Source organism: Cyrtonyx montezumae, unplaced genomic scaffold, assembly GCF_038088225.1.
Source record: "Cyrtonyx montezumae isolate F1298 unplaced genomic scaffold, pur_monq_1.0 scaffold_8, whole genome shotgun sequence".
In the NCBI taxonomy this organism is placed as follows: domain Eukaryota; kingdom Metazoa; phylum Chordata; class Aves; order Galliformes; family Odontophoridae; genus Cyrtonyx; species Cyrtonyx montezumae.
In genome coordinates this window covers 32200005-32272093 of record NW_027072089.1, presented here as the reverse complement: position 1 = coordinate 32272093, position 72089 = coordinate 32200005, and the positions used below count along the sequence as shown (strand labels likewise).

Here is a 72089-nt window from a genome sequence, read left to right as displayed (position 1 = left end):
ACGCTAGGATAGTGGTATGCAGACAAGTTCTCCTGAGGATTAGTCCTTCATGTGACTCTATTAAAAAGGGTGTTAAGGACACATTCCTGTAACTCCTTAGCACTGACTTCTCTTTGAATTGAGGCATCAGAATGGAAGCAAAGACACGTGCGTGGACTGTATGCAGTAAAAAACAAAATCTTGGCCAGACCAGAGGTTTGGATCAAAGCCTGGATCTGGGATCTGGGCACACTTTGCAGTGTATATACAGTATGTGTCAAGAGTGACATTTCAGAAGAGCTCAGGAGAAGAAGAAATGATGACTTGCATCTCCCAGAACATAACTCTAATGGCAGTATCAGAAAAGAGCAATCAGCCCTTTTTAACTTCATTTGTTCTCACAGAAGAGTCAGGAAATTAAAGGCTTTTTTTTAGGCGGAGACATCAAATGAATTTTGGTTCCACGCTTCAAAAAACCTGGCACTTTTACCAAACAATGAAGATTTTCAATAGGAAAGGAAAGGTTGCTAAATGTTAAGAAGCACAGAACTTATACATAATCATTTTCATCTGGCAGTTATTCCCATGAAGAGTGCTGTGTTATGGAAAATTAGGAATCTTGACTGAAACTTTAAAGATGGTAATCCAGTGTAGATCTATTATTTGTTAAACCAATGACATAGACACGGGACATAATTTTCTTTGCCATAGCGTGAGTAAAAAAGAAGAAAAATATTGTACCACTGCAGCAAAACTGAGAGAAAAAAAAATGAGATACAATGATCTTTATAAGAGTAATTAGAAAGGGATCATCCAATATCATCCATACAAAACATAATTGGCATTATGCAGGCTTGGGCTCAAGCAAAAAAAATATTGTTGCAGATCTGGCCAAAGATTTATCAGAATGTGACACTGCAAAGATTTCTCTTCTTTTGTAAAAGGTTTTGGAACTAAATACTCAGCATAAATTCTGACTGAACCTAAGGATCTCAGTATCCTACAAGATTTTGCATTTTAGCACAAACTTGAGTATGTCACTAAAATTAAGAAATTCATCTTCAGTTACCATATCTTAAGGAAATAAAAAAGCAAAGATCTATTCTAAACTGTACTTAAAATAGAAAATAATTCCTTCACTCCAGAGGTGGTCACATTTCAGGATTAAGGGTGTTACAAGAAAGCATAAGAGTTCATACTATTAACATCATGAGACAGCTTTACCTAGCACTTTGCCACTTGTCCTTAGATTTTAAGTGAATCTGAGGAAACTTTCTGTCACATTTCAGGCATGACCTCACATGTGCTCTGACACATCATATTGGGCTGCATATGTGACATCATGTTTTCCTCAAAGAAACAAGTTTGATGTGACCTATACAACACAGCATGATGCACCCAGCAGGAAATGTATAAAGATGCTTTTCTAAAACCCACTGTAAAACCACTTGCTTAAGAAAGTCAATTGTTTGGGGAAACAGAAATGTTTTAATAAAAATCAAAAATACTTCCAAAAATGCCGATTTCTACTCCATACACTGTTTAAATTTGGAGAGGTTGTTGTAATATGTCATTGACTTGTAAAGATTTAAATTAGAAGACAGATAGGTAGGTGGATAGATAGAGATGGAAATTTTTTTTCAGATTGTTTTTCCTCTTGCTAAAAGACAGCCTCAGAGTACTTTTATTCTCTAGCTAAGATAAAGGTGAAATGAGCAAACGATGCAACTTGTAATGGGATAATGAGTGCTTCTTCTCACTCCAAAATTGCAAATAGAACAGTTCTGTGCTGGGCCTTCCAAGCTGTATTGTTGTTTTTTTCTCTTTGATGGTGATAGCTGGTTCCATTTCAAATCCATGTCACTTACTGAGTTGTTACCTTCGTAGGAGGATTTTACCTTCTCTCTGAATTGTGAGATCTGCTTTTACCATTTGCTGATCAGCATAGAGTATTCAGCTTTTTTATCTCACTGCCAGGTGTTGTAGAGCATCTCACCATCCCTGAACCACATGGAGCTAGGTGTTGTTCTCAGTTCAAAGTCCTCTGAAGTCAGACACCTAGGAGATGTACTTCACGCTCCTAAAAATAATACTCTGGACCCTCCCAGCCCACCATCAACTATCTTCACAGAGCTGCAGAAGCACAGCGAGAATCACCAACCCTGCTGAGATCTTCACTCTGTATCAGTGACTGCTGCCAAGGTGAAGAAGATTGCAAAGCTAATTTTAAAAGAGATTGAGCAATAACAGACAAGTATTCTATGAGCTAGTTGAGGGGACAGTACAGCCCCCTCTGACAAGAGGAGGGGAAGCACAACATATGCTTGGGCTACAGTACAGCCCGAGACACAAAATTCCTGGCAGCACACACAGAGCTACAGCTCTGTGCTTTCCATGGCCTCCTAGTTTATGGAGGAGGCCTTTTTGTTGGCACCTTCTGAACCACTTGCGTGAGCCAGACCAAGTGAAACAGTCTGATTTAAACACCAAATTCAGATTCAGTTTGCTCGTTTCCACTGGGAAGTGTTTGGGAGTTCTTACAAGCAGACCAGAGCAGCAATGCTGCCTGACAGTGGGCAGCAATGAAACTTGGGGCACTTTCTATTGCCATAGCCACTTCTGCAGCAGACTGCTTGCCTACTGCCTGTTTTACCCCTAAGTGCTGAACTGCTGCACTGAGGCTTTTTTTGGAACTAGAATTAGCTCATATAAAACTTCCTCAGGTCTCTCCAGGTTGGATTGCACCCTGTGCACTGCAGACAATGCCACAAATAAAATCTTTCTCCCTATACAGGGTGCTCAGATCTGCATTATTCTCTGAGAGCCTTTGTCTTTGCCATCCCAGCAATGTGAGGTGGTTTGATGCAAGGAAAGAAAAGCTAAGGGCAGTCTGCGATGTTCATACATTGTGATACATACATTGGTGAGACACTGGAACAGGTTGCCCAGCGAGGCTGTGGGTGCCTCCTCCCTGGGAGCATTCAAGGTCAGGCTGGATGGGGCTTTGAGCAACCTGGTGTACTGGGAGGTGTCCCTGACTACAGCAGGAGGGTTGGAAAAAGATGATCTTAAAGGTCTCTTCCAACCCAAACCATTTTATGATACTCTGATCAATCCTCCATGCTGATGTAGCAAGGTAGCACAACCTATAGCCAAAGATGTTGTTGGAAAAACACTGCTATAAATCAGAATCTATTCTGCAACCTCGTTTTACACTGGCAGTGATCTTCTGAAGAGGATAAAGTAAATCAGACCAGTACTAAATTTCAGTGTGAGAAAGCTTTTAGATATACCATTAAAATAAATCAGTCTGCTCAAAGTTCTGTACATTTTGATTCAAGCTCAAAGTTATCTTCTGCTGTACACTTACACAGAGACGAGCATGCCCCTTGTTCAACAACCTCCCTAAATTAGATGTGTTAGTCATAGCTTGTCGTAAGTTGTGCCTCCCAATGAGGAATCCATACAGTAAACAGTAATAAAATGACATTCCCATTCATATTTACCTACTGCAAGTCTGCATTAAGCAAGAATTTCCTTGAATCCAATTTGAAAATCAATAGGAAATTATGTTTGAAAATTTCATAGCCAACTGGAATCATTAATTAGAGCATAATGTTAGTGTAAATTTTATTCAGAGTTTTCTGAATAGAGATGGGGAAATGCAGTTTATTTACAGCACTAACAACACAAGATATTCTCAAGATGTTCATGGGATGTGTAATACAATTAGAAGGGAACTTAAATTTCTCCAAAAGCAAACACACTGGAAGAGAAAATTCAATCCAATTATTTTTTTCTAAGACAGCAGTGGACAGAGGAGCCTCCTCTGGTGCATCTGCTTTCAGGGCTGGAGATGTGCCCTCTGGAATGACAACAGCGAACAGCTCAGTGATTTATATCTGAGGATTTCTAGAAAGGCTGAGCCAAACTTTGAAGACAAATGGAGTAACTCAGCTTTACACAGTTGCAACTTTAAGCAAAATTTGCTTGCTGGTAGTAGAGGAAAAAGAGATCTTATAACTATGTCACAAAAGTCCTTTGTAAGGCAGACAATCTGATTTTTTTCAATAGGTACAATGTAAGTACTTAGCAGAGTGTCTTTCTCTGGCCCCCTGACATTTAAACAGGAATCTATTAGTCAACTGATGTCATTAGCCAAAGTACATTCCTTCTAAGGATGACACTGATGATCCAATCGATCATCATTATTAAGCTAACATCAATCAAATGCAGGTAGACTACAGCAGCTGTCTGATAGATAAAGTTCCTTTACCAAAGTTGGAAACAATGGGCTTCTTTTCAATTCCTTGCTGTTTTTTGAGACTCACAAAATGTTGATGGGCCAAACTCTTCCACCAATTTCAATGATGTTGTTATTCTGTATTCTATACTGTTGTAAGAAAATAAGAAAAAAACGTCTTTCCTTGTTTCTGCACTGGGAAGGCTAAAACTGTTGTGAATGCGGCATAGCAATTCAGAAAAATAAGTTGAGATAGTTGCTTGTTAAGTACTAACAGCAAATATTATCAACAAGCCTCATCTTTCGAGACCAGTTTAGATCAGTTTAACACTGTAAAAGAAACAGTTAGAAGTTCCTTGTCCTCTTTACAGCAAGTTTTAGCAAAACTGAAGGGACTCCTAGAAACAAAATAGATAGCAATGTGGGCATCCTTGGTCTGTTGAAGCTATTTTGTAGGCAATCTTATGTTTATGGCAAGTAAAATTAGGATCTGTTATAAATCATATGAATTGTCCTGAGGAAACAGGATGTCACTGGCTTCTGAGCTGATTCTTTTCTCCTTTTGCCGATGGGAAGGGAGTGAATCACTAAAGACAGGGTGTGGATGGAGAGTGACCTCCACCAAGTCATGCCTTCCAGCAGTAAACAAGTGTGAGGAAAGAGTTGAGCTTTGCCAGGAAAGGGGCAGGTAGACATTATCCTCTCATAGATTTATAAAGCAGAAGATAAAACACTTAGTCATTATGTGGTTATTCATCTTCTGTGACAACATAGGACTGATTCCTACAGGGCTAACCAGATCAAAGAATGCATGTTCCTCATGGGAGAAATCTGGCACCTGTCTTCTTCTGGAGGATCATTGTGTTCTTGGGTAGCAATCCATACTAGCAAGATAGTATTCAGGAAGGATCCAGCATTACTGTGTTTTTAAAGAGTACCCAGAGAGGAAAGTCCCTGAGCATGAACAAACAGAAAATGAACATGCCTTGTCTGAAATGGGTTTCTGCTCTATTAAGAATTACTTACCCACTTCAAAGCCCCATGGCCCTGTCTATCATCAGGACAGCACAGAGACTGTGAGGCCATTCCATACAGTCACGTTTCCCTCTGCAGCACTGAGACTGGGGAGGGCAGAGCCTGCACCATGGAGACGAGATATCTTACCAGCCTTTGAAAGACAGGAATGAAAGGGAGGGGAAGAGCAAGCCAAGATGGGGGTGCCTGTCAGGTCTGCTCCATCCCTGTCAGATGTCAGCTGCCTCCACTGCTTCTAACTATAAATGTGACAGATAGGTGCATCATGCCAATGAGTGGTTATAATCGTGCATGATGAAAGGATATCAGATTGTGGTTGCTGTCAGTGGATTCTGTGTCAAATTGGAAATTTATATTTAGTATTTACCTCACTTGAAGTCACTGAAGTTATTTCTGCTTTCTTGGCCAATTCGGGACCCACACTCTCCACCAGTTTTGGAAGTAATATTCAAAAGATTCTTTGGGAGGCAGATGTTCATTTTCTAAAGAAATTTGGTAGGATTTAGATATTTTGAAGCACCTTCAGAATCTGTGCCCACTGAATGCTAGCTAAGTGGAAGATGCTTTCTCTTAAGACAATCCTTCACCATAGATTTAAGCAATTATAGAAAATGCAAGATACCAAAAATTTGAGCAGACTAAAAGAAGTAAGCAGCAAACTGTGGGATATCCATTAAGAGATGTAAATCAGCATGAACTCATCAGTTTCCATGGAGTTTCACTGACTTGCACCCATTAAAACCTCAGCTAAATTCCATTTAGCAGATTGAACATTATACCATCATATTGACCAGTTCCACCACTTAATGGAACTATCCTAAAACAGTGCCTGCAGTAATGTTCTTTGGGCTGCTCTACCCTGTGTGTATGCAAAATATAGTATTTTGTGGCTTTGGGGTGTATTTTGTAGTGTAGTCTCATGACCATCTCATACTCATACATGGATGCAGGTTTGCCACATTCATAATGCCTGGCCTAAGTGGGGCCCAACTGTACCTTCAGTAGGAAAATTTTGTCACTGTAACTCTACAGGGATGGTTCAAGAGCTGTAGATTGCTAAGGTGGATGAGTTCTCCCCGGAGTGAATCTTGTACAAGAATAATTGCCTTTAGAGGAATTCTGATAGCACCTCGGGGCATCATTCATTCAGGGAGTGTATTAGTCTGAAGGAAAAAGAATGAAATGACAAAGAGGAAGTTTGGCTTTAATGAAATCAACTCCGCTGAGACGAGGCAGGTCATAAAACAGCCAAATATGTGTGCATGGATATATCTGCAGGCAGACAGAAATTTGTTTTCTCTTCTTCCATTTAAAAGTCATAAATATTCTAATTCTGGATTGATCACAGAATACTCTGATTGTTAGCAAACCATAGAGTCTCAACAGTCCATGCTACCACAAGCAGTCTATTTCAACCCAAAGCAAACAAAATAAAGCTGTGTTATCTGTCTCAACAATCTTGCCAGCAGTAGCTGTTTTTTACTCATTAATGGCTGACTGTGGCAGCAGACTGTGAGGCCAGCAAAGAGGCTTAAGACAAGAGAAGCCAAGTGGGTGATAACCTGGAACACAGTAAAATTTTGGTAATACACATCAGTGGCAACCAATCCCTATCCAAGTAAGAATTAGTTGGAACTTTTCATTCTATTCCCGAAGTTATTCTTGGATTTGCAATGCACTTCACAGTTACCCAGCAAATGATCCAATATGCACACAACCTACCAGAGCGTGTCTATAAATTATGAGCCTGACAGTTTTAAATTTGTCCTTAAAAATGTGTTGTATTTAGCAAAGATAGTTTGCTAATGCCAATCAGAGTACAGTGCTCGATTTCATATACTGAGTACAAAATTACTTAACCTATATATGAAGAAACACTTAAATGTTTCTGGATGTACTTCTTTTAAAATGATTTTTCTACCTACCTTCTGCATATTCCAGACCATCGGTGTATTTCCAGTTTACCATTTTAATGTCCTCCATTATTTTTAATGTCATAAAAAGGCAGTACTGGAATGATAATCAGAGTAACTTGTGCCATACAAAGTACTCCATACTTTGTGAATTCTGCTAATAAATATTTATTTAGTTGACAGGAGAAGTAAAAATCTTTTCCAGATACTTCAAATTGACTATACCCTGCACTGCTAGTTCTTAATTTGTGTGGCTCCATCTAAACAAAAAAAAATCGAAGTTTCACATTCATTTACTTGTGGGAAAATAAATGTAACCATGGTATATAATTCTATTATGTTCTCAATTGGAAATGGTTTATTGAGCTGGTTTATCATCAGATGGCTCTTGTCTAACAGCCTGGCTCACGTATCTTAGAATACCTGAAAGACTGAGAACTGCCCTGTAAGAAAAAAATGTTCAATTTAGATCTGAAAATAGTTTGCTCAAAATCTAAGCATGAATTTGCAGAACAAGTCTTAATAGAAACCTTGTTGTGTCTTGGCTCCCTTCAAGAAGAGTTGCTGCTGCTTGCTCTGACCTTTCTCAGAGTGATGCCCTCCACCTACACCTGAAGGGCTCAAGCCGACTTTTGCAAAACATATTTCTGGAAGAGAAGGTCCTTATTACTTAAAAGAAATAAATCAAATCAGTGACCTTTGAATACATCTGTAACATCTTCCAATGAGCTAATGGTTTTGATTCCCATCTAGAGTTGGACGTGTGATGATCTGAGCTATCATTTGCAGCCTGAGTAAGCCCTTACTGGTTTTCTTCCACCCCATTTTTTTCCTGAATCCACTGGGCACTTATCTTAAAGATCTTGGGGAGACTTTGTTCTCAGTTATCCCCATGGAAATTGAATGTAAATCAAGTGAGTGAATGTATGTGTCCTGAAGTGAATAAATCTTCTACGACAACTTCCTGAGTTGAGTTCTTGTTCACATTTTTATGTTTCTCACATATCATCATGATGTTCAGAAGTGCTTCCTAATATATGAACCAGCTCCCATCACAAACCACTGTACAAAATAAATAAAATAAAATAAAATAAAATAAAATAAAATAAAATAAAATAAAATAAAATAAAATAAAATAAAATAAAATAAAATAAAGTCTGTAGCTTTTTCTGCCCATTTGCTACCCTTCAATGTAAAGGCATGCCATGGTTAGGAAAGGCGCCAGCAGCTTTAGATACATGTGTTGCTCCTGAATGTATGGTAGAAACACAAAGCAAAAAGAACAAGCTGAAAAGAAGTTATAAAAATATCGGACTTGGACATGATTAGGAAAACAAATGGGTCTATCATGGAAAGATAACCACAGTTTTAATATGTGTGCTTAAATGCAAGTGACTTAGTAAAGACAAGTGGAAGTTTTGTGCCTCTGTTAAAACAAATGTGCCAGTTTCATTCCCAGCTAATACAAACCAGCCTGTAGGCCTCAGTCCTTGTTCTTTTCCATGTGAAGTATGTGTAAAGTGCCAGTGAAATCACTGAGGTTTACAACCAGCATGAATTTATGCCAACAGGATAGAAAACCAGGGTCATTAAATCCAATATACTTTTTTATGCTGTAAAACAAATTGGTTTTGAGCATATTTCTTTCAGGCATAAAACCTGTGGTAAAATGTCCATAACTGAGAAAAATAAACATCACTTATCATGAAACCTGATCTAAAAAGCATCCAAACATGGGAACACTACCTCTAACCTCTCTAGATTTATTGAGTTTTCATCCCTTCCACAATAAGCCGCAGTATTCCCATCTAGATCTTTGGGCAGAGGCATCTATATGTGAGACCTCTCAGACACAAGGTAAATCAGCGATGGCTAGGATTTTGGGGAAGAAAAGGTCAGTGATTCCAACATTTCTTTTAATTAAAATTAGTAATAGTGTTTGTATACTAGACCTTAAGCGAAGAGAATGGAATCTATAAATGAGGTTCTTCCTACACTGGATATGGAAGACTTGACTACAGTTATCTCCTCTATCTAACAGGAGCTGAATCTAGACAGTGTCCTAAATATCAGGTTCCATTTAGAAGGAACAGAGGATAGGGAAGGTTGGGAAAGTCTTAATGACTTAATTCTTTAATGCCCTTAATTGCTCAGCATTGTATTTTTTTTTTGAGAGAATAAAAGATGTTTCAAGATCTATTGGATTTTCATCCCTTCAGATAAGGCACTAGTTATTTTTTCTGTATATTTACTTAGTATTCTATGCATCTCTCCAGCTAGGATTACTCTGCCAGGAAGCTAGGGTGCCCACTGGGAGATAAGGATGCCTCCCTTGACATTCTCACCCTGAATAAGGTCGCCAGTGGAGATGAACTTTCTTCAATCACACTGTTTTCAAATGTTCTGAAAAGTAACCGAGAGGTATTCTTTTCGTTTTTCCTTTTCAGGTTGGTCTATTTTGCAGTGCGTATTCAGAGTGACCAAGCCCACACAGCAGTCTGATTGTCAGGAATATACTGTGGCAGGCAGTGAAATGAAAGTCCCTGCAGACTGACAAGGGATTGGAACTACAGCGGCTGAGATCCTTTCCTATATTCACCCTCTCTTGACTGCCCCTCCATCTTACAAAATCTGAGAGAGAGAGAGAGATGTGGGCTTGAATTCACTTTGCAGGGGTTAAAACTGACCCAGTGTCTTCCATGATTGGTAGGGTCTGCTCCAGCTCTTATATTACCTTTTAAAGTAGGAACTACTGCCACCAAAATGTTCAAAAGTGAAAAGGACAGTTACACATGGTTCAGAATGAATACATTTCGCTCCCCATTTTGCCAGCCATCAGTTAGTCATGCAGCCTTAATTCTGAACATTAGCAAACACCTCTATTTTTAGAGTGTCCTTATTCAAGAATTCTGAGTCCATATAAGATAACAAAGACATCTGGAAGAAAGAAACTAGAAAAATATTTATCCAGTGTCACCTTTTATATTGCCTTATAAAATGTGCTAGAAGCATTAATTCCGAACTATTGAAAAAGTTTGTTTGTTCAAAGTGTGTTAATATTGACTTATTAAAACTAGCTGTGATTTTTTTCTATCTAAACATCATCAGAATACAGGTATAGAAAAAGGTGAGTAGGTCCCTATTCATTGGATAAAGTTGCTTCCTCTTTGGTGTTCCACACAAGTCAATGCCATGTGCATAAACTCCACAATCAGAGCAGGTGAAGGTAAAATTCACATACTCAATCTGACCTTTGTCAGCCTTGCTACTACTAGCTGCTAAACTGTGTAAGAAAAAATTGCCAAGAAGAAAAATACTATGGTGTCAATCTAAGAATGACCTTCAGTATAACTGAGAGAAAAAGGCAGTAAATGGAATGATGGAAAGACTGTCCATTGCCATTGCAGAATAAAACAAAGCAAGGACCCAAGGGGAATCTCTTCTCTAGAAGACTTGTAATCCCTCCAGGAGTACACTGAAGGCTGTCAAACATCCACCTGGGTAGATGATCTGGTTGGAGGCTGCTCCTGACCTTTTCCTCAGCCAGTCATAACTCCCCCTCCAGAACAACCATACTTCCGAGCAGCTGTTTTTACCCTGATACTTCAGCAAAAATTGCCTTATCCACAGAGAACTCAGAAACTGATGTGGCTGATGATGGGGTTGAGCTCTACTTCTGTTCCTGGATAAGTGGATGGGGACTGGGATAGCTGGCAGGGAGCTGGCAGCAGAATGTGGTGTTACGTCTGGGAGAAAGTGTCTCTACTGAAGCGAGAAGTTTGTTTATTTACTTATGCATTTTGATTTGAGGTACAAAAATGCCTCTAAGCATTCTGACAGTAATTAAATTTACGGTCCTCTTGGGAGCATCACTCGTCAAATATTTTGTGAATGATGGCAACGTAGGTATTGACAAGGTGTCCATAAAAACTGCAGTGTTCCAGCACACAAAATGAACATATGTGTCATGCTGAAGGAGTGCTGTTGTTGGTATACGCTCACCTCCCACATGAAATGCCATCATACCTGTTAAATGACACTTGAAAATACGTTAGCACTTAACCAGAAATATTTTGAAAATAACACTTGAACATAAGAACCCTTAACTGCAGGAAACTTTCCCTTAATTTCCTGCTCACATTTACTTGCTGAAAATGCTCACTTCCCAAAGATATTGCAAGAAAAATTTGGGAGAACTACTGGATGAACTGAATGCCTGAACTACCTCTTACAAATATCTATAGATCACCCACATTATGTTAAAGAGTGCTGAGAACACTCAATGCTGAGAACACTGATGTTGCTAAGGCAAGCACTTAAGGAAATGCTGGCATTAAAGTCGTCTGTGTAAAAGGTGGTTTATGAGTGTGGAGCTGAAGGCATTCAGAGGCCAAACAAATGAGCTGTGATAATCTGCTGTTCTGGGATAATAAAGGCAACCAAATCAAGGTAATTTTGTACCTTTCAGAGCTTGAATCCTTCTGCCATAGTATTATTCTCATTGTTTTATGTGTAGTTTCCTGGCATAAGATTCTTTTTAAAGCAAATGAAGTTTCACTGGTGTTACTTTCCAGTGGCACTCACCACCAGCAGCACCAGAGCTGCTGCTCCTAGCAGACCAGCCAGGAACAAGTGGGACTTCTTGAACCTTGTCCTAGCTGTCCTAGCTGCATCTTCTGGACAAGCCATGACCAGCTCTGCATCAGCAGTTGCAGCTAGGCAAGAATTTCAACCAAAGTATTTCAGAAGGAAGCACTGGTATGAAATTGTACCAGATTGCTCAGGATGGAGTTAACTTTCTTCATAGCAGCTCGTCTGGTGCCGCGTTTTGGATTTGTGACTAAATCAGTGATGATAACACACCCATGTTTTACTGCTGCTGAAGGGCACTGGCACAGCCTCAAAATCATGTTTGTCACTCTGCTCCCTAGGGGGCATGCTGAGAGTGGGCAAGAGGCAGGGAAGGGTCACAGCCAGGACAGATGGCACATGGAGCAAAGGGCTTCCATCCTGAGAGAATCCTGCTCAGCTGGATAACATTGGGGCTTGTTCTGGCTTCAGTCAGTGTTGACAAAGACTAGTGGAGCATCGTGTGAATGACCACCCTTTTATCTTTCTCTTCCATTCACTTAGTAAATTGCATGATTTCAGCCTGCCAGTTGTCTTACTTTTCCTCTTCTCATTCTCTCCCTCATTGAGCTGAGGGAAGGCAGAAAGTGGCTGGCTGGCTGGGTCTCAGTGCCTGGCCAGGGTCACCCTAGCACAGAAGAACATAATCTCAATTTTCCTGGTGTTGGCAAGTGCCAGCCTTGTATACAATAAGGTCACACATTGTGTGCCCCATGAGAATGGTGTTGATAAAACTGCATTGTGGTAATGCAAAGGCAACAGGGAGAATCCACTTTGCAGACTCTTACACAAGTTGATCAGTGCAGAGTCTGATCAAGACTAACTTCTTTGGCCAGTGCAGAAAAGCAAACAGCCCTGTGGAGCGTGACTCTAGGAGTCTGAGTATGGTAGTCACCAGCTAAAGAAAATCTACTTCTCTCTTCAAACCTGTAACTTTGATTCAAAGATTTAAATGTCAGCACTTGTCATACCCATTTTTGTCTGCCGCAGGCTAGTTCTACGATAGAAATGTCTTCATATTCTTCTGTGCTTGGAAATGATTTTGAGTGGACCTGACATTTTCTTGACCATAGACTGTGATGACTAACGATGGTATATTTGTCATGTTCTAACCTGAGGTCTGACAACAGTCAAAAAAACTCAAGAACCATTGTGCTTTGAAATGCAGGAAGTTCTCAGCCATGGTACAACTTCTTAGTCACAACAATACCCTGTGATGAGAGTTTCCACGAGGATTAGGAGGTGATGTGATCTGTTTGTTTCCAATAATGTCAATAAAGCTTGTGATTTATTTGAAATAGCACATCATTTGTTCTATAGTTCTTTTGCAATTTAAGTTTCAAAACAGTTAATTAATGGGTTTTGTGAAGAGCCTCCACAGCTAAGAGCAGTGATATCTACACTGTCACAAGCACGTACAGATACCGCTCTCAGGTTGTCTCCTACCTGAGGATCCCAGGATATAGACACTGATATAAACCATAGACATCAGTAATTACTGATGTAGCAACAACAAGGAAGCAGCTCAAGAAGTTTACTGAAGCTGTGCAGAATTCTAATTGACAGGAAAATATGCTATTACCCCTGCAGCCTTCTTTATATGAGGTAAGATTGCCTGTCATTCGCTGAAGTAGTGTAGATTTTTTCATTAGTATTATTATGCACAGAAAATTATTTAGCTACCTTTGGAAGTTCTGAGGTGTTTTGAATATGATTTAATGGCAAGCATGGAAAACAAATGAGTGTCATAACTAGTCCCCAGAGATTTCCAAATGCCATAAGTAGACAGAGAGTTATTGATTGTTGCTTAACATGCTTGTAGAAAATAATGGGGTTACAGCATCTGTGCTGTAGCAAATGAAGTTATTCCATCTGCTGTGCCAGCACCAATATTTGAACATGTCCAAAGCTAAAGTCTCATTATTTGCAATGCCAGCTCCACTGTAACCAGGATTGAAAGAAAGTGGGTTCCCAAGCCCTTCTCCTTATGCTGTCTCACACCAAAATTAAGAAGTGGCTCAAGGAAGAAGAGACGAATCAATAAGTAATTATTTTACAGCCCTTGCCACTCTTCACCAATGTCAACTAATTGAACTAATAAATAATTCATGGCTGTCTTCTTACCTCACTAGAGACAGGCAGCCGTTTCCTCAAATGTGTCATCTCTTTTGATAAAGAAGGGACAGAGATGATCTTTCTCCATCTCATTTAAGCCACAAGTGGCCTCATGAGCTGAACAATGGTAGTTCACTGTCCCTCTGACAAGCTGAATGCTGCTGGCAGGGGAAGAGAAGAGGTCCAGAAGGCACAGGCTGCCTAATAATAGCATGTAGCTTTTATTCAGTTTCCTCTCAACAAAATAAATGGGTCAAGGCACTCACACACATGTTCCCCATTCCTGTCTACTTCTGATGGAGCTCACCAGAGGGGTGAAGCTGGGGAGTGCCAGCGTGCTGCAGGGTTCGAGAGAGCTGGAGAAAGTGGAAGAGCTAATGGGGCACAGCCTTGTCACAGGCTTCCACCTGCTACTACAAGGCTATGCAATTCATTTAGGCACTGTAACATATAAAATAAGCCACTGGGATCTCCACATTCTTTCGATATTTATTAACAGTTTTAGAAAAACATTGTACTTTTTTGTTTGTTTGTTTGTTTTCTGAGCCTCATTACAATGACTTCCATTTTACATTATTCCCAGGTTTTTAATATAACAGTATGTCCTGATGCTCCATAATTGTTTTTCCTTTGTCCTCCAGCAAAGGACTGTTTTGGCTGACCCAGGAGTCTATAAAGTCTGATTGACTTCTTTTTTCATTTCTTAGATGAGTAAGATTTCTTGCCAGCTTTCAAAGAACTGCACGTATCATCTTCTACATTCAAGTCTACACATATGAACTTATTGTAAGAAATAAAATACATGTGAGGGAGCTGAAGGGTTAGAAGAGCAAGGAGTAAGTTGCTGCTTAAATGTGAAATGCTATGTTATAATATGATCCTCAACTTGAAGTTCAGACTGTGAACAGCGAAATCTAATGGGGTCACTTCCAGAAGATGTTTCACAGAAACCTACTATATGAGCTCATAGGTGCTTCACACTTTAACAGACTTCACCTTTTTGACTCATGTTTTCCGCAGGTATCTGCTTTACAATATTTTTTCTTAAATTCAGCAGATATATTTTGAGTGTTTTTGAAAATGATCTTATGGTAAAGATATTTTTTTGATCAAGTTGAAATAAATCTCCCACTGTGGAACTCAAGAGCCTTGTTCTGGGTCAGAAATTTCATCGTGATGTCACAGATGTGAACTTTGCCATTCTGATGAGTTAAATAGTTGCCAACGAACTTTATGCACATATGTCCAATAAAGACTTACTAGTATTTGATACCTAAATTCTCTGAAGACATTGTCAAATTGAGTGCCTGCAGCCTAGGTCATAGAAGTTGAGTATGATCTTTCCTGCAGTTGTTTTCCTGGACTGTAAGGAACCAAAGTGTTGTCATCATCTTGTGTCTCCATTTCAAGATAACTTCCTCCTCTGTACCACATAGGTTCATCTACTGCTGTCTGAACAAGGAGAAGGCTCCTGAAGCAAATCATTTGCCTGACCACCAGTTCTATGCTTTGCTTTTCATTTTATGGTCTGGTCTCACAATGCATGGGTCGCATTCCTGCAAATAAATGAAACTGACAGGGGAAATGTGGTCCTGTCCAAATGTAAATGAGGATCCTGCACATGAAAGCTTGTCCAGAGTGAAATTCCCTGAAATGTTTAAACAGTAGGCACAGGGTCCTGAACACACATCATTTTACTCCATACATCTGCTCCAATTGGACCACAGTATTTATGTATACACATATTAGGAATTTTCTGCCTTAATTGCAGTGGACAAGGTTGGACCAGGAGAAAGGAAGGAGCAAGAAACCTGCTTGGAAATAAAAACAGGGCTGTTTAGGAGATGCTGTGAAGTTACTGGGACTTAGAGACAGCAAGTCTTCAACTGAGATGAGGAATCTAGGAAAGCGAGACAGACTCTACAGGGGTTTTGTCATTTACTTCTCCTTCCAACTCCAAGCTGATTTAGGACCATCAGCAACATGTAATTTTGGGGCTGTTACAAATGCATTTGAATTTCTGAATAAAAAATTCCTTCTGGCTCCACTAACATCTTGTTTCCTGCTCTCTTCTCATGCTGTGCTTGTGCTTGTAGCTTTAAGCTAAGCATGGACAGTCACTCAACAGGAATAAGTTGTCACTGATCTACTGGCTTAAATAGCATTTCCTCAGATTTATACGTGCCTGAAATCCTGTTCTTGGGATTTGGGAGTTCAACGAAGAAAGAGCTATTTCTGAAATCTTCTCTATTTTAAAATAAAAATGTCTTTGCAGCCAAAATCTAAGTGTGTATTATTAAACATCTTGCCAGCTGTAGTTTACTAGCAAGAAAATATAATGCACGAAAAAGAATAGGATGATATTCAGGTGAATCAGAAATCTCTTCAGAACTGATAATATTAATGGCTTCTACCTCCTGCAGTAGTATGTAATAACAAATTTGTTAATCAGAAGAGGAAATGCACAGCATTTCTATAAATTATTTAATTCAGAAATGACAGGAAAAGATTATTAATGAGTGACACTACAGTATAATGACCTCATGGTGAGACCACCTGTGGATTAATGAATTAACATTATTACAAGAATCTTTGCTTAAGACTTATACATCTAATTTGATTGTGTTAAACATGCCACTTATTTACCATTGTTAATAGGATTTCTAATTTTAGGTATTGGTCTCAACATGAGCAAGGGGACATTATAATCTAAAGAGTTTTCCTTGATGTACAGAAAGGTTGCACAGTATTTCTCTGTGTATTCCCTCTATGCTCTAATTTTGTGTCTGGTCTTGCTACAACTACAGGTATAGACCACAACAGCATCTAAAGAGTGATAGATTATGAAGACTAATTAGGCAGGTGTAGGAGGCTCAAACCTATCAAGCAGCTTTTACTTTTACTTTGGATAATCACATAGAAACACTATGCCTCTCATTTTGCTTGTATAAGTTCTTAATGGTCTGCTCTTTCCACCAAAACAGTTCTGGATCTGCTTCAGAAAGAATGCAGTGCAACCTTGAATCACACAGAAGCCACAGCAGGAAAGGCCCTATGGAGATGCCCTGGTCCAACCTCCATTTGATAGTGAGGCTTCACATCAGGTCATCAAGATCCCTTGATATGAGTCTTTCTGGTGAGGGAGATGCTTTCCCTTCTTTAGGCAACCTCTACCAAAGTTTAATCATACTCAAGGTGTTTTTCTTATCTCCAGAGAAAATTTCCCTTGAGATAATTCACGTTTGTTGCTTTTTTCCCTGTTACCATGCATATCTTTTTCCAGTTTATAGAGCATTAGATTATCAAGTACTGAAAATCAGCACAGTACTGCTAACTCTATTCATCTGCAGACATGATTCACTATCAGAAGAGATTTAGGCTTTTTCTACTCTGATGATATCAGAACAAGTTTTCTTGGAAGACACAACATGAGAGATTGCAATTAGGAACTAGGTACAGGTATCAAACTGCCTGCCAGACTGATTCTCTCAGCCTCTCTGCAATGATGTATAGCAGAGGCACTTAAACTATAGTCTTTGGGTTAGGGCCAGCCATCCTGAAGACTATTCCATCTTTTGCAAAAGACACAGAAACCTTTGCAGGATCAGGTCAGGAGCCAGAGAACTCATGCTAGCATCCTGCTTCCTGCTGCCTTCTTTTCCTAAAGAACTGCAGCTTTCTCTCTTTAAATTCAATCCCATGACATGGTTTAGATGCATTCTCCAAAAGAGTGGTCCTTCTTTGAAAGAGTGAACCTTTTCCTAAAGAGTGGTTCTTCTCCGAAAGAGTGATGATACACTGGAAGAGGCTGCCCAGGGAAGTGGTTGAGACTCCAACCCTGGAGGTGTTCAAGAAATGTGCAGATGTAGTACTAAGAGACATAGTTTAGTGGGCAATATTGGTGGTAGATGGACGACTGGACCAAATGGAGATCACTCCCAATCTTGGATGCTTATAAGTATAAATAAAGTATAAGTAAAGACCCACATCTAAACTGAGAAGAATGTGAATTTACAAAAATTCCATTTAAGCTGGTGATCACACACACACACACACACACAAAAATAAATAAATAAATAATCCAAAATGGTTTCTCTCCAGTAGAATACATTAACCAACCTAGACCATTTTTGAGTAACAATGTTGATGCAGTCTCACTAAAGTCCCATAAATTCAAAACATACCACTCAGCCTTCAATATGGAAAATTCTACACTGCACTGGTATTGGGCCCAATCTTGTTCAATATCTTCATCAGTTATCTAGATGAAGGGATAGAGGTTACCCTCAGCAAGTTTGCTGATGATATGAATCTGGGAAGAGTGGCTGACATGCTGTAAGGCTGTGCTGCCATTCAACAAGACTTGGACAGAATGGAGAGTTGGGTATTGAACCTGATGAGGTTCAACAAGACCAAGTGTAGATTCCTCCACCTGGGAAAGAACAACCACACACATCAGTACAGGTTAGGGGATGACCTGCTGGAGGGGAGCTCTGCAGAGAAGAAGCTGGGTGTCTTGGTGGACAACAGGTTGGCCATAAGCCAGCAGCATGCCCTTGTGGTCAAGAAGGCCAGTGGTATCCTGGGGTGCATTAAAAAAAGAGCAGCCAGGGAGTAGAGGGAGGTGATCTTCCTGTCTACTCTGCCTCGGTGAGGCCTCAGTTAGACTACAGTGTCCAGTTCTGGGCTCCCCAGTTCCATAAAGGCAGGGAACTTCTATAGAGAGTCCAGCAGAGAGTCACAAAGTCTTGGAGCATCTCCCATATGAGGAATGGCTTAGAGACCTGGGTCTGTTCAGCCCAGGGAAGACTGAGAGGGATCTCGTCACTGTTTACAAATATCTGAAGTGTGTAAGTCAAATGGATGGGGTCAGGCTCTTTTTAGTGGTGTGCTGGTAGTGCAGTGTCTACTCCAAAACCAAGATCAGGTTACCTTTCAGAACCTACATCTTGAAGGAAAACTGAAGGATATTACATTACAAATACAGCTTAAAGTTTTTACACGCACATAAAATGTTGAAATTAACTCTGGACCAAATATTTCAATTAATTTTCTTTTTTATTGACTTTTATTGAAGAATTTCTTTCTTTCCCTTGCCAAGAAGTAGGAGTTTGGAAGGATCCAAAGGTAGAGAAAATGTTTTTGTGAAAAAGGAAAAGGTACACTTTGTTCCACATACAAAAATAAAAAAATGATCCACACATGGGTAGCAAATGCTCTTGGTGGGTATCTGGGTATTTGCTTCAGTGTAATTATCCAGTCTATAAGATAATTACAAAATAAAAAAAAAAAACATGGAAGTTTAAACACCTTAGAATTGTTACATTCTTGCAAATAACTAATGTATTTTGCACAAATCAGATTAGATATTCAAATTTACCTGGTGACTTTGTTGACACCTCCTACACATCCCCTGATACGGCTGTGGATAAGATGCAGGATCCACACAGTTATTTTAGAAATATCTTAGTACAAAGAACTGTTGCAAAACCTTGCTAGTGATTCAGAAATGTACAACAGGAAATTGTATAGTCTGATGGTGGTTTCAAACTGAGCAGGCTCTCCTTTTGCATATTAAACTAAAAGTCTTCGTGCAGCAAAATTCAGATCCTATGCAGTGTTTTACACACACAGAGCATAAAATAATTGCATGCTCATATAACACAGTCATTTCTAGCAATAAAAACCGTATGTGCAGAAAAAGAGTTTATAATCTGAGAAAATCAGTTTCTATGTATTTGATCTTTACCGAATTTGAAGGGAGAGCTTGGGGAAAGACCTGCAGCACTGCAAGGAATCCCAGTGACAGCAGCAGGACCCTGAGGGACTGATGTCCCTGCCCGGCTTTGCCCTGTCCCTGTTGCCAGGGAGATGCCTGATGGCTGGGACTGCCCCAGAGCCCCTGCTGCCCAACTCCTGGCCCTACCACCTTCATGGCACCACAGCAGAAAGAACTGTGCTGGTTTACAAGATGCACATCTTAAAAGTCTTTCTGCTTTTGCAACCACAGCAGGGTGTGCAGTGGCAGTCTACATTCAGTTTGAGAAGAATATACAGATTCAATAACCAGACCCTTCATGAGAGGCTCCTCTCAGGAAGTTATGGAGCAGAATACTTGTCTATGCCTTGGGAAATTAACTGAGATCTGACTGTCTATGTGGTAAGAGTGGAATCTTCTTCAGTTTAAGACACCTAATGTTAGCAATGACAGATGTTGTCATGGGAGACAAGTGTCTAAGTTCCCATCACAGTCAATGGAGGTCTAATCAACAGACAAAGAGGTTAAAGAGTTGCTCTGATGGAAGTAAACAGCTTTACTTGTTGGTGGAAAAAATCATTACCTTGAGTGTCATAAGCAGCAAGAGTGGGAGTGCTTTAAAGGGAAGGGTGAGCTAGGACTTGATTCAGCTGTACAAAGATGAGTACTTGTGTCTTTGGGGGTTCTATTGCACACCTGACCTTCAGATGCTGCTTCACCAGGGCTGGTGCCTCTGGAAGCATACAGTGGATTAGTTCCTCTGAGGAATTTCAAATACGGGAGCTTAGGTTTCAGGCTTACCCCGTGGGGACTCTTACATGTAGATAACTAGTTTTAATCTGGAGCTAAGCCCCATACTGGGTGTTCTGCTTAAGCTAACGGCCTGCGCTCCCTCTGCTGTCAGCAGTGAGACAGAAGCAGCCCCACAGCAGCTCAGCTCTTGTGAGGTAGGTTGGATAAATCTCTCTTTAGAAGAGAGATTTCCCTGTTCCTGACATGGCAGTGCAAAATATACTGACTGAAGACTGCATCCCATGGTCATAGCACAAGTTCTTTGTGCCAGGGCTGCCCCTAACACTGCAGGCAGCTACACTGCACGTACCTTTGCACCATTAAATTCTGCACACCAGCCCTGAGAATATTAACTCTGAGCTCCTTGCCTCCTGCCTGCATCTTCTTGGCACCTACAAACTGAAAGCTCTCTTTTTTGCCCATGGCTCTCAAACTATTGATGAAGGAAATCTGTGAGTGCCTCGATACACGAAGGTTCACACAAAAACAGCTAGGAGGGGCTCATTTTAATCTAGAAATGAAGATGAAACAACATTTAGTCAGCACAAGGGAGATCTGCGCTCATCTAGTCCAACTTATCTGCAATGAACATGGACACCTACAGCTCCATCAAGTTGCTCAGAGTCCCACCCAGCCTGACCTTGAATGTCTCCAAGGACAGAGCATCCACCACAGAATCAGAATCATTAAGGTTGGAAGTGACCTCTGACATTTAGTTCAACCATCCATCTACCACTAATACTGCCCACCAAACCATGTTCCTTAGTACCATATCTGCAGGCTGAGAAGAAACCTCAGACACTGGGGATACTTGAGGGCATCTAATCTTGTAGAGGGCATGCATATGAGAAAGAAGAAATCTGCATTTCAGTTCATGCATCAGTGATGATTTACTTCATTAAATGGTTGCCTGAAATAAACTACAAATATTAATTAGCATGGAGACTCATTATATCAATGTTCTTTGTGATATTTAGCCTTTGATTCCTGTTTCCCATAACAGTAATGTGCTGGGTAACATGAAGAGGGCTTAAAATAATTATGACACTTTTTTTTTTTTTTAATCTGAGCATGAGAACTGACTAACGCACTGCTAGAAGAGTTGAGAATAGCATTGATCATGATAGAAATCAGGTCTTAGGGCACTGCATCATGCCAACTCTAGTTCATATGCCCCAAGAAACTATGGATACTAGCAAAAAAAAAAAAGTAAAAATTACATAATTCATTGCCTCTTCACACATCAACTTATCGAAAGGCCATTTAAATGTTTTCCCTACATCACACATACCCATTAATCAGGCCTGGGAGTTTCTTACTGTGATTAATACATCTATACAGTCTTCTGGCACAGAGTGGTGTAAAAGTGGAGAGAGTAGAAAGGACAGATCTTCTCAGTGGTGCCCAGGGACAAGAAACGAGGCAGTGGGAATAAAGTGAAGTACAGGGAGATCTGTCTGAACATTTTTCACTGAGGTGACAGAGCACTGGCACGAGAGGTTGTGGACTCCCTCCCAGGAGATGTCAAAACACTGTCTGGACATAATCCTTGGGAGAGAAGCTCTAGGTGGCTTTGCTTGTGTAAGTTGGTCTAGATGACCTGCGGAGGTCCCTCACCCAATCTGCAGCTCCGTGCTTATTGCATTCTCTCGGTTTGGTGTCGCACTCATTGCTTTGTGACAGCACAAATTAGTTATGTGAGCACTTCAAGGCTTTCTCTTGAGCTATGATCAACAGAACTCATGGACCAAAGTTTGGAGGCTGCTGAAAACCACAGAAGAGAGAACGCTGTTAAAAGAGAATAGATTACTTAGGCACATGACACGTTCTGCTTTTCCCTAGGGAAAACTACTGGAAAAGGTCACTGACTCAATTTATTTTTGACCCACTTTAAACTTCTCTATAAAGGACGTGATTCGGTGAGCTCATTCACACTGGGCTGAACAGCGCAGCTAATATGCCTTGGGTGCTAATCATTTCAATTAACAAAAACTAATAATTTTGACTGAAAAATGTAAGCAGACTCAAATTCTTCTTCACAGCCAAATGCACAGGGTCTCTATTAATTTCTGTCAATCCATGAAGCACACTTAGGATTGTCTCCTCTCTTTGAGGCCAAATTCAATATTTGGCTGCAACCTGCCTTCTTACAAAGTCTCACCTGTCACTCAGTGGGAAATCTACAGTCCTGGTAGTTGTTTCAGGACATAATTTGTCCTTCCAACAAAGGGCATCCTGTTTTTCTTAGTTGGTTTTCCTTTCCACAACAGCAACAACAATAATACCTTACATAATTAAAACTGTAGCTCTGTTTCAAGGTGTTTTAAAGACAGTCCAAAATAATGTGTTAGAAGCAGTGCATGTAGCGATGTGGGTTTAAAAATGTACACCAGTTCTCCCTAAAACAGTCAGAAACAAATTGTGGTTTGAAAACCTACTGTGCAAATGTTATTTATTTTATAAATGTGCTAAATGTTATTTATTTACTTACTTACTTATTAATGGAAAATTAGAAATAAAATCAATGGTATAACTCTTAGAAACAGTTCATAGCAGAAGTCTATATAAAAGGTTTGCAGACTTGTTTTTCTTTAGCTCCCTCTAGCTTGGTAGCTGGACAAATATACTGCTAAGTTTAGTCCCATGAAAATGCAGACTAAAAATATGATGTAGAATAACACTTTAGGAAAACAAAAATCCACAATTTTCAGCTGTGGGTGTCTTTGGTAAGAGGTTTGTTCGTAGTTGACTGGATACAGATCTTACTCAGTCAGTGGGACCTGTGGGACTTGGCACTTCTAAGCTCAAGGACACTTTTATTCCGCTGTGTTGATGTACACGAAGGAATTTTGAATCTGCTTTTCATTCTCCCAAATCATTTCTTTTCTGCCGCTTCATCCTTTTTGTTTCCCTATTGAACCTTTTTCTCCCCTCTAATCTGACAAAGAAAGACTCAGACATCACTCTGTTGAATCCCACACACCTCCAGGCAGGAGGCTGCTGTCCATGCTGCACCATCACAGCTTCATAACTGTGGTGAGATCAAGAGGAATTACATTCCCCTCCAGCAATAGTAGGAAATACCACAAGATGTTGTTTTGTGAAGTACTGACTTTTCTCATTTTTGTCTCTCATGTCATCTTTCAGTAACATACAGAACATAAATTCACAAGTTATAACAACAAAACAGGAGGAAACAAGCATGGCAGATGCAGACTCCAAAAAGCTGGAGATGCTACCACGCTGCTCTGTCAGCACCAGCCTCACAGAAGGCCAAGGGCTGAGTGGGCTAATACCATGTACAGGTCACACATCTGGAAAGATAATCCCCTTCTCCAGCTCCAGCCACTAAGCACATTTGGCAGAATTTAAGTGTCATTTTCAGGGAGATTCTGGTTAATGCTATCTAATACGGAGAAGACATTTCAGCGTATGCACAAAGCACAAAAGTATAATAAAACTAACTGGGGACCATTTTATCATCCTGACCATAATCATCTTAAGTGTAGAAGGTAACAGTAATCAGAGAAGAAGCACCAGACAGCAATGATCTTTCTAGCTCAAATCAAGAAAGTTCATTTCCAACTTGGAGTGGTTACTCTTTTCCATCCAAACTGCAATATTTCTTTGATGGAATTTGACCCCTCAGAGGCAGAATGAGAGCTACCCTACTCAAGGAAAGCAAAGACTGCTCTTCCCTTCTGTCTATGACTAACCCCAATTAGAATTTACTCCTTTTTAAAATATTCAGGCATCATTTGACGCACTTTTGAAGGAAGTTAAATCTGATCACAAAGATCATTCACAGGAGGCAGATACACTCATCTGTGAGAAATGGGAGGTGAAAGCTCTGCAAGGATGGAGCACTCTCAAACTATCTGAAGCACTTGATGGATCTTTTCCCACCCTCTGTGATTAATAGTATGCATAAGCTATTCAGTCTGCACACATTTTGCTTGAGGAAGCCTTGATTTGAAAAATGAGACAAGTGCTTCCAAAGCTGTCATTGATAGGAAATTAGGTGATAAAAGAGAGCACATTCAAACAGCTCTTAAATATTCATAATTAGAGCTGTCAAATCATTATACTATCCCCCCTCTCTCTTGCATTTACCCAAACGTTCTGTCAGGAGTAATGAAAACAGCAAAACCAGGGGGATGTAGCAGTACTAAAGTACATCAGAAGTAATCACAGGAGGACAAACCAGGGGCACAGATACAATCATCAAGTCAGGTGTATCTAATAGTTAACTTGTTATGTTGTGAGGTTTTGAGTTGCTAATGAATAGTACCATCATACATTTCTCCTTCTGCCAAGTCTCCCCCTTCTTGTGTGGTAACAGAGTATTTGACTTCAAATTTTTTCCTACAAATACATTCCTGGGTGATTTTTCTCATGGCCCTGGAAAAAAAAAAAGAGAGAGAGAGAGAGAAAACTCTCAAATGTAAAACCATAATTATAAGCAAAAAATAGCTGATGTATTTGAATATTATGAAAACAATAGATATATAATAGATATTTGTATGGCTTTTTTCTAAAGCACCGTGTTGATAGAAGTCCCACACCAGGTTTTCTAAAGCATCAAGCTCCTGAACCTCTCCAGCAGCTGCCAGATTCCCTCCAACAAGCAGCACAAGCAAAGCAGGACCACACATTTCAGGTTGCTACTGGCTGGACCAAATGCTTCTGGAAGAGCAGTATCTGCTCAGAGGGAAACTCTCGCCATTTGATTCAAATCATTACAATCTGCCTTCTGTCAGTGCAGCTCTGTCTATAGAAGATAACTCATCATAGAGCTCCTACAGGTACATCTCCCTCTGCTAGCAGGTCACACAGGGAAAGTGCAGCTGCAGGAGCTCTAGTGCAACCACAGCCTTAGGTTGATCTGAAGCATACTGCAGTGACGCCCAGCTGTCACCAGTGTCCATTATATTGGCCATTAAGGAGCAACAAGGGCAGATTACAGTTCACCCAGAACATTTAACTACTGCAGGGATCATTTCTAAATTTTAAGAGCACTCTAATGTTGGCTTGAAACCCACTTGAGAAGCAGCAACTAATACAGAGCAGCAGCTGAGGCACAGCAGCATTGCCCTCCAATTTTGGTACAGGAAAGGAAGGTGAATGCCTACAACCAAAACATGAGGAGGATGTATGCATGAAGAACAGAATAACTTCCAAAGACTTTTGTCGAGGTCCATATCCCTGTGCTAATGAAAAAAGATTGGTTTGTAAAGAAATTAAAGGCATCACTGTCTCAGTTATGTATCTCTTCTGAGAAAAATCATGTGGTTAGAACAGAGCTGGGATGAGATTAGTGATTCACAAAACATATTGATCATTCGGAAGTTAATTTTGCAAAATGAAAAAAATCCTTGTTTGGGAATTCTGCAACCATCTCTATCAATGCCAGCAGAGCTTGTGATCCTGATCTATGGGTAATGAAAGAACTGATAGACAAAAAGAAAGCGGCCCCTGGTGGGTGACTAAGCTCTCAGGTCATCCATTATAAACTGGGCGGACAGGAAGGCTTCTTCCATGAGAGGCAGAATGTGCTGAATGTAAACATTCTATTCATCCATATCTGCAAACAGGTGAATTGGATGTGAACATCATTTGTTATACTGTATAAGAAATTTATCATATAAGCAGGGAAGAATAAAACATTTTCCCATGGTTTTGTGATAGTGCACTTCTGCAAAGATTTTGTGCTCAACCCACCATCCCCAAAGTCTTTCTTTAGTCAGAGTAAGGCAGGAATCACAGTGTTTTCCCTTCAGACTGGACAGACACCAGATTGCATTCTCCTTTACAACCATAGGAAAAATCAAGAACTACAACTTGAAAAACAGGAAAGTGCTCTATGAAGGGTGGACTTTATGGAGTGTTATAGGAGGGATCATTATGATAGCCCTTCTGAGAGAAGAAAGATACTATTCCCACCAAGTGGTGGGCAGATACTGAAACATTTCTGCTGTCACATTTTGATTTTATGTTATGTGTCTTCATGTCAGTCCCCAGTTTGCTGCTTTTTATAGCTCTGTAAAGAATACAGTTGAACAAATGTTGCTGTGGTGTCGTCTCCCCCCCCCAAAAAAAAAAATTGCTGTGAATTTTCATTTGCATTTTTAAACAAACTCACTGGGATTACACTCCTAGTTCATCTCGGGCAAATAATCCAGCAAATTATCTGATAAGAAGCATCAACAACAATCAAAAGCAGAGGGAGTTGTGTTTTGAGTATGCAACAGGTTCAGATCTACCAGAGAGAAAGGAAGACTATCTATGTATGTGGGCCTCCATGGACCATTGTGTGAGGTCAATACAGAAAGCAAAGTTCCAGAAGCCTCCTGCTTCAGTGCTGTACTCAAATATTTACAGTATCTTTCTCTTCACAGTATCTTCGTCTTTGACAGACTAACCAGGAGAATAATGACAGCAATACAGAAATTCAGCAGTGAGTAAATGGAGTAAAATTCTGAGCCATTGAAGCCAAAAGGAAATTTCTGAGTGGGAGCTGGACTAAATCATTCTGCTCTACTACTTCACAGACATTTTAAATACATTGCTTTTACACCATGCCCCAGAGCATAATGCTGCTGCACCTGAAACTGTACAGTTTCAAAGAGAACAAAAAGCAGAAATCTCCACCTCATCTCTTTCCCTCAGGAGAAAAAAAAGTGTTATTTTTAATGTAATTTTCTGCTGGTACCGTTCCCTGGGCTGACTCACTCCAAGGCTGGACAGCTGCTGGCAGCACACAGGAAGCAGCAGGGGTTCATAGCCAGGAAGCAGGTGCAGAAGGGAGCACCACTAGAACCCAGAATAGTTATATGTATTGTCCATGCACCTCAGAATGGAATCCCAGAATCATAGAAAAAACCTCTAGGATAACCAAGACCAACCATCAACCCGTCTCCACCATGCCTTCTGCTCATGTCCCAGATACCACATCTCCAAGGTTCTTGAACACCACCAGAGATAGAGACTCCATCACTTCCATGGGCAGCCTGTTCCAAGGCCTCACCACTCTTCCGGAGAAGAAATCATTCCTGCTACCCAACCTGAATGTCCCCTGGCACAACTTGAGGCCATTACCTCTTCTACAATCTATCAGTCAATCAATGGCATCCCCTCTACACTGTCCTGGTGTGTTAGATGGCATTGATGAAATACATGAAGCTGACTTGAAAGACTGCAGGTTGGACAGATGACCCACAGTAGCTTCTCTAAACACAAGGTCCACCCGATAACAGCGGGTTCATTGTAGGGTACAGCCAGTCCAGATGACAACCACTGTCTGCAGGTGGTACTTAAAGTCAAGGACTGAAAGTGGGTGAGACAAGAAGGCAACATTCAGCCAAGGCAGACAAATGACTTTGTTCAGCTTTCCACTTTTAACCTCCAAGGAATTTCTAAAGTAGTTTGATTGCTAAACCTATTCATAGAGAACAACCATCGTCCCAAAGTGTAGACAACAAATAGACTGTGAGTTAAAATACAGGCAAGAAATGTGAGTGGAAGAAGAAAAAATAGCTTTTTCTGAGTAGCTAAAAAGAAAGAAAAGACTTTGGAAATGAAATATATGTAAAAGTACCTTGAAATGTCACAACCTGTGTCAAGGTCCCACACAGAAAAAATAGGATCCTATCTGTGTCACATGGGGGCTGTACTTGAGTCACTCAGGTTGCTATTAAGCTTAACAAAGAGAAATAAGCTTGTAGGGTAAGCTTTGTCTTGTCTCAAAGCCATCCAGAACATCTCAGAATTCCTCATATCTCTTTACTGCCTCCAATAGGAACCTCAACCACCAGCTTTGTGGATTTCTACAGTTTAGATACCTAGAGCAACTTAATTTAATACATTAATGTCCCACACACCCCTGTATGACCTCTTCTACTTGAAGTTCTCTTGGACTCTCTCTGCATTTCACAGAGAGAGGTGCCCACTGCAGACAAAAGCCTCCATACAACCAAGACAGAGACCAGAATGCTTGGGAAACGAGGACTCGATACACTACAACATACGAGTGGTAGATTCAGATGCCTCAGGACATTACTGACATGCACTGACAGTTTCTTGCCATAGGGCCAATACCTGAACAGGTAGCAACTAGTATATTCTTCCCACCATGAAGAATCTTGTAGAAATAGCAACTTTTTCCACTTCAGATTTGTCAAATAAAATTGTCTGCAGTATGTGTCCTTCATAGGCTAGGTTCAGCCCTTGTATAAACCTGCTGAACTCAGTGAGTAGTTGTAACAGGAACAGAACACCAGTCCTAACAGAATGACAACAGCAGGCATTTTCAGTAGCATACTAATTCAGTTCACTAAATTGGGCACTTTCCCGCTTTAGTAAAATAATTATAGTGAAAGAGATGCTTATAGAATGAAAAGTTTGGAACAAAGTTTGATTAAAACAGAAGTGAATGAAATAAAAAGGTACATTTTCAGCTGGCAGAAATAGGCTATATTTAGATTTTGGTCAGAAATTCAAGGACTGTTTTTATCGCCTCTAAATAAGGCAGCAGAATTCTGAGGTTCTGGGTACTGGAAGTGATTCTGGAGGCACATCCTCTTTGGAAGAAGATTAGGGTAATTTTCCACACATTTATATTTATTAATAGAGGGGGGAAGAAAAATTTAACAGTCTCCAAATTGATTGAACCTAGCAAAGCACACTCCATGCTGGGAAAAGCTTCAGTCCAGAGCTTCTACTTTTTGCTCTGGCATGAGAAGCTGAATGTTATCAGGAGTTCTTGATTGATTTGAGAGTGTACTCTTTGACCTGACAAATGTCTCAGCCTTGGTGAGGCTGCACTTGGAGTAATGTGTCCAGTCCTGGGCCCCTCAGTACCAGAGTAGACCTGGACATAGTAAAAAGGGTCCAGTCTTAGGGCTACCATGACAGTGAAGGGCCTTGCAACACCTCTCCTATGTGGAAAGGCTGAGAGAGCTGTGACTGTTTAGCCTGGAGAAGAGGAGGCTCAGGAGGACATCAACAGTGTGTATAAATACTTGAAGGAAGGGTTTAAAGAGGATGGAGGGAGGTTCAGTTCAGTGGAGACCAGTGATAGGACAGGGGGCAATGGACACAAACTGCAGCGCAGAAGGTACTCTCTGAACACCAGGAAGCACTTCTGTGCTGTGCGGGTGATAGAGCACTGGCACAGGCTGCCCAGAAGCTGTGGAGTCTCCTCCTTGGAGATCTACAGGAGCCACCGAGATATGGGCCTAAGTCCTCTGCACTGGTGTCCCTGCTGGAGTTGGGGGTTGAGCCAGAAAGCCCTTCCCTCTTTGACCATTCTGTGATTCTGTAGAATGACAATCAGCTAAACTCACACACCACTGAGCTTGTTGACTCTCCCAGTTTACGTCCATGGTGGTCTTCCAAAGGGTGCTAAGCAGAATCTTCATATCCTTACTGAAGAAAGCCATTGCTCAGCTCTTTTCCAGGATTATTTTTTGGGGGGGTTTCACAGAATCACAGAATTGCAGGAATTGGAAGGGACCTCTAGAGATCACTGAGTCCAACCCCCTGCCAAAGCAGCTCCCTAGCCCAGGTTGCACAGGTAGGCGTCCAGGTGGGTCTGGAACGTCTCCAGAGAAGGAGACTCCACCACCTCTCTGTGCAGCTGTGCCACTGCTCTGTCACCCTCACCGTGAAGAAGTTCCCACACATATTTATGTGGAACTTCATATGCTTCAGTTTGTGGTCATTTCCCCTCATCCTATCACCACGCACTGCTGAGAAGAGTCCAGCCTCGTCCCTTTGCCTCCCGGTCCTTAGATATTTATAGATGTGGATCAGATCCCCTCTGAGTCTTCTTTTCTCAAGGCTGAACAGACCCAGATCTCACACTTACCTTATAAGGGAGTTGTTCCACGCCCTTTATCATCTTTGCAGAAAGACTCTTTCCAAGAGATCCCTGTCTTTTTTGTACCAGGGAGCCCAGAACTGGACACAGTACTCCAGGTGAAGACTCATCAGAACAGAGTAGAGGGGGAGGATCACCTCCCTTGACCTGTTGGCCACGCTCTTTTTAATGCACCCCAGAATGCCATTGGCCCTCTTGTCCACCAGGGCACACTGCTGGCTCATGGGCAACCTGTCATCCACCAGGACACCCAGGTCCCTCTCTTCAGAGCTCCTCTCCAGCAGCTCATCCCCCAGCTTGCACCAGTGCATGCAGTCATTCCTCCTTAGGTGCAAGACTCTACACTTGTTCTTGCTAAACCTCATCTGGGTTCTCTCTTCCCAGCTCTCCAGCCCATCCAGGTCTCACTGAATGGCAGCACAGCCTTCTGGTGTGTTGGCCATTCCTCCCAGCTTTGTACCATCAGCAATCTTGCTGAGGGTGGTCAGTATCCCCTCATCAAGGTCATTGATGAAGATGCTGAACAGGATCGGACTCTTGAGGAACACTGCTAAAACAGGCCTCCCACTGGACACTGTGCTGCCGATCACAACTCCCTGAGCTATGCCAGAGTTCGTTTGTTTTGTTTTGTTTATGAGCTGCTGGCATGACTAGTTGCTGGCTTTCAGTATTTTTGATGGATTTGGGCCAACAGTGAAGTGACCTTGAGCTCATATTCTGCCAGCTGCTCTTTGATGTTATTCTGCCTACTTCTCAGCTCTCTTCCTTTTCTCACCTGCAGAGCTCAAGGGTGTCATCTCATTCTAATGGGACAAGTTTCCTTGCTCCCCTCTTCCCTGCTGTCTTCAGAAAGACAAGGATACATTTCTCAAACTCGCTGACCTCAGTGCAATAACTCCAGGTTTTACCAGTAAAACATACAGAAGAGTCAAAGCTGCAGTTGCACGTATCCCTGCAAAAGCTGCAAAGCACCTTCCTGCTATTAAGAAATGGGCGGAGCAACCACCCTATGACACACAAAGCAATATAGGTGGTGATGGGCAGTAAAGTCTTACTAATAGGGAACTCAGGGGTGATGTAGCTCTTTTAACGCTTTGGGGGAATCTTGTGCCCTCCACAATACCTCTTAGCTCCACAGTTTCACCAGGAGGTGCTTGCAAGACACTGAGAAGCAGTGAGAAAGGGAGTATTATCATGATCCAGAGGAGTGACTGCAGCTCCTAGAGGCACACCTGAGTCACCTTCAACTGTCCAGTTCTGGTGCTGACAGCAAGTATTTATCTGCACACTGTGCAAATCTCTCCAGCACTCTGGGTGAGTACTTGGCTGCTGATGTCCACAACGTCACTGCTCCCTTGTTATCTGTACCAAAGCCAGGAAATTTCAGGTGAGCTCAGGATGGAAAGGCACGCCACAGTCTGCCCCTTGAATTGCATGACAGTGTAGGTGTAAACTGAAATGCTGAGTACGTGGGACCTGTTAAGTACTTTGGAAATACAAGTGGAGTTCTTGGCACATGGGATGGAAGGGAGGTAAATAGGCAACATATCTGTTCTGAAAACCTCTTGCACATCTACACATGCCCAGTCTCTCTATGAAACAGCATCACATTAACTACGTACATTCAAAGGCTTTTAAATCTTGTGATTTCACTGGAAGAGGAAAGCTGAAAGTAGTGCACTTATTTATAATGAAGGCATTTACAGAAGCAAGACTCTTTTATCTGTTTACTGTGTGGTACTCAGAAGAGATGATTCTGTGAGCATGTGCATCAAATAATTGTGAAAAATGTATCACCATTATCTGTGTTAAATATCTCACTAATGGGGAAGAAGGATTAAAGGTCATCTGTCAAATGTAGTTGTGACACTAGAAAAAAATTTCTCATGTTGGTTTCAAGTGATCTTTAGGCTGGTATTTTTGTTGAACAGAGAAAATGTTGATCAACGAATCACTAGGAGTCCTGTGCCTGATAATGGAGGTCAAGAGTGCCTTTTGAGATGAGTTTAAGATGTTTTTATTAACCTGTCTCAAGATAGCCGATTGCTTTCTAAGGTGATGAGACCTTCTCCAGAACTTGAATTTTAAAATATTTAGGGATCTTCATTGAGAAATGCTTCTCAATAATGCTTCACAAAAAAATAAAAAAAAAGTAAATGAAACTCAAGGCAAATTTTAATAAATTCAAAGCTGTTCCAGTATTCTGTACAAAAATACCTTTGTTTTATAAAACACTTGCAATAGTAGGGGAAGCTCAAAGGAAGATACCCTTAAAGAAATTACTTTGAAACTAGATGGACCTTGTTTTCTTTTCACACTAACCTTCTATGTATGTAAATACATTAATTTCTAATTCTAGCTTCTTTGAATTAAATTACGGTTCATTATAAGGGCAGAAACGTGAGCAGAAATGAATACATCTGCACTCAGGTCCCAAGGAGCAAAGCTGTTTTCAGCCTTGATGCTTTCTGATACAAAATCTATTTTGCATCTTGATGGTCAAATAGATTGTATTCACATTCACTTGTATTCACAATTCTGTTGCACAGTTAGGGAAGTGCAAAGTGGTGTTTGGCTAAACAAGAACCAGGCATCCACAAAAGAATTTCCATTTCTGTTTTATGAACCCAATTCTCATTCTGTTAACCCTAAAGTAAATCCATTTAAATCCACCAGAGTACGTGAATGTGAAAACACTATAAGGAAGACCTTATTGAGGGGAATTGAACAGTAGTGTTCATATTTAAATGGTTGCATGCTTTGTAAAGTTAGCATATATAGGATTTTGTTCATGAACTCTTTTTAAACTACGACAGCTTAGGCCTTCTTCTTGAAAGACAGCTCCAATATCAGCTCTGAATTTATAAAAAAGGAGCAGAGCAGTTTTTCAGTAGGTTCTGCCAGCCAGAACTATTCACAACAGATCAGTTTCCTGTTAAGTGTTTTCACCTGGCTGTATGTTAGAAGGCAAATTATTAAATCGCTAATGAAGCTGGTGGCTGTTCAAATTCATGTGTTTTGGCTTTGTTATGCAGCTATGTGACAGAATGCTCAATTGTCTCATCTGCCATCTGGTTTGGTGTCAAGATGTGCTTTTTTCCAAGTGACATTCTGTTGTCAATTGCAATATTCTTGACATTTCTAAATGTCTTTGTCAAGAAGTTTGTGGTCTACTTTATGTTTCCACAAGAAAGTGTTGTTGATCACCGCCGATACTCTAGGACTTGCTGTTGGTGGCAGCGGGAGGGATCGCACACCCTGTCATTTCTACACAGCACCTTAGAAAACCCTGAAGTTTTGCAATCATTCCTCCCAATTCCCTGCCAGTTTCACTTATGAGTGAAGAACTCAGATGGCTTCACTTGTTCTATTTCTATTTTGTTCCTCACTTATTCTACACTCTCAATAGTCTTCTGACACTATGTACATGTGTGGCGTCAAAAAGATGACTGTTGGTCATGAAGCCTTAGCCACCTCATGTAGGTCAGGACTGCAAAGAGTTAGTATGCTGTGAGGTTCTCAGCCTACAATTCTTTGTTTAATAAGCTAGTTGCATATTGGGGTATATTATACTGTCCAGTGTATAGTATTGCACCTCATGAGTGTGATTTTTAACTTTTGACACTTCCAGTTTGCACACACCAGCACGTTCGCCCTGGGAACTGAAGGGAATAGCCAGGAAGAGCTACCTTGCTCAGGGCTAACCCACCCCATCTGAGCAGGCATGCAGTATAAGTTACAAAGATTATAATAATTGCTCAAGTATCTGCAAAATTTTTCCCCTTTACATACCCTTTCCAACAGAGTAACATAACTGTATTCCTGCTAAGAATATCTTGCAGGAATGCAGACAGTTGTTATAATCCTTGTACCTGATTTTACTCAATCTGTGCTCTCAGAAAAAAACAACAACAACAACAAAACAATGCAGAACGACTATTTGGCCTGATGGCTGTAAAGCTGTGCCCCTCTAAATAGTCCTACTAACAGACTCTGCACCAAAGTAGGTGCAGATACCTGACAAGGCTGACATAACCCAAGGCAATGCCAAGCCAAAGGTGGGGCTATAGACACGCACTGCAGCAAGGGAAGACTTTTGTTAATAAAAGTTTTCAGGATCAGGCCCTGCTTGGCTTTCATAATGCATTTAAATAACTTCTCTTAGACTTGGCAAAAAAAAAAAAAGTTAATACTGTGCAGAAAAAGGTCACAATGGCACTTACATTTCAACAAGAGCTAATTAACATATTATTTGGCCTTTAATTTGTCAGTTCTTATAAAGCGATCTACACGGCCAGCAGTTACATAAGTACTCTGTTGTACTCTTGTTAGCAGAGAAAAATATCATTAAGAAGCTCTATTAGCTTCATGGAGGGGCTATAAAGTACCACAGAAACTATTTGCACACTTCCAGGTTTCTTCTTTAAGATTCACACAGAGAATGGATACACAAAGTTGATTTGTGAGGCAAACTGTCATAAGACATGTGTGACTAAACAAAATATATATTCTGTAGTCAAATATCTCGTTGGAACTTCATTTTTAGGTCACAGGTGAGAATACAGGGCCTTCAGATTTCCTGTTCAGTGAGACAGGCTGCTGCAGAATTTTGTGCTCAAAAGCTGCAGTTAAATACATAACTTGAATCAGTCCCTGAAATCAGTAGGACTGTTCATGTGCCTGAATAGCCACTCTGGAAACCAGAAATTTTCCACATAGACAAGCTAAAGATGAAGCTGTGGTAGCAGCCAATTTATTTTTGGTTTATTTAAACAAGCTCTCACCTAGCATTAGCCTTCCTTACATTCACAAGTCCCACTCATTGCCACCAGTTTATGGCAAAAGAGGTGAAATTTTGCTATTCTCTACCCTAATTCAAATCTTTGTGTCATTCTGGGATTTTCATACTGCCACCACAAAAGTTTGCTAAGAATTTTAAGACAAAAGTTGGTTTTTAAACTCTGAAATCTACATCAACCTACTCATTTATAGACAGAATAAATAAGTTGTTTCTTTTGAACTTGTTATAGTACCACCCTGAATGAAGGTTGAACAAAGAAGGATTTCAAGTGGTTTTAGATGACTTGTACATCCAGGTACTTTGTAAAAAGCAAGTTTACAACAATCTATTGATTTTTTTTCCAAAATCATAACAAAACCAAGGCAAAATTGTAGCCCATGTCCTGTTTGATCACGTCTCAGCAAATCTATTTATAAAAAAAAAATCAGTGGATTTCTAAGGGGAAGGGCTCAAAGTTTCAGTTCACAAGACTCATGCCTAGTTCACACATAGTTTATCTGACCAGGTCTCAACTTGGAAATTCAAACAAAAGAAAATGCAGGTGGCTATTCTGCAGTACAAGAGTACCTAGCTGAATAAGGGTAGGAGGACAGGTTTACAAGCTTTTTTAATTTCTTTCTGTATGTAATTTTTAAACAGTGTAATACTGTGTTGTGCATGGAAAACTCAAACTCAATCATGGAGGTATAAAGGCAAGATTACTTTCTTTTTTTTAAAGGACAGTAATGAATTTTTTCCACTACATCAAAGTGTATTTTTTCCAACCAAAGTGTATTTTTTCCACTACGTCAAACAGATATCTGCCACCTTGCTGAATACGGTGAGATGGTAAACACCAATCTCCAATCCAAAACCAGACCTTCCAGCAAACAAGAAGTTTGATATTGTCAATCTACCTCTCTTTTTGTTCAAATTCTTTGACTCTAGAATTATTTAGAAAGCACAGGTTTAGCATCAGATGCTTTCACCATAATATCATATGACGTGAACAAGAGCATATTCCAAGAGCCATGAATATCCTCAGTCCAGTCCTAAGTCATCTACTGTTGTTTTTTTCCTTCCTCCCCTTCTCTAATCAGTGGACACATAATGAGAATATGCTTTATCTAGAGCTGTTTTGCACAGCTTGAGTAAATTGGAGTGAAGAAAAAGCTGCAATCACTGAAAGCACTCGTTTAAAGAGATGTTGATCTCTTTCTTCCCTACTGGTCCTCTAAAACTCATTTATGAAGTATTTTTCCATTTAACTTCTCTTTTCTACCCTCTGCTCTCTTCAACTGTTGGTGTCTATGTTTTCATTTATGTGGAATACAAAGTCCAGGGAAGGCCTCACAAACTAAGTGAAAGGCAATTGCTTTTCCACTACATAAGGCTGCCCACACTACATGTGCAGCTGGGATTTTCCATGATCCTCTAATTGACTGGTAACATCAACAAGGGTTGAGTCATAAGTTTTATTCACAACCCAACTATTTCTCAAACCTTCCTCCAACTATTTCTCATCCTTGCCACACCATTCAAACTTATCACACTATTTATATCAGTGCATTAGAGGAAAGTTAAGCCCAGCTTACTTACACAATTTGGTAGGTACTTCTTCCAGGTACCCAGAAGCAGACGCACACTGGAAATGCAAAGTCTGGCACACTTCACACACAGAAAGCAGCCATTCTGCCCACAGGAAAACTAGTCCAGAGATAGACTTGAGACTACAGCAACGCTGCCCCACAAATCAAGTGAATTTTAGCCTCACAGAAATAATTAGAAATTCTACAGAACATGATCAGGGTAAAAAAGAGACAGTAGCTTCAAAAAACAGAAGCAAATATGAAAACACAGCAGAAGTAACAGAGATGTAGCTGAGGAACCTGTATTAATGAAGAAGGAGGAACTAGTGAAAGGAACAAAATGATGGCAGGAAACCAAGGCTCCAAATGATGGATTATGTGGAGCACCTCCAAGTTACTCTGAATGGGTCTTCAGGGAATGAGGCAAGTTTTCAGAAGCCTGGAGAGCAGGCAGGTACAGAATCATCTTCAAAAGAAAAGGAATTAGTCCTTTGTCAAACCTGGAGACATTTGAATAGGAAGAGAATATGAATGCGAATGTAAATACAAGAAAGTGACAAGGAGCAGCAACACAGCCCAGCAAGCACTCCATTTCCATATAAAAAGTAAAAATAAAAAAAAATCTTAAAAAATCATCATGATAAATTTTGGAACTAACCCTTTTCCTGCACTGAAAACACCAGGTAGTCCTAGTAGCAAAGACAGAAAACAAGCTGTATGAGATATCTGCAGGTTTGAATCAATAGTTAACAATACTGTAGATTAAGCCATTCATGCACATTTTGCCACAGAAACAAATACTGTTGTGAAAATGTGCAAATAATTAAAGATTTTCATTGTCTTGCTCCTGATGGCTGCTACACACAGAACTGCCCTACCCTTGCCTGAACACCTTCTCAGTAACTGAAGACAATTAACTGATTCTTGCTTACATCAACATATTGGAAACTGAGATTCTATACTTGCAGCACAGCAGCTGATGAACAGAAACACACTGCATAAAACTAAAACAATAAGGACACACTGCACAGAACTGCTGATTTGGTTATGGAGTGACACAAGGGAAGCACTGAGCTCTCTCACCCCCTCCAGGGACCTGGAAGCTATGACTGCAGATTAGGACAGGGAATTTCCTTCCCCAGATCTGAGGGCTCTGATCCAACAGCAGTAGGGAGATTACCTTGGGATGGCCAATGTCATTCCTGCTTTCAGTTAACCCCCCATCTCCCTGAGATCCTCCCAACTCCTCTTCTGGAATGACTTCAACAATCTTCTGCCTATGGTCTAAAACCAATAAATTGACTATTTTAATCTCTAGGGCTTCTTTTTCGTAGCAAGAACTATTTCAGACAAATCCATTATCACTGGATAATGACATTCAGTCACACTCTTAGGTTGTAGGGCCTTTGAAATGAAAAATATTTGTTTAACAGAAATTGTTCTAATGTACTCTGAAGTACAACATACATCCTAGCTACAAGCTAACATAATTTTACAGATGATTCTTGTCTTACATGAGTCACCTGTGGTTACATGTGTTTGAAAACCTCCCTAATACTTGGGATTATATATTACAAAGTACCATTTTCCTGTGTGTAAAAACATCTAAAGAAAGACTTTTTCCCTCTTCATTGATATGTATTTCCAAGACCTTGCAGTGACTGAAACCAATGTAATTGAAACATCAGATTTGAAACACAGCACTTAGTATTGTTTACTTGGATACCTACAGGGTACATTATCAAAGTACCTTGTAGGAGGCATAGTCACACACACAGACTGCTGCTTTGTGGCAGGACTTGCATGCATACTCCCCACACCTGATTACACCATCTTCAATGTATATTTCATCACGCTGCTGTCAAAGGTAGCTTTAGGAACAAAACAGTCTGAAAACAAGTTGAAAACAAAACCCCATCCTGCACGATCAGCCTCACAGATGAATGGAAATGTGGAAGATAAGGTTATAAACTGGGCATGGGGTGTCTTCTCCTTCCTGGGAGCCACGGCTTTGCAGATATATGTGAGAAGCAGTGTCTCAGCATACATCACCATGCCACCCTGCAACTGCTGGGATTCAAGTGGTTGTGCTGTATGAAATAGTTGTGGCATGCATATAAAATGATGTTTGAACTTACCACTAGCCCCATGCTGGAGGTTCTCTATAAGTCACTGAAGAATCACTGTCCTGAATGTATTCCACTGATTTGTCTTGGGATCAGATCTCAGACCTTTTCCTTTGGCAAAAATCAGTATTTAAATCTGTCTTGCTCATGTGAATGCTGTTATCTACATAAACTTAATAACATGTATGAGGTATTTGTACATGCACATAAAAGGCTGAGGTTTACTATCAAAGAATACTGCCCAATAACACTTGTCATGCAATTGCTGGAAAATGGGTGGCTTCTGACTTAAAAAGCAGCTGCCACCAGCTCAGCAAGCATGCATTGATTTATTCCAATCTCGGACACATGGTATTGAACCCTCATTTCCATTTGATTTGTCTTGTGGCCCTCTGCTATAAAAGCCTTAGTGACTATAGCACACCTCTTGTATCAGGATGAAGTCTGTTCCATACTCCACATCACTCCAGCTATTGGAGACATTTCCTGCCACGCACCCCACACAAGAACAGAGGAACCATTTTTGTTCTTCTGGTTGCCAGTGTAAACTTAATCCAGGACAAATTTCTGTGCATGACAGGTTTCTTGTAAAAGAAGGAAATCTGTTCAGTGTTTTTAAAAGAACTTGCAGAAACAATCTTATGCCAAAGAGTAGGCATACTCTAGAAAGGTGATAAGAAAGACTGACCCCAGAAAAAGAATATGTTACTACATTGCCATTCTTCTCATCACTGTCTGATAAAGCTCCCACTCAGTTGTTTGAATTCTCCTAAAATATATCTAACAAAAGAAAGTCACACCAACGCTGTGATTTCTTGTATTATGCTACAAGGAAACTTCTCAAAAAATCAGGTCACTGTAAAGCTCACAGAAAAAAAAAACAAAAACAAAATGTCACAGTCAAATTTCAGCTTGATTCCCTAATGCATAGCAAGATAGGCATCATGCACTTGGGAAGGCCTTAGATTAGCTTAGCTTACATTTTGTTTACCCAAAATCAGTTCAATGAAACCACACAATCACAGCTAAGTCAACAGATCAAAACAGATTATGGTCTACCGATCGCTTTCCACAAGGCCTATAGGCATCCAGATTTGAGTGCTATCTCATCAGCCATCTACATTCTTCCTTCAGAACAAAAAATCTGACTCTTCTGGTTATCCACTTGTAACTGTATTTCCAATTACCCAGTTTTAGATTTTACAACTTTATTTACAGCCTCCTGAGTCTCATCTTTCACAAATACATCATTCTGCTAATACATCATTAAATTATCTGTTAGGAGAATTTACAAAAGCTTTTTAATCACATGAGTACAGGCATTAGGATAAGGCAGGTCCTTTAATCCATTCCTAGCTCAAGGCATTATGTTGGACAAACCATGAGAAGGGACTACCCATTTTCTGTAACAGGTAACATAACTCTTTCTTAAATAAAAGAAATTGTAACCACCAAGCATATCTTTTTTTTTACTGCTGAAGTAAAGCACCTCATCTGATAAAATGTGGTGGCGTAGGTCTTTGCAGTGTGCTTCTTCACAACAGTTATTTTTCACATTATATAGACTAGTGAACAGGAAAGTGTCTTTCTTCAGCCTAATTATTTTAATTCGTATGCTCTCTTGCCTGGACTGCAAAAGCACTTACATATCCCAAGAAATAACATACATTTTGAAATCAGGATAAAAAACATGTCGGGTAGCAAATTACATCTACAAACTGTTGTTCTCAATTTAGCTTCAGTGAGCTAACTTCTCCCTTACAGTAAGAAATTCTACCATGTAAATTTCACTTTAAAGTACACTGAACAAAATCAAGGGAAAGTAATCATTTGGAGACAGTGTGGGTATTTCAAGGGCACTTTCTACTATTTCCCAAAATTACCAGCACTTTGAGTTTCCCTGATAAAAGCGTTCTTCATAATGATCCTTAGAGCAGGTTTAACAATTCTTTGAATCATCTTGCAACTACATCTAGTGCCATCCAGAGGTAATCGGCAAAAGTTTGAAGTGTAAATCCATGTTAATTCTATCATGAACAGTAGGACGTGAATTGTGCCTATTAGAGCCCTTCCTAAGGAATACAAGGTTTAAACTGTGTCCCAGCTGAACAGAAGCTATTAAAAAAAAAAAAAAAGCAAAGCAGGGTTAAGACACATTACAGCCTATTGATGTTGTGGTTCACTTGGTGCATTGCATCTATCCTGTGTTATCCTTTCTATTACTCTTTTGGCAAAGCGTTCTTGCAAATTACACTCTGCCATCTTATGTTATTTGTGCAGGCCACAACTATAGTAAAAAAGACCAAATAAACATATAAAAACAAACAAACAAACAAAAAACCCAAAGCTTTTTCTCACCACAAAGAAACCTTGCACTCACCCACAGAAGCCAACTTCTGTTTGATCATCAACTGTACAGAAAGTAAGCAAGCACTGAGGAATTAAGCACACGCACGCACACACACTGAGTTATTATTATTGCTCTCAACTGAAGAAACAGTAAGTTGGGTAAGAAGGGTATGGTGAAGTACCCATGGACTGTGAGGGTCTGCAGCTAGAGGGAACTGATCTCAATTTCTTTGAGGGATCACTCCCAAATCCAGTCACAGTTGGAGAAATGTTCAGATCCTAAAACCAGGTGCCCAGAAGAGACGACCAAACTGAATAGACATTTCTAAAAGTTCACCCTTTAAAAAAAAATGCTGCAAAAAACCTGTTAGGAAAGCTGAAGCAAACACGAGATAAAAATATTTATTTCCCAAATGCAATTTCTGCAATTCAATTTTTATATCACTCTTTCATCCTTTCAAATACCAAAATTTTCAGTACACACATCTATTAACTTCAGCAAAGCTGTGTGCCTGCTTATAATTCTCTGCTACAAATTGATGGTTATAAGCTCAAAGCGTGACTCTGATTACTACAGTGAGTATCTCCAGTTCTGCAATCAGATGTCTCCCAAAATACCCACGATCTTGTTTTAAAATCCTGCTTGGTTTATAAATCCATTCAGATATTCTTCAAACTACCACTTCACCAAGCACACTGTGAGATCACAAGCTCAGAGATGTCCTGTCCATCACTCTGTACAGCAGTGCACGGTGCTCTATCACCACCTTGTACAGCTGTGTAACAGCTGGGTAGTCAGACCTCAGTAAGAGGCAACACTGTGTTTAGGAAACATGAACCACAGTAGGGTGAAGCTCATTATTCAGTTGTGTTACGTCTATTATCCACTGCTTACAGGACAAAAAGTTTGGTTAAACTCATGCTCATCAGAAGTCTGAGTCTTTGAAAAGATGCAAGGAGCTTTTTCAGACATTCTCTATTTAAATTATTTCTTGCTTGTTTGTTTTTTAATGCTTTAAGAATGTGTATATCATTTACTTGTGACAAATGTCAAAGACTCACCTACTTCAATGAAAGCTTGATATTCATAAATAGCAAACAAAACAACAACAACAACAAACAGATTCCCTTTGTTGATTATAATTGTGGCTGTACAGAGACTAAGTACACAGGAATGAAACATAAAGCAAAGGGAGAAGAAAAAAAAAAAGGCATCAAAAACCTCACCTTTGAATTCAGTCTGAAACCAAGTATACCAAGTATTGAGTTTCCTGGCAGTGATCATAAGGGAGCCCCCGTTAGGCTATCATTGCATTCTAACTCTGAAGACACTCAGTGAACAGACTTGTTTACTGCTTTGCAAGCACTCATATAGCAAATTACAATTCCTGGAATACTTAAGAAATCTGGAATTTAATTCTAAACAACAATTCCCAGAAAGTGAATTGCTACATTATGGGCTTTTTTTTTCCCCCTTCTTTTTCTTTCTTTTCTTAGCAGTTTCAGGCTCTCAGATGAAACAGAATGAATCTTGGTATGTGCTCCTTCTGCTGTTCTAGTGACACACAGTAATCATAAACTTGCAAGGTAACTTTGAAAGTGTAAGAAATACTACTAATTGCATCCTTTCACTCCTAGTCATTCATATAAAAGCTTTGGGATTTTGTACAAATATTAACAAAGAGAACTCAGAGAGTTTACAGCACAAGAACAAAACTAAGAGAGGACAAGGATCAGCACGTAGGTATTGACCAGACAGCTGTTCAAAAAGGGTAGATGTATGCCTGAATCTCATCTAATAGTGCATATACATCTCTTCAAAGACACTTCTTTATAGTTAATCTTATCCGTAATTCCAGGTGAAAATAATAACAAGGACCAAGAAAGAACATATCCTCCAGTGTAATGCCATCTTGTGGTAAATGGGGAAACGGTCTGCACCATCAGCTCTGTTCCACAGCACACAAACCATACTCAAAACTGCTGAGTTTGGGGTGAAAAAAAAAAAAAAGAGAGAGAGACTTTATCACAGTTAGAGTTATAAGTATATTCATCTCTATTTACAAGCCTACCATTTTATTTTCTTTCCAAAAACACTGCCCTGCCATTATACCTAGAGTCATTTCCATCACTCCACAGATAATGTAGAGATGCGATTAAACTTAGTAGAAATGTCTATCTTGTATAAAAACTCCCATCACTTCCTTGGCTACAGGTAGCTGTCCCCATTTGCTTGTTTTCAAGGCACATGAGTCGCTCAAAATGTCATGGCCATGCAAGCCACATCACTGTAAAAGGATCCTTCCATACCTCATTTATTTAAAAATAGCATGGAGGCATCTCTGACCCAGCTGACCTTTGGGTGCATACAGTTATCACCTCACTTTTCACTATTGTTCACGAGACACCTGCCAGGTGATCCCACCTTCCAAATCACAGAATCAAGGAACTGTAGGGGTTGGAAGGGACCTCTAGAGATCATCGAGCCCAACCCCCTGCCAAAGCAGCTCCCTAGCCCAGGTTGCACAGGTAGGCGTCCAGGCGGGTCTGAAACGTCTCCAGAAAAGGAGACTCCACCACCTCTCTGTGCAGCTGTGCCACTGCTCCGTCACTGCACTGTGAAGAACTTCTTACACATATTTGTGCAGAACTTCCTATGCCTCAGTTTATGACCATTTCCCCTCGTCCTATCGCCACACACTGCAAATGCTGCTCCCCTCCTCCTTCCTTCACCATAGAGCTTTGCCCACAGAGCCAGCATCGCTCCGAGCATGGCCAGAATACACGACTTGAATTTTGGTTCTGCTGCAAGCACTCGCAAACACTGGTCTGCCACAACCACCAAATACCGCAGCGAGGCGCTGGGGACGCGCTTGGGAGCAGCAGGCATGCCTACACGGGGCGGGCACAGCAGGCGCTCATGCCTACAGCTCCCGGCGGGCCGAGCGCCGCTCGCACTTCCGTCGCGCTGAGGCGAAGGGTCGCGCCGCGCTTCCTGCGGCCGCACGCGTCCCGCCAGCATGGCGGCCGTGCGCGTGGAGGACGTGCTGGCGGCGGCGGACCAGGAGCGGCAGCAGCGGCCGCGGAGCGTGCAGGTGGAGAAGGAGCTAGAGCTGGAGTTCGACCCGGGCAACCTGCTGGCGCTGGACCCCAACCCTCCGCCGGCAGCGGCGCTGCGCGGGGCCGGGCCGCGGCGGGAAACGCTGCTGCGGGCGCTGGCCCGGGACAACGTGCAGCTGCTGGCGGCGCGGCTGTGGGAGCTGCCGGCCGAGCGGGCGGACGGGGCGGCGGGGCCGCTGTTGGCGCGGCTGCCCGAGCCCGCCTTCCGCCTGCCGCGGGAGAAGCCGCCGCCGCGCCCGCGGCCCCCCACGCGCTGGGAGCAGTTCGCGCGGCTGAAGGGCATCCGGCGCCGCAAACGGACCTCGCTGGTGTGGGACGAGCAGGCCAAGGAGTGGCGGCGGCGCTGGGGGTACCGGCGGGCGGGCGGCGACCCGGCCCGAGCCTGGCTGGCGGAGGTGCCGGCGGGCGCCGACCCGGAGGAGGACCAGCTCGCCAAGCTGCGGCGCGATAAGCGCGAGCGGGTGGCCCGCAACGAGCTCAACCGGCTTCGGAACCTGGCCCGAGCCCACCGCTCCGCCGCCGCAGCCCCGCTGCACCCCACGGGTCACCAGAGCCGGCAGGAGCTGGGCTTGGCCGCCCGCGTGGCCCGCGTCTCCACCGCCTCGCTCGGCCGCTTCCAGCCGCGGCTGCCCAAGGAGCCGGCCGAGCCGCCCTCCCGCGACGGCGGCAAGAAACGGCGCTTCCAGCCGCTGCTGGGCGACCTGGCGGCCGAGCGCGGGCGGCAGCTGGAGCTGCTGCGGGGCATGAACAGCAAGAAGCCGGCCCTGGACATCACCCGCGCCGTCAACAAGCAGCTCCGCGAGGAGGACGCCGAGGCGGCCGCCGCCAAGGGCAAGAAGCGGGCGCAGCGCGGCAAGCGGGGCCGCCGGCAGCAGCAGCGGCCCGGGAGGAGGAGCGGTGGCAAGAAGGGCGGAGCGGCGCGGAGGCAGCAGCGGCCCGCGGCGGGAGGAGGCCGCAGGAAGAAGGCGTGACGGGCTGCGTGCCCGCCCGCGGGAGCCGGAGGACTGCGTGTAGGGGGCGCGGAGCGGGCAATAACTTTGTCAATAAACGCCCTTCGGTCTTTGTAAAACGTCCTGTGCGCGGCTCCTTCGGGGCGGCCGGGCACGGAGTGGAAACGCGCGGCGGCCCGAGCTGCGCACGGTGGGACCGGGCAGACAAGAGTCGCAGCGCGAAGAACACCTCGCTGAGTGCCGCAGCCAAAAGCCACCGGCGTCCCGTCCCGCCCCGCCCCGCGGTGCCACAGGGGTGTGGCCGTCCCAGCAGTCCCCGCAGCGCCATGGCGGCCGGGCGGGACAGGGCCGCGCGCCTCTTGCGGCAGCTGCAGCGGGCGGCGTGAGTGCGGCCGGGCCGGGCGGGGAGCAGCAGGGGGCGGCATCCGCCGCGCGTTGCGGCGGGTTGTTGGGCTGCTGACTGGAGGCTCTGCCGGGCCGGCTTTCCTGCCTTAGCTTTAGCTTTTAAACGTCACTTTCGTGTTTGTGTTGTTTTTCGTTTGTTTATTGTTGGTTCGTTTCTTTTTTTTTTCTGCCGTCTAGATGTCGGTGCCCGGCGCACAGCCACACTTATTCCCAAGGTATGGTTTAAGTTGTGTGTCTGAAGTAATTCTGCGTGAGACCGTGTATTGCCTGGGTAGAGGGTGTATGTAACCGGTAGAAAAGAGAGCAGTGGAAGTGTAAGGTGAGCAGTCTCTTATTTTGCAGCTCTACAGTAATAAAGATTTTTGTTGGCGAGATCCCACATCTCCATGTAAGCTGCAGCCAGCATTGGCCTATAGCCCTCCTTTCTCCTGCTGGAGGGCCTGCTGCACTGGAGCTGGCTGCTGCTGCTCCCTGGGTCATACGGTCACAGCATATTCTGAGTTGGAGAGGACCCACATAGATCACTGAGCACAACTCCTGACTCCACATACTATTGATAAAAACCAAACCCTGTGTCTGAGAGCACTGTCCAAACGCTATTTGAACTCTGTCAGCTTGGGGCCATGCCTGCTGCCCGGGGCATCCTGTTCCATGTCTGTCGCCCTCTGCCAGTCCCTAACCCCCAGCTGCCCCTCCCCTGACACAGCTCCATGCCGTTCCCTCAGGCCCTGTTGCTGTCACACAGAGCAGAGCTCAGCACTGCCATTCTGCTCCCTGTGAGAGCTGCACCCGCCATCAGCCCTCCCCTCAGCTGCTCTGCGTTGAACAAACCAAGGGGCTTCAGCCCATCCTCAGGTTATCTTGCCTTCCAGACACTTCCCCATCTTTGTAGCCCTCCTGTGGACTCTCTCTAATAGCTTTATGCCCTGTGTACTAGGCTCAGAACAGTTTATTCCAATTTTGGTTGTAAGTTTTTTTCCATATGTCATATCATAAGTTGGGCTTTCCACTCCCAACCCTTCCTTCTCTTTTCTGAACAACTCCTATTTATTGTCTTTGAGCATAGAATCATAGAACTGTCTGGGTTGAAAAAGACCTCAGAGATCATCTAGTTTTAATGCCCCTGCTGTGGTCAGGGTCACCAGCCACTAGACCAGGCTGTTGAGCCACAGCCAGCCTTGCCTTGAGTGCCTCCAGGGATGGGGCATCCACAACCTCTCTGGGCAACCTGTTCCAGTGTGTCACCACCCTCTGAGTGAAAAATCATACTCTGATAACACAATATGCCCTCAGCACTCTTCTTTACCTTACTGCATTTCTCTGAAGCTTCTCACGCTGGACCACCTCTTTTGGCAAGTACAGTACCTACAGATGGACAATAGTTCTGCTGTCAGCTGAGCCATCTCATCTTCACAGCTGAATCTGAGGGGGAAAATGTGTCTGATATGTTAAAAAGAGAAACAAATTAAGGGAACAAATAGGAGCTATTCATGAAGGTGTGCTTTACTGTGGGGATTGCCATCTCAGGCTTTTTATGCAGTCAGTCCAGAGTAGGTGACTCAGGTTAAGGTTCAGGAGCATAAGCAGGAGAAGCCACAGTGGTGATGGAAGAGCCCTTACAGGAGCTTCTGTTTTGGGAGTCCAAGTGAGTAGCTGTGTGCTGTTTAGCCCCCAGATGTTCTTAATACCTCCCACGTGTTGCACAGTAGATATAATTTCTATAAGAGTTGGTATTGGGGCAAAATTTCAGCAAAGAGTGGTTCTGAGTGGTTTTGTTTCTTGTGCTTTACTGAAGACAATTAGGCACTTTTTAAGAATTATCATTGCCATTTTATGTGTGGAAAAGCTAATATATGTTGAGGTAGTTACTTTGTCCAAGACCATCATAGAGAAAGACAAAAGCACAGCTGAGAAATAGAATCTCATTTTTCTGCTTGATTTCCTCCTAAGTCAATTCAAACTATGGCCTTGTAACTAGAAATCTTAATTAAGAATGCCCTCTAAGTATTAGGCAGAAATTGGTTTATAAAGTAGCAGGATATCAGCTCCATAGGTCTGTAAATAATGGGAATTGGCTTAACAGTGACTAGCAAGAAAACTAAATTGTCCGTTATGATTCTTGACAGTGTTGACATAAATGCTGCAGTTTTTGAACTCACCAGAATTCTTCCTGTAAGTTAAATTTGGCACAAGAAAATAACAGCAGGTCACCTATTATCAGAAAGCAAATGAGTAAATCTCTTGGACATGTTCTTAGCCTGTCAAATTAATGACAGGGGATACAGCACATCCATGCTTCAGAAGAGGTCAAACATGTACAGCCTGGCAAGAGATGGCAATGAAAGAGCGGACAGCAGCTGGCCTGGGCTTGAATAGAGCACACATAAAGGATTTTAATACATCTATCTGTTAACTGTTGTGGGTCAGTGCTTCAGTGCACCCCAGAGTGTCTGTAAGACTCATTGTCATGGCTTCACTCATTGGATCTGAATCCAAATCACATTTTTTCAATTAATATAGCAGACAGAAGGCATGACTTCAGCTGGAAGAGTAGAATGCCTCATCTGATCTTTTCTTGGAGATGAATGGGTCGTTTCAGTTGACGTGGTTTGTTTCACTTTGTGACAACATCAGAATATGCAAGAGAGAATTCCGTGAATGACATGGCAAAGATACGATTGAAGTACTATCCTTACTGATATTTTTTCTGATCTACCAAATAGTGTTGATAGTAGCATCAGCTCATATTAGAGCTCTATTATTATTAGTGCTGCATGCAGTTTCTTAATTTCCAAGCAAGCAGTTCAGTTACACCTACAAGTTCGGGATCAGCTGGAAGTAAAAAGAAGTATAAACACCTGTCAGAACAGTTCCCATGTGCACAAAAGACGCTTTCAGTTCAGAGGTTTATGGAGGATGTCTCTTGTGTTTGTCATGCAAGTTGTTCTGAAGGTTATCACATGAGCCCTGCACATTTGTAACAACTCTCAAACAATATGGAGCATCCCGTATGCCCTGCAGATACTCAGCTGTATGTATTTATTATACGTGCATAAATATATATATATATAAAACAAGTTTTTGAGCAAATTTCCTGCTAATTTACTCAATTTGTATAGGAAAAAAATCTTAAGGAAGAAAAAACTACCCTGAATCATACCAATCAAAAGAACTTAAATGATTCTATGATCATTCAATAGCACGACCAACTAAGGACAAAGTGGATGTTAACCAGATAAGCAAAGATGACCTGTGCTGATGTTTTAGTGATTTTAAAAGAAGAGAAATCTGTCGTCTTTAGTATTGCTGTACAGATTGAGGTCACTTTTTGTTCCTTAATTTTAATGTTTGATTTTAATTTCAGTTCCTGAACGGGCTACCCTGAGAAATACAGACTATGCATTTGAGGTATATTTAATAATAAAGTCTACTTGATTTTAAAATGGTATGCTTTTTATTATCAAATATAGCATTTAACAAGTGCTTACAGTAGCAAGTATTTAAATTTCATTTTGATTGCTTGGGGCTTGATGACATATGTTCATCTTTCCTAGAAAAAATATGTTCTTTGTGTTGCAGATGGCTGTTTCAAACATCCGGTATGGAGAAGGAGTCACTAAAGAGATTGGCATGGTAAGCGTTGTTCATGCAAATCCATCACTGGGGAAAAGTTGTTTCCTGAAAGGCTGCTGGTGCTGTCAGTCCTGTATGCATGTATCTGTGACCCCTCTTTTTTCTTTAGTTGTTATTGTTTCAAAAGTCTTACAATAAGTAACTGTTTTTCAGGGTTTCACTAAATGATTCAGCTGATTTGGTGTAGAATTTAAATGGGTCAGTGTATGATTCCACACCGACTGTTTGTATCTTAATTTCATTGTTATTGTAGGACCTGCAGAATCTGGGTGCTAAAAGAGTTTGTTTGATGACAGATAGAAACCTCTCCCAACTGCCTCCTGTAGATGCAGTGTTGAATTCATTGTCAAAATCTGGTATAAACTTTCAGATGTACGATAACGTCCGGGTGGAGCCAACAGACCAGAGGTACTGATTCTGACAGCATGTTTCTTAAAGGGGTGCCAAGGCTCTTTCAGCATGCCTTGCAGCTATCTGAACACTTCTTTGTGACCTATGCACCAGCCTTAGGTTTGTTTTCCCGTGTGCTGTTTTTCCCCTGGCTAATTGGAAAGCTTTCCTTGTTTTCCAAGTTTCCTGGATGCCATTGAATTTGCTAAAAAGGGGGAATTTGATGCCTATGTTGCTGTTGGAGGTGGGTCTGTGATAGACACCTGTAAGGCTGCCAACCTGTACGCCTCCAGCCCGACATCAGACTTCTTGGATTATGTCAACGCTCCTCTAGGGAAGGGGAAGGCTGTCACTGTGCCTCTTAAGCCACTCATTGCAGGTAAAGCAGCAGAGATGTGTGTGTGGGGGGGGTGGGGGGGCAGTGAGGGGAAAGAGAAGAGGATCTGTTCTGTGGTCTGTGCATATTCCTACTGAAATCACTTTACCATGACCTTTTCACCTCCCTTTGGGCTTACTTTTCCTCTAGCTGCATTCAGCAGCAAATCTGCTGTTTGCTTCACAGGTTTTGTCATTTACTTGGTCTTTTGACTATCTTTTACCTAGAAAAGCAATCAAAGGGGCTGTTTCTTTTGACCTGTTGGCTTCCAAACAGGAATACCCCCAGGACTTACTGGATCCTGTACTTGTGATGGCACTATTATTGTGTTTTCATTTATTTATTTTGTGGTAATAGACATTACTTATTCTATGTTACTGTCCTTTTTCTTAAGTGCCTACAACAGCTGGAACTGGGAGCGAAACCACTGGCGTTGCCATTTTTGACTTCAAAGAGCTAAAAGTAAAAACTGGTGAGACTTTGCTATTCCAAACAGTTTTTGTTTCGCAGTGTCTTCATTATTTCCTCGCCTTGAACAAGAGGGATACTGCCTGTCATTTCAGATGTCATTTCATTTGATTCAACTGCCACAGACAGATTAGAAGAGCTTAAAGGTTTCCTTCTCAAATTAAATTTATAGCATATTAAGATAATGAAATGCCTGTGTGAGACGGTGGATTATAGTTTGAAGGCAAACCAGGATACTAAAATCCTTCAAGTCTTTAAATGGCAGAAAATGTTAATGGCAGAGGAAATTTCTACTTACATTCAGGGTCAACCAACTGTTCCTTATTTCCTTTGTATTTTTCTGTCTGTTTTTAAGGCTTATGCTTCTTTGTTTTATAATTGCAACCAAATGTTCCTTTTCCTGACTTTTGAAACCTCAGGCCTGAGATGCTGTGCAAATAAGGGACACTGTCTTCCTTTGACCTTTTCATCCCTAGGCAATTAGGATTACAGATAAAAAGTCATCTCAAGCTTCATAGCTATTTTATTTCAAAACATGTGGATTTTTATATGCTATGCCTGCAGTGGCCGGGGCGCAAATGTGTGTGCTAAGAAGTTGGGACTGAAGCACAGAGTTTTGTAATCTATGTGTAGTCTATCTGCTTGGCTCTCTCTCTCACAAAGCAATGTCTGTGCCACCTTAGCCATGATGTGAAGGCAGAGATTACAGATCTGAGATACAGTAAATATCAGTTTGTTGTGGGAACAAACCAGTCTTCCTCTGATTCCCAGAGGCGTTCACAAGAGATACAAATTTAAGAGCGGTGTTGCAGGTATCATTCAGCACAGATGTTTTAAAAGTACAGTCTACTGAAGGAAAGTGACTGAGAACACTGTCTGGTGTCATTTACTTCAGGCAACAGTCTCTTATGGGGACTTCAGTAAGATTTACATTCATAGATCTTGCTCTCCCTTCTCTCCCTTTGCTTTTCTCTACATATTTTCAAATCGTTTCCCCTCTTTATTTGTATGTATTGAACATTAAACTTCTGTGATCCTGTTTTGTTGTAAAAACTCTTCAATTCATTGTCCTCGTGTATATTGCAGGTATTGCTTCAAGAGCCATCAAGCCAACCCTGGGCATCATTGATCCCTTGCACACACTGTCTCTGCCTGAGCGAATTGTGGCCAACAGTGGCTTTGATGTCCTTTGGTGAGTTTTCTGTGTAGGCTGTATTACAGTTCTGCATTTTTGCTACAATGGTTGTAGAGAAAGTATACTTGAGGAATAGAAATAATCTTTTTTTCTTCCTCTCTTGTTCTTGTTAAGGTGATCTCTGTTATGCTTTCCTCTCAATTATAATGTGCCTTTCACTTTTGGAAAACTATCTTCAGCTTTAACCTACAGCTTTTAACTGTTCAAAATACACAGAAGTTTATATTCTGAGGGTCAAAGCTTGCCTTGCTTCTGGGTGCTGCATGCATTAGTGTAACAGATACATAAGGAAGCTGTGACTTCTCAAGCTTGGTGAGTTATTCTGCACTACGATGTCTGTAATGGTACTTCTGCATTTCTTTGTAAACAAAGATGTTCTGTCTGTAGTTTTTACATCTAAGTGTAGCACTTAGGCAGTGCCCCCACTTCATGTAACCGGATTTGTGAGTATCTGGGAGATAAGACTGTTGTCAGTGGGCTCTCCCACTTAAATAATTCATTTTTTAATCTTCCTTTTAGCCATGCTCTTGAATCATACACAGCTCTTCCTTACAAGATGCGCAGTCCCTGCCCTTCAAATCCAATCAGCAGACCAGCTTACCAAGGCAGCAACCCCATCAGTGATGTCTGGGCTCTTCATGCTCTACGCATCGTAGCTAAATATTTGAAAAGGTAATGCCTTTAACAGCCATCCCACCTCACAGAATATTCAGATTTCAGTGCTCAATAAGAAAAACTTGAGTTTTAGTTTGAAGTCATGTATTAAACCTACATTTTCTACCTTCAGTTTCTCCTAAATTAGGATTACTCCTGTAGAGGTAGCTTTTTAATGCTTCTATTTATTTTAGAAGTCCTCACAGTTAATATGAGAAGTTTGAAGAGTCCTCTTCCTTTGACATTGTAAGGGGAATATGTAACAAACTGAATGAGACGTAAGGCTGGTGTCATTTTCATGGCTTTCAGTGTAAATTAGTATACAGATACATCCATTGAGAAGATAGCCACATTCATGTGAAGATGTGCCAAGTTATGCTTTTACTGAAAACTAGATAATGCCTTCACTTTAAATTTAGTTGGGTTCGATTCTTACCAAGGAAGTTATGGTCTGTATAAGGCTTTTATATACAATGTAAGTTTATGTTAAGGATCGATGTGTTACTTGATAAAGAATTTTTACAATATCTGTCCATCCTAAGTGTTTTCTGTTGTTCTGTGGAGTCTATTCCTGAGGCTTTTTATCCGTTCTGTTAAACTCTAGTAATAGCCTGATGTGTAGCAAGGCAGGGAAGCCTTACTGGTGGTAGGGTTCAAACCAGTGCCTGCTGAGATGGTCCTGGGGCTGTACTTGGGCTGGTGTGATCTTGGGTCTGTACATAGGGTTGTCTGAACTCACTAATAGAGTTGTTGAAACCACCACCACAAAATTGGATACAGCTAATTTCACCCCATTTGTTCAATTTTTGACAAAGTGAAAGGAAACTTGCTCTTCACTGTAGCAGTTTGAACTTCTGGTCAGGATTGCTGTTTGAAGTGACAAACTGATCCCATTTCCAGCATTTTTTTCTCAGCTTATCTGGGAGATTTTTTGTAAATCTGCAAAGAAACTGTTTTTCCCTTCTCTGCCCTGATTTTCCACTCAGTTTGGGAATTCAGTGGTACCATTGTCTCCATGGTGTGCAGAGCCATCAGAAACCCTGAAGATCGTGAAGCAAGAGGCAGCATGCACCTCGCAAGTGCCTTTGCTGGTATTGGCTTTGGCAACGCTGGCGTTCATCTCTGGTGAGTACAGGAAATGTTAATCTCTTCCAAGGTCAGCTTCCACTCTGTGTTTGTTTCAGATAGTCACAGACATTGCTGCCTTTTTTCCAGGGTATATGATAAGGCAGTGTCGCATGGTGCTGCTTATCTCAGGGAGAGCAGTATGTTGTGAGACACTGATAGTTCTTGGCATTTACATGTATGAAGGTTGTGAATTCTGGCTTGTGATTCTCTAGTCAAATCTTATAAGATTTCCAAAACAGCCTTCTTTACCTTTCCTGACCATAAAACTAAGAACTATGATTAGAGAAAAAGAATCTAGGACAGCTAAAACGTTGAATTCTGTGTCAGCTGCTCTGCAGTCAGGAATCACTGAGGTAGTCTCGTGCCATTCCTGAACTGCTGCTATTGGCAGGGTCAAGTCAGTGGATTTATACAAGAACATCACACTCACAGTGCAAGGAACTGCTGCTTTTGCATTTTACAGCTAGGCTGCTAAAGTGTAGAGAGTGAGGGTTGTCTGTACCTGATATCCATACTGTATCTGTACCTAAATCCCATTTATGTGTCTGTGTCTAAGAGACTTGCATACAGAAGGCTGAATGCACGAGGGACTTGAACACACATTTTCCAAATACCAGGCAAGTTGCCCTAATCCCTTTCTCTCTATTCTCTGTTCCAGCCATGGAATGTCTTACCCTATTTCTGGTCTGGTGAAAACTTATAAACCAAAGGATTATAATGTGGATCACTCTTTAGTGGTAAAACTTTATTCATTTTTGTTTTCGTATTATGCATTTCAGTTCTCTGTTATCTCACATTAATGAATGCCAAGCCACATTGAAAATGCAAGCAGATGTGCTATTGATGAGTGTATATATATATATATATATTCTTTTTCCAGCCCCATGGCCTTTCTGTGGTGCTGACATCCCCAGCAGTGTTTGCTTTCACAGCACAGGTAAATCCTGAGCGGCACTTGGAAGCTGCAGAGATACTAGGTAAGGATCTCTGTGGATGCAGCTTACTCCTATTTACAAAAATTGTTCCAAAATGTCTTTTGGGGAGGTAAAAAAAAAGTGTGTGGAAGCAATTGTAGTGTCTGTTGCAGAGCTTTTATGTTTAAAAAACAGGTGTTGGTTTCTAGAGTCTAACTCTTTGTACTGAACAATGTAATTAGAAAAGCTGTATAAATCCACAGAGCATAACTGTGATTGGAGTCTCTCAGTGCTTGGTGGAGAGAGGTTAGTGTAGCACTGATGCCATCAAACAAACCAGTACTCAGGTGCATCTGCTGCCTAACAAATTCCCTCCTGTTGCACTGAATTTGACAGTAATGTTTTGAGTAACTACTGCTCTTTTTCCAGAACAAACAGTAACTGTGGCATTCAGTCCTTCTAATGTAAGGCCTAAGCTTATTTGTAGGTGATGGAATTTCTCAGTGGACAGCTTCAAGGGAAAGCATTGAGTAGCTGTTCTGCAGCCACATCTGTGATGGCTCAGAAGAGGCCTTTTCTGCTTCTTACTGTAATAGAAGTAAATGCTGCAAGCTGACAGTACATTTAAAGATTACATCTTCACACTGCTTTGTAAATCTGTGCAAACCAGATGGAAGGTGTCCTGGAGATCACAGAATCACAGAACTGTAGGGGTTGGAAGGGACCTCTAGAGATCATGGAGTCCAACCCCCTGCCAGAGCAGCTCCCTAGCCCAGGTTGCACAGGTAGGCGTCCAGGCGGGTCTGGAACGTCTCCAGAAAAGGAGACTCCACCACCTCTCTGTGCAGCTGTGCCACTGCTCCGTCACTGCACTGGGAAGAATTTTCCACGCATATTTGTGCAGAACTTCCTATGCTTCAGTTTGTGGCCATTTCCCCTCATCCTATCACCACACACCGCTGAGAAGAGTCCAGCCTCGTCCCTTTGCCTCCCACTCCTTATATATTTATTTGTAGACATGGATCAGATCCCCTCTGAGTCTTCTTTTCTCATGGCTGAACAGACCCAGATCTCTCAGGCTCTCCTCAAAAGGAAGATGTTCCATGTCCTTTATTGTACGTGTAGCCCTCCGTTGAACTCTTTCCAGGAGATCCCTGTGTTTTTTGTATCGGGGAGAACTGGACTCAATACTCCAGGTGAGGCCTCTCCAGGGCAGAGTAGAGGGGAGGGTCACCTCCCTTGACCTGCTGGCCACGCTCTTTTTAATGCACCCCAGGATGCCATTGGCCTTCTTGGCCACCAGGGCACACTGCTGGCTCATGGCCAGCCTGTCCATGACACCACCAGGACACCCAGGTCCCACTCCTCAGAGCTCCTCTCCAGCAGCTCATCCCTCAACCTGTACCAGTGCATGCAGTGTATTTCTCCCTAGGTGCAAGGCTCTACCCTTGCTCCTGTTAAACCTCAATAGATAGGATACTCTTAGTTGCACCCCCAGCATAACTTGTATAATAAACTAAACTAGCTTTCAGCTGTGTATTCCTGGAGCTGTTAGCAGTCTAACTGTGGCAGCACGGCTCTCCCGTGGGCTTTTTTATTTATATCTCAGGTCAGCTTTACTGCCTGCACTACATTCTGTGTTGCAGCTAAACTGCTGCTAATGTCCGTGGCTATCTTGAGCAGTGAGCAATCACAGTCACATGCACAGCACTGTAGACAGCAGAGAGAAAGTGGGTAGGGCAACTCTCCTGGTATTTGGAAAATTTATATTCAATCCCTTGTATGGTCAGCCTTCTGCCTGCAAGTCACAGCAATCCAGTCACATGTATGACTTCCCTGTGCAATCTGAAAGCATTGTGGGTTTCATCAAAGAGTGGGACTTTTAAATAGACAATGAAGATATCAGGGTCACATTAACGAGGGCGTAAAACATGGTCAGAAAAAATAGATTGCTGGGGAGGGGATTCATTCAGATTATTTTTTAATTGCTGATTATGAAGTTTGTTCAGCCTCCCTCCAAAGTACACTGTCCTGTCTGTGGTCAGAAACAGAATGCAGACGTAGCTGGAATCATATGCTGAGATACAAAATGCCTGTGTTCCTATAGCAATGACATTCAGCTCACATAAAGCAGACTAAGAAAATGTTGTTGGAAAACTGGCCTGCACGGTACACATCAGAGGAATTGATCTCTGGCTCACTGATTTTAAAAGTAGGAATGAAAAAGCAGTTCCTTTAGGTTTTGTGGTATGAACGGCTGCCAGAAATTCTGCCTCTAAAAGCTCCATTAATTTTCTCAATAGAAATTTAAACTATGTTAGTGTCTGCCTTGCTATAAAGTGACCGACTTTGCTGAGATGACACATGGAAATGAACTTGTTAATTCCCACCTGGGGTATTTACTTTTTATTCAAGTCTGGAACCCAACTGACTCCGGTAGCTGATTCAAATCTGTCACGTTGCCAAATGCAGTGACTAAGAAAGTATTTTATAACGCGGAGAAGATTACTAAATAGTTATGTTGTGTGAATATGCAGCTGTGAATTTGGGTACAGCCAGAGAAAGCTTAATATCTCCCTGGGAGGATTCTTAAATAGTTGAAGTAGGCGTGCGTGTGGCCAGATATTTGCAGAGTGCCGTCAAAGGCGGATGGGTCCTTTAGATGATCAAAAAAGAAAGTGTTTTGAAACTGTCCTTTACTTTTGCCTTTTTCCTCTGTTCCTTTCCCTTTTTAATTTACTATCTGAAGACAGTGGATTGCCTTTATGTTCTAATCACTCCTCTACAGCAAAACCCAGAGTAAACTCAGGTAGCGTGGCATAATCTCAGTAGCATAAGTCTTCATACCAGACTCTGCCACGTGTTATTTGTCAAGTTCTCCCAGACAGTCCCTACCACAGTACTGCCCTCTTGCTACCCAAACATCTGAGCTCCTCAAGTGAGCTTGTCGCTCTCCTGTTCCCTTAGGCACTCTTAAACTGCATGAGGATCACAGAAAATATTTTTTCCTGTAGCTGTGTTGTGCTCTTACTCATTCTCTCAGTATGGTGCTTGGATCCAGCATAATTCTTGTGTAACATCACCGAGGTTATGCAGAAATAAATTTGGCTCAGCTTGCTAGGGGAAGAAGTCATGTAGAGGAAGCTGCATCTTCTATCTGGACACGTACTTTTTAATTTTAATAAAGTCCTGACTATTCATTGCAGAAAGGGGAGCAAGCCATTCTATAACAAATATCAATAATCTTTCATTTTATATTGAAGCTTCCATTGCTCTTCAGCAGATGTTTCAAGTAGACCAGTTCTGCATTACTCTACATGTCAGTGCACGTTCAGACTTTAGGACTGAGTTAACCCTTTGAACACTGCCCTGCCATCTCCTGTCTTTCTCAGCCCACACACTCTAATCCTCTCTTTGAATGCATGATAGAGCAGAACAGGGAGTAGAAGATTGCTTGGTCGCTGCTTTTCTCTTGTCCTCTAGATGTCAGCAAACTCAAGGCTTGAAATAAAACTAGCATTTGGCACAGCATCCATAAAAATAAATTCCACTGACGTTGATGTGCTAGCTGATTTCCTCCCAGCAGTTAGTCAGACTGAGAAGTGCTTCTCCCTGTAAGCACAGAGGGAGCGGAAGCTAACTTCATGTGGTAGTTAGTCCTGGCAGCAGTTACCTGGTTCTCCTGATCTTGTTTTATTTTACTTTTTACAAATCATTCCAACTTCAAAATGAAGACTGATTCCTCTTCTTACTTCATGTTGCTTTTAGAGCAGTGACTGTTATGTATGGATATGTATTCAACTGATATTATGATTAAATTAAGTCCAGAACAGGCTTCCTCCTCTCTGTCCACCCTACAGTCAAGGCATTATGTCTTATTTTAGGAGCTGACATCCGCACTGCCAGAATCAAAGATGCAGGGTTGATTTTGGCAGACACGCTCCGGAAATTCCTGTTTGATCTGAATGTTGATGATGGCTTAGCTGCAATCGGTTATTCTAAAGCAGACATCCCTGCGTTAGTCAAAGGCACTCTGCCTCAGGTAAGACAGAAAGTAAAAGTTTTTCTTGTCAAATAAAATAGAACATATTGTTTTAAAAAAAACAGAAGTGTTCCTTTCCAAGCAAATATTATTTCTAATCCTACATGAAAACAACTGCAGTGGAGAAAATGAGGCATACTCAGCTTTTCTTTAAGCTTTTATTTTTGGTGAGACAGAGTGCATGCTGCATTCTGTTCTTTGCATGGATTCGGTCTCAAATGGATTTGTATTTCATTTACTGTCCTCTCACTGCACTGACTAATTGTACTGTTTACCATAATGAGAACGTATTTGTAATCGTTAATAGTTCATTACCCACACAGGTAGTCCTGCAGGTCAGTCTCTAATAAATTTTCCTTTCATCTTGTGGTAGGCTTTCTTCAGAATGCAGGATCAATTTGTTGAAATTGATCCTATTCACAACAGTAGTGAGTCTAACTAGCAAAGAAGATCGTGTCCCAGGGCCGAAGAGCTGGCTGGCCCTGTGTGGGATTGGAGGGGGAGATGAGGAAAGCTGAAAGCAGGAGGTGGCAGCGTAGCCCACCCGCCCTTACAAACCTACCAGGGCCGGCCGAAGGATGGCTGACCCACGGGTTGGGTATTACTGGCACGGAGTCGCTCATTACTGGCACTGTACCAGACTTCCCTGAGTCAGACAAGAGGAGCTGGGCCTCGCTGCCTGGGTATCAGTGCATAGCAGCAGGCTGGTGTGGAGGCAGTGCTGGCGCCCTGTGCTGACCAGGGATGAGGAAAGAGGTATCAGCTGTACCTGCAAAGTGACTGCTGTAGGTCGAGGCTTGCACAAAGCTCAACTTTTCAGACTCATCACAGCTCATGCTGGTCATCCGGATTACAAACTGTACCTCAGAGGGGATTTCATCTCCGTGCTGGCCAAGCATTGCAGATAGGAACTGCACAGTGTGCTCTTGCCTGGGAAAAATCAGAGCACTTACAGAGATGGATCTTCCAGACAGATGTCAAAACAGGTTATAGCAGGAGGAAGTCCTTTTTGCCAAAGTGATGGCATTCACCTAGAGACTGCTTTGCTGAGAAACAGTGCCTTCGTGGTGTGAAAGGTGCACGTATACAGGTGGCTGTAAATCACCCCAGTGCTTCTGTAAATGTTAAATTCATTGATTATTGAAAGCATGAAGTTACTAATCATAACCGTACAAGGGCGCTGATGTTAGGTTGTTCTGGCTAAGTGGAATCCTGTCATATTTCTGCAGTAACTGAATTCCTACACAAATACATGTGACTCTTTATGAAGCAGCCTTGCTGCCTTTCCTTGCTGCCCATCTTCTCCGCAGCTGACTTGCAGCCACTGGTTATTGTCCCCACCTACCCAGCTTCCTGGTCTTTGAGAGATGTTGTAATTTGAAGATATCAGTCCCTAAAAATTGATCTCGTAGTTCCAATGATTTTTTTTATATGGACTCTATTCACAGAATACTGCCTGGCAGTGTGCCTGCATCTGTGACTGACAAGACCCATGTTTGAAGCACTCAACTCGGCAGCTGAACTGCTTTTTAGTCTTGATGCTATGTGTTTAATAGCAAGCAATTTTAACTAATAAATTCTTGGAAGTATGGCACAGTCGACAGTGCTTCAACCTTAATTAGTTGATTGCTTACTTGCAAACCTTTGTTATTCTCCATGAAGGACATGAGCACAAAGGCACGTAGTTGAGCCGTGCAGTTAGCTGCTCTTTGATTCAATTTGTTGACAACCTTCTCTAATCCCATTTTTCTTTGATCTTGCAGGAGAGAGTGACTAAACTGTCACCACGTCCCCAAACAGAAGAAGACTTATCTGCCCTCTTTGAGGCCTCCATGAAGCTTTATTAGCTTAAACACTTTGCTCAGAAGTGTGCGCTTTTCTAACGCAAAGGTAATTTCTTACAGATAGGGAGATTTAATCTCTTTAGAGAGTGGAAGAACTTGGGTGTCTTCCATTTCTGTTCTATTGTGCACTGACAGAAGATCAAGGAATTCATCTTTAACTAAATCACACTTTGAAGTGAAGGCTTGCTTGTGTTTTTCCTTGCTCAGTAGGCTGTACTGTTACTTGTATAAAGGTTGAATCAGACCTCTAGCTTTACTGAAAGCTTTCTTGTGCTTCAGAGGTGGTTAGAGGTGAAAATTGTTTTTAAAGGGTCTTAAAAACATTTTATAAAAGACTTTTTATTTCAATTGTCTGTAATTTTGCTAGGAAGTCATGCTGTTTAAGAAATAGCTGGGGTCATTTTAATTAAGGAGGAGCTGTTCCCTCACAGAAAATGTCAGCTTGGTGTATTCTGTACCACTTAATCATCTTTTTAACATCTTGCTTCAGTAGGAGGGCTATTGAAGGGGGTAGCTTGCTGTTTTTAAGGAGAAACATACGTACTTGTTACATGTTTGGAAGAGGCTTCCAGAGATATTACTTTGGCTTAAAGTTTTGAAAGTTATTTTCAGATATGTGTCTTTTCTTTCAAAATCTATCTGAAGTGTGCATAGAAGGAGTGAATAGAGAATAAAGCATGGCTGCACACTCAACAGGAACCACGTAGCAGCAAGACATCATCCATCACAGTCATTTTGTCTCTGTGTTCCCCTTTCCCGCTGCGTTCTGTGGAAAGAAACTACCAACTGTATCTTGCTTCTGTGGGAAAGAATTGCTTCTGCTGAACTTCTGCAAATGCTGCCATTCCGAGCACAGCCACCAGCCTGAGGAAGTGGGGACTGTGCTGTGGTTCACTATTAACAAGTGGTGGTGTAGCATATGGCTACGAGTGCCCCGCTGGGAGTGCTGGTTAGATGTGGGAATGTGTGCACGTTCAGAGCAGTTAACCAGCTGGTTGGTTGTCAACTGAGAAAGGGAAGTGGGAAAGGGAGAAATGAAACTAAAATTTTAATATTATTTTTACGTTTTTTGTTTTTTTAGGTGCACATGGTTGTGTGTGCAGTTCATTTAAATCAGGTTGTGCTCCATGTTGGACCGTGTCAGCATCAGATACGTGCAATGAGGACAGCATAAGACAAAGGCCAGAAGAACCCCATAACCTCTGATATTCTCATTTCTATCTGCTAGGAAGGGAGCAGTTCTGCAGTCTGCCTGCTGAAGCTGAAGGCTCTATACAAACATCTTTGTGCTTTTGTGTTGATCTGCTAAAATTAGCACTAACCTGGGATCTGAAGACAAGTAGGTCCTGGATGTTGGCATCAGGTCAGTTTCAGTGTTCAGTTAAAGCAGGTGGGTGGCTGCTGGTTAGAGACCAGAGATATTTGTAACCATAGGATGGGTTCAGCGGCCATAGGGATTGCACTGCCAAAATGCCTCAGCCTGATCTGGAAAGCACATTTATTCTCCATGTCCTCCTGAATCTCGGCCTCTGTTGAAATTGCCCAGAGGAACCTCTATCACAAAGTCTGCCTCCATAACAAGTGGCAGGGGATTCACAGAATCACAGAATGGTAGGGGTTGGATGGGACCTCTAGAGATCATCGAGTCCAACCCCCAACTCATTTTATTGTATTCTGTTAAGCTGCCATATTTGTACTCTTCTGTACTAAGAAAATCGGGTCATTGTCTTTGAACATATCTGTGTTGTGCATGTGAACATGGCATTTCTGTAGGGGTGGGGGTGAAATTGCAACTGTAAGTGCCCAGTGATGGCTGGGCGTTTGTGTGATACCTGAGTGACAGGTTCCACCTAGGACTTCTGTTAGAGCTGTGTTGCTGGAGGCTCACAGGATAGATCTGTTATTGCCTTGAGATTATAACAGAATGCAAATAATGAACAATACTGTGCTTGCTATAAACACAAGATTATTTGGAAACATTAGAGAGTGATGTTTGACTGTCACATTAACTTAAATCTTACGAAGTAACAACTGTGAACAAGAACCATTCAGTAAAAATAAGCTTTCATTAGCTTCATGGTGCACAGGGACTCCTAGTGGGCTGTCTGCTTGGTGAACTCAGCAGTCCAAAGCCACCAGTGACTCCTGAAATGAATGTTGAAGTTCCATAAATAATAACACCCCAATCGCTGCACTGTAGGAAATACTACCTAAATAAATATAATAATAATCCCAGCAGTTAGAGTAAAAAAAGAAAAAGGAAAAAATAGGTAACCAATATGGCTGAATTTCTGAAAACTCTCACAGTTGTCCTGCATGAATAAAAGTGGAAGAAACTTCAGGTAGATCTGTGTGCATGCTCATTGCATTGTGCTCACTTCAAGGCAGTGTGCCAAAGCAAAAGCTTTGGCAAAAAGTCTTCTGTCTTCTGGTTGGCTTTCCACCTCCCTGAGACCTGAAAAATGGATGAGGAAGAGTGTTACTTAAAAGTCACACTGCAAAGCTATCTCTAGGCACTTATCATAACCCCCAAGTAAATCTGCTTAAGCATCACAGAGCTCCAGGACATGTGCAGTACATCTTGGCTTTCAGTATCTCTAGCCTCATAAATCCTTCACTGCACACAGTACATCCGTGGAGAAGAGAAAGGGCAACATGATGCAGTACAGAAAAAGCCTAGAGGTGTAGTATGCATTTTGCCTCAGATCACCACTGTGTATTTTCTATATAAAGGGGACTTAATTGTAATTCAAAATAGTTGTTAAACATTAGCTAGTGAATAGGGAATACTGATCACTTTCCTCATCTCTCCAAGAGCTGTTGGGATAGGATGCTGAATGGGTATAAACTAAAAGAGGGGAGATTTGGGTTAGATGTTAGGTGGAAATTCTTTATTCAGAGGGTGGTCAGATCCTGGCACAGGCTGCACAGATATGCTGTGGGTGCTGCGTCCCTGAAGACATTCCAGGCCAGGTTGGATGGGGCCCTGAGCAGCTGAGCTGGTGGGAGGCAGCCCTGCCCATTGCATCGGGTTGTGGCTGGGTGGGCTTGTAAGGTCCCTTACAACACAAAGCATTCTGTAATTAATCCTGTGAATCTATAACATGTCACAGTGATTGTGTCTATGCAGTTGTACATGAGAGTAAGCAGAAGCTTACTCCTTTGCTCTGAATTTCTCAGTGAAACTGACACACAGAAAAAAAACAAAAAACAAAAAAACAACATATCACCACGAAAGCTTCAGTTCCCTTAAGTTCTCTTAAACGCAGCATTCCAGAATGCAGATTTATTTTTTGCCACTTTGGAGCTCCTATTAAAAAAGAAAAAAAAGGCCATTCATTTTCTGTTTTTGCCATTGTACTGAGATAGCTGTCAGAAGAGAGCTGGTAGAAATGTCATGCAGCCAAATAATAATAGTAAGAGGAAGGATCTTTTTGACACAGCTCAGTGAAACGTTAATTCAAGGCCTTAAGTGAAATGGTTTCCATTTCATAGCAGAGGGAATTAAGAAAATACTCTCAGACTTGCCATTAAGAGGCACAGCCAGGTAAAAGCAGAGGAAATGTGGCATGTCCTTTTGAGAGTGCTGGCCACTGACATCACATTGCAGAGCCTGGTTCTGCTACCAGTGTGGGCAGCACGAGTCAGCCTGTAGCATCATAGACTCATTAAGGTTGGAAAGACCACTGAGATCATGTAGTCCAGCCATCAATCCATCACCACCATACCACTAAACCATCCCTCAGTGCAACATCTACCCTTTTCTTGAGCACCTCCAGGGACGGCGGGTAACTCCACCACCTCCCTGGGCAGCCTGTTCCAATGCCTCAATCCAGCTGCAAGAACTGTACTGCGTGCTCAGCTCCCTTACATGTTTAATGTGATCTAAGACTGCTGCATCATGAAATATATATCATAGCACAAGCACAAGTTTATCAATGTGATCACTGACTTGTAGCGACTTTGACCCACTTTAACGATACACTGGAGCTTTTTGTGGGATGTGCTGTCTGAGTGTTTGACCATACAGTCTTAAATTAGCAACTTGACATTGAGATGCTGATTTACACCTGCAGTCAAATGGATAACACATGTTAAAGACCAATTGTCAGCAGCTCCAATACATTATTGCTTCATTCTGTGTCACTGTCACTTGCTTTTATGCAATTTAAGGACACCATTGTGAGGCATTGTTGGTATCCTATGGACACAGCTGTAGGGGGCTGACACTTTCTATGGAGTTTGTCATCTATCTAAAGCTGACATCACCTTCAAAAAATCCCTGCGAGCGTTGGGATGTTTAAGTGTTGCTCTATGTTCTAAGGCCACATTGGAAATCAAGAAGAAGTTTTTTGCAGGCATAAAAAACAGTTAACATTGAATGACTCGCTGTTCTGACCTTTTCACCCCAAGGAAGATTAATGGTCATTTAGATCACAACTTCCCCCTGCTCACAGGTCTGAGCCCTGCAGGGATTCAGACAGACAAAGAAAGCCTTTTCCCCTCTGGTCACCAGCCCAGACCTGCGGTGTGTCTCCAGTGACCATGAGGTGGCCGCTCAGCCATTTGTGTGCAGGAGTTGGTGGCTGTAATCCATTTTCCAAGGGACAGTCACTGTCACTATGTGTTTGTCTGGAGCAGTGAGGAATGGGAATTCCCAGAGGCAGCACCTGAATCGTGTTTGCCTCACATACTAAAGCCACACTGCCTGTGTAACTCTCATTTCAGTGCCTCAGTCCTTCTCCAGGGTCACCTTTCCAAGCAGGAAAGCCATGTCCACACTGTGTGTGCGAGCAGCAGCTCTCTTTCCCCTCCTGGAGGGTTCAGCCTCTGCTCCCACTCCCATGCACACAGGTCCTGTCAGGACACACTCACAGCTGTGTCCCTGTCTCATCTCTGCTTTTCCCTCTCCCGTTTCTCTCTGCGCACTCTCCAGAGGTGTGATTTGTGCTCCAGGCAGGAGCTTAGGAGGGAAGGCTTTGCTCTGGAGCTGCCAGGTCAGCGTGCGAACTGGCAATGACATCCCGGCAGAGCAGGTCCCACAGCCTCCATGCAGCTATCTCACAGATCTAGTTCCCAGCACGGTCAATCTGATATAATTTGTACCTACTATATTTGTGTTTTACATGGAAGTTCTAAAACTTGGACTACTCCATTACTAAAAGTGAGCACAGAGCTCAGGGACAGATTTTGATAGCAAAGTAACTTTTGTTTGTGACTTCTGGAGTCAGAGAGATATAACATCACTGACTGTAATGGCAGTAATGGCTGCTCAGGGACCTCAGCCCCAGCAGGGCTGAGCCAACTGCACCAACAGCAGCGTGGGGCAGCTGGAGGCTGGGGAGGGCCCCACGTGTTGAGCTTCACTGGAGACATCTGCATAGCAAACAAGGCATGGGTAAATTCACCTGTGTGCCAGCATAGGTATATAGCACAGCTGAGACGTGGAGCTTGACTATAAAAACGTGGTCACCAGCCAGAGGATAGAAAGCTGAAAGAAAGGGAAAGAAACTGAGGAGTTTAGCTCTTTCTTTTTAGTCAGAATGAAAGGATATAGAAGTGTTGGACTTCAGGGGAATGTCTGAGATCAGGTTAGTTTGCCACACATCCACTGGAGCACTGCAAACTGCACTGGGTGTAGTTTGGGTGCCACAGTATATGAAAGACATAAAACTAATTATTAGAGAGCATCCAAAGGAGGGATACAGGGATGAGGAAAGCTCAAGAGGGCAAGGTGTATGAGAGGCAGCTGAGGGCTGCTCAGCTTGGAGCAGAGGAGCTGAGGGGAGGCCTGATGGTGGCTACATCTCCTCACAGGGAGAGAAGGGCAGCACTGAGCTCTGCTCTGTGTGACAGCAACAGGGCCCGAGCGAATGGCATGGAGCTGTGTCAGGGGAGGGGCAGCTGGGGGTTAGGGACAGGGTCTGCACCACTGGGCAGTGGGCATGGATCAGGATGCTCAGGGCAGTGGGCATGGCCCCAAGATGCCAGAGTTCAAAGATTGTTTGGACAGCACACTCAGACATAGGGTTTGGTTTTGGGTTGTGTGGAGCCAGGAGCTGGACCCAGTGATCCTTGTAGATCCCTGCCCACTCAGGATTTTCTATGATTCCATGAAAAGACTCAATAACTCTTCCTGTTTCAACTTAGTTTTCACTCTCCTAGGCTCACCTCCATACTAGCATGTGCTGTGTAGTGGACAGAGCAGCTGAATGGGTTACAAGCAGAACTGAACTAATTAAGAGGAGTATTTAAGTGCAAAGATTAATAGGGCAGAGGAAAAGCACAACTAGAAATCATCAGTTCCGTGAAAATCAGAACTCCTGGAGGCTGCACAACTTGAAAATGATTGACCTCTATGTAGCTCATAAGCTTGAAAATCCTCCTCTCTGTATTTGCAGCATTAATTCCTCTTGTTATCTGAGGTGATCTACTTTAATCAGATTCCTAGAAACAAGTCAGGTATTAAAGCAGAAGATCTTTGACACCTGTGCTGGCAGTGCCATCAGAGAGGATGAAGACCAAATCAGAATGGAGAGTAGATAACCCACTTCATCCTTCCAAAAACTCTTTCAGGACAATTGGTATCAGGGAACGTCTCCAGTTTCCCCTTCTAGGTTCAAAGCAGTAGGACTGTTTATAGCATACTTCTCACACAACATCTGAAGTCCTACATTTGGAAGAGCCAGCCCTTCCATCATGCTCCCACCCCATCCTAAATCCTCCTCTGTCGCAGTACCATCTCGCATGCTAACTCGCTGCTCCACACAGGCACCATCGCTTAAATCTACACGAAAGAGTACCCCTTACACTTAGTCCTGCCTTTCCACTCTCAGCGCAGCTCCTTGCACTTCCTATTCCTGTTTTCTAGCACTGTGGTCTCAGAGTGCCCATAACAATACACTTTGTTTTAAACTGAATCCCATTTTCACACAGAACTTCTAGAGGAGGGATTGCAATCCGCTGTCCTCCAAAGACTTTCATCCCACAGAGCACGTGTGACACGCGCAGCAGAGCGAGCTTGATGGCTGTGTGAGGACACAGCAGATGCAAGTAAGGTGGCAGTTCATGCTGCCTCACTCTTTTGAACTTATCCATGGGAGGAATCCCAACCAGTTTTTGTATAATTATCCAAGCAGTGGATTTTCCTCCACAGGGTGTGAGATACTTTCTGCAGTTGCAGCAAAAGAGCTCCCACTGATCAAATCCAGAAACAGTGTGACAAGCTTTAATTACGGTGTTTGTTTGTTTGTCCAAAAATAGTTATGTTCCTATCAGGAGACAGTAATCAAAGTAATCTTAAAATGTTTGAAAGAAAAAAAGATGGGAGTGAACAAGCCCCACACAGGAATTATTGTGCCTCGTCACAGAATGCTGATAAAATAGCCTGAAAAATCAAGGACAAATGTAACTGAAGTTCAGGATCTTAATAAATTGTTATCACAGCCCGATTTGAACATATCCCTCCTTTGGTGGCATTTTTAATTCTTTCTGTGGATTACAGCAGACCGGCGTACAAACGCTTGTAAGCTTCCACATGTCAGCTGGGATACACGGCATTGGCCCTGGCGTTAATGCTAGCTCAATGCAATCCTGCTGCTGGCACCAGCTACACGGGACTTGAACTTTACAGGGCTGGGCATTGTGCTCTTTACAAATCATTGTATGGACCTACTCAAGTGTGTTTTACAAGCTTAGGGCAAATTTGTGAATGTCCAATTATCTAGATGTAACTTTTTCAGGAGGCACCAAGCAGGCTGTGTTGTTGTTGTTTTCTCAGGATCCCGCAGTATCTTTCTGTAACTACTGGGGATGCTTTCAGCCTGCTTCCAGGTCTGGCTGCTCTTTCCTTTCCTGATTACCAGAGGAGGTGTCCATGCATCAGCCCTTTCAAACTACAGACATCGGCGTCTCTCCTCATCCCCTGCAGTGAATGTAAAGCTCGCAATGTTTTGTTACTGCCTCAATCTTTTTATTCCCCTCTGGATAAAATCACTCATAGCAGCTGCCAGCAAGATGAAATGTTACTTCTGAAAATTCTTCAGTTATCTGCAGACCATTCAGACGAGCAGCAACACCCTTATTTTGAACAAGTTTTGTACACTGCTGAGAGAATGAGATGAAATTGTGTGCAGCGAAGCCATCTCTTTTTCCTTTCACTTAAAGGAAAATAGCAGGCTATGTATGACACACTAACTTCACATCCTGCACTTGCTGCTGGCTTTACTTTTCTGTCATTGTCATTGTCAGTTGCAATTCTGTGGCTTTAAAACCAAACAAAGCAGTTTTCTTGCCACAGTCTACTGCGTGCACCACATCACGCAGAAGTGTTTTAGGGCAAGCGTCAGCAGCATGCATGTGTAGTATTATCCCATCTTATTTTTAAATGGTTAACTGAGCATACATTTGCCTTCACAATCCTATTCCAAAAATACCTGTGGTTTATCCTTATCATATTGCCCAGCTAACAGTAAGAAATAGGCTCAAGTGGCTCAGTACAGATTAGATTCGCCTATTACGCAAGGGGGTCTAAGATCCAGCAGGAGCCCGGGGACCTGACCTGGGGAGAGCTCTGCCCTCCACCAGCCAGGGAATCCCTTGGCAGTGCTGTGCATGCTGAAAATACAGGGATGCTTCCCATTGGCTCCCCTGGAAAGATACCGTATTAGAAAGACATTAGTTTGTTTTCAGGGGCCTGTATAAGTAAGGCCTAGAGGTTTCAATACTTGCCTTAAATCACTCTGAGTTTTAATTAATTTTTTTGTAACCACAATTAAAAATTAGTTCTGTTCTATTAGTGTGAAGTTTTCCAGTTACAGCAAACAGCAGACAGGAGAAGCATGTACACTTGTTTCTTCTGGATGTGTGTGAATAGATCCATTCCTTTGGAGAGGCACCCTTCTGCTTCCCCAGTGTGACATTTCAACACCTTCTGGGTCACCATGGGATTTTCTGTCTTATGATGTTTTTACTAATTGTTTTTGCCTCGGCATATGGCTTCGACTTACCGACATCACCCTCCTTTCTGCCCACTCCCAATATCAAATGCCTTCCCTGTCTCAGGCCTGCAGATCAGGTTAGGTGGATGTTTAGCCAGAGGCCATATGTCTCTTGATATGTCCTGAGGTGTCCTCCTCCTCCTCTTCAATTGTCCTCACTCACCTTTGGACACCAGTTTCTTCCACCAGCACATGTACTGATCACTCACCGACAACCCTAGGAGTTCAGGTATTTGGTAAACAGAGATGTACCACAGCCCACAGTGAGGAATTTGGGCCACTTGGGTTCCAAATGCTAGCATGGGAGTTTCCAGTCAGAGAGACACTCAAATGTGCAAACTAAATTTTAGCCTAGTTTCTAGATATTTTATATCATTCAACAAAGTAAAGAAAAAGGATCTATAGAATCAATAGACACATTTGGTTTTCTGCTCCCATTACAGACTGAGCTCTTTCAAAGTCCACCAGGAGTTTGAAGGGAGATAGTATGAAATTGTCTGATGTGAGTCTACATGGACTTCTTAGGTTGGACACTGGGATCATGGGTGTCCTCTCCAAGTCTACATTATTGTGCTATTCTTCAAGAGATTGTGTCTGTTGTAGCTGTATGAACCAAGATGACTTCTCCAGAATAATCCCCAAAGAGCTAGAAGAAAGTCACTCAGGATGTGCTGTGGTCCTTCTCCTCGTACCACATTAAGATATCCTGCAAAACCCAAGGCATTCACAGTGCTTGACTACCTCAAGGGCAGAATGAAGTGCCCAACTCCCTGTCATAAATAAGGGAAAATCCATTCCCAATCGACAATCCCAGATGAAACATGCACTGTGTTGGCCCTCCAGAGCCCTGCTTTTTGTATGGAAGGGTGTAAGAGCCTTTTGTCAGCCCTCTGTACAGACTTATTCCCAGAGCAACAATGCCCTTATAGAGGTAGTTGTTGAAAGCTTACCTACTCAAACCATAGCCTATAACCAGATTTTCACTTCTAAATCTCTCTTCAGTTTCCACATCCAGACCACCCTTCAACATGATGAAACATTAAATATTTGTTCTAACATTAAACCCTAGCTGTGGTTTAAAAATATCCCTAGATGATACTTATAACCAGAAAAGGAATGACCCAGATCCAGAGTACTTCTTCTTATAGGACTCTGAATAGCCAAAGGTGTGATAAGGGGAGGGTGAGTTAGATGTGTTATACCTTTTTTTTTTTTTCCCTCAACTATTCAATGTTGCTCTTCATTATTTTTTTATCCTTTTTAAAGCATTAAATCCTCCCTGCATAACCGCCTCTGCTCTATTCACCGCTGAATGGATGGTGTGCTGATCTTTTTATTGGTGGGTAATGGATTTGGTTTGATTGCTTGACACAAGAACAATAGTGGCATAAGCAATTCCATTCAAGCCCATGAAACTCCCCATCTGTTGAGCACGTGCACGTTCAGGAGCTGGGCAGAGACAGATGAACACGGCAGCCAAGCCTGATGTTAATGACATCAGTCATACAAGCAGAACATGTGGCACAATAAATCAAAAACTAATTGAACTTTTGCTTGATTATATTGCTGTCCCACTGCCCGTTCTACGCGCTGCACGTCTTCCTGGAACAATGCCCTGGCCCTGCAATAGATTTCCTGCCCTTGGACTGCAGGAGGCTGCCCTGGGACGTAACAAGTGATAGCAGCCTCTCTTCAGTCAGTTATTTCTTGTAACAGTGACACTTTCCACAGAATGAAAAAGAAAAAAAAAAAAAAAGGTTTCAAGGCTCAGCATGTGGATTTGACAAAATTTATTTTTTCAAAGGAACGTGACACCAACATGTCAGTGACAGCACATGTATGCTGGCACGTTCCATCTGGGACTTGGTGGCAGTATTCTATGGGGGAAGACAGCGCTGGTTTTTGTGCTAATTACACACACGTGCTCATAATGATGGCTATTCATTGGGCTGATATAATTTAATATCATTGTTAGTGCTTGAGAAGTGTTTCTGCTACATCTGTTGCTGAAGCCTGTGAGCCAGCATGTTGGAGCTTGGGTGCCTGTGGCAGCAGTAAGTCTGCAGAGCTTGAAGGAGCTAATTTCCACAGATGTGGAAAGGGACAATTTTTGATGGCAGCATGAGGGAATGCACTTGAAACGTTTGGAAAATAGCCCCTCTAGTAGTGCATAAATGTAGGACGAGGCCCAGATCCTTCAAGTCATGCAGGAACCAGCCTATGACTGGGCCACCTGCCATCTCTCCAGAACCATTAAAGCACAGCCCTATGGATGCCTGCCTGACATGCCCTCCTGTAGACATCTGTGTTTGAAATGTAACACTGACGTGCCCAGGATTTAGGTACAAGTTACTGAACTTACAGGTGGAGCACCAAATGCTTTCCTTAATATACTCAGAATCAGCTCCTCATTACATAGGAAGAGCAACGCTCCATGGTAAATGCACTGAACTACACAAAATGTATCCCAACTTGTTTTAAAATTCCTTGCAGTACTGCCGTAAAGTTTCTTGCCGTACACTGGCTGCACAGAGCAGGCTTTATTATTGGCCATTTATTGCAGAGGATTCTCCAAACCAGTAAAAGGACAAAATGTTTCTATCTGGGTAGAGACTTAAGTAACAGCTAAATTAAATCTTTGCATTCATAGTATTCATACAAAGGCAGATGGGAGCAGAAAATGTTGCGATGAAGAATATGGAATGAGATGAGATCACAGCATCAGTCTGTCCTTTGTAGATCTGGACAATGATCACAGAGCCAGATTGGATTAGTGAAACCTA

At 42.2% G+C, this 72089-nt stretch overlaps 2 protein-coding genes across 2 annotated transcripts; both read left to right on the top strand.

Annotated features, from left to right (window-relative positions):
* The first annotated feature begins 44160 nt into the window (after positions 1 to 44160).
* Positions 44161 to 45319, top strand: RRS1 (ribosome biogenesis regulator 1 homolog). The gene has a single exon (XM_065753718.1). It carries the CDS (start codon positions 44209 to 44211, stop codon positions 45277 to 45279), a length of 1071 nt encoding a protein of 356 aa, XP_065609790.1. The 5' UTR covers positions 44161 to 44208; the 3' UTR covers positions 45280 to 45319.
* Positions 45320 to 45533: 214 nt separating this feature from the next.
* On the top strand, positions 45534 to 61410 carry ADHFE1 (alcohol dehydrogenase iron containing 1). Its single transcript, XM_065753309.1, has 15 exons — positions 45534 to 45640; positions 45841 to 45878; positions 49028 to 49071; positions 49243 to 49296; positions 49550 to 49704; positions 49869 to 50065; positions 50457 to 50534; positions 51617 to 51722; positions 52245 to 52397; positions 53406 to 53504; positions 54166 to 54244; positions 54388 to 54484; positions 58306 to 58463; positions 60227 to 60353; positions 61389 to 61410. Exons 1-14 carry the CDS (start codon positions 45585 to 45587, stop codon positions 60308 to 60310), a joined length of 1398 nt encoding a protein of 465 aa, XP_065609381.1. The 5' UTR covers positions 45534 to 45584; the 3' UTR covers positions 60311 to 60353; positions 61389 to 61410.
* Positions 61411 to 72089: the final 10679 nt, after the last annotated feature.

What these genes read in the sequence shown, in the direction of transcription:
- RRS1 (XM_065753718.1), top strand. Translation starts at nt 44,209, where the DNA reads ATGGCGGCCGTGCGCGTGGAGGACGTGCTGGCGGCGGCGGACCAGGAG.
- ADHFE1 (XM_065753309.1), top strand. Translation starts at nt 45,585, where the DNA reads ATGGCGGCCGGGCGGGACAGGGCCGCGCGCCTCTTGCGGCAGCTGCAG. An exon ending in CGGCAGCTGCAGCGGGCGGC is followed by an intron (nt 45,641 to 45,840) that starts GTGAGTGCGGCC and finishes TCTGCCGTCTAG; the next exon opens with ATGTCGGTGCCCGGCGCACA. An exon ending in GTGGAGCCAACAGACCAGAG is followed by an intron (nt 49,705 to 49,868) that starts GTACTGATTCTG and finishes TTGTTTTCCAAG; the next exon opens with TTTCCTGGATGCCATTGAAT.